Below are 72,089 nucleotides of genomic sequence, written 5' to 3'. Positions count from 1 at the left end.
CAACCAAATTTGGCACGCATAGCAACAATGCTAATTCTACTTGGAGTAAAAGATTGGCCACTGTGGTCATATGAGTGTCAATCGGGCGAACGATATATATGGGAGCTATATCTAAATGAACCGATTTCAACCAAATTTGGCACGCATAGCTACACACAAAAAAATTTTTCTCTGATTCAATCACCAAATTAATTGATCCAATTAATTATTTAATTGAAATGTCTTCAATCACGAAAATGATAGTATCAATCACAGTTTTAATTGGGCATAGAAAAAATTCTTGATTAAAAAATTATTTGATTTTTTTAGCAAAATTCAATTAATTTTTTAATTGATTCAATTAAAAATTGAATTGGTGTTGATTGCAAAACGCAATTAATTTATTAATTAAAAAAGTAACTATTTTTAATTACTTAGTTAGATTGGCTTAGAGTTTTTATTTAGATTAACAAATGATTGTTTGAAATACATTTTTAATTAAAAAAGTAAAAAAAAACATCAGCAATTTTTTAACTGAATTAGTCTTCCGAATTTGATTAAAAAGTTAATTGTATCAATTAATTTTTTAATTAAACATTTTAAAAATTTCAATCATTTACTTAATTGACTTAATGTTTCTATCATGATTAAAAAGTTAATTGTATCAATTAATTTATTATTTGAAAAAATTTTCAACTTCAATTAACTTTTTAATTGGAAATATTTTGGTGATATTTTGTTCTGTGTACAATGCTAAATTTACTCCCTGTGCAAAATTTCAACCAAATTGGGCCAAAACTCTGGCTTCTAGGACCATATTAGTCTATATCGGGCGAAAGATATATAAGAGAGCTATATCTAAATCTGAATCGATTTCAACCAAATTTGGAACGCATAACTACAATGCGAAATCTACTCCCTGTGCAAAATTTCAACCAAATTGGGCCAAAACTCTGGCTTCTGGGGCCATATAAGTCCATATCGGGCGAAAGATATATATGGGAGCTATATCTAAATCTGAACCGACTTCTTCCAAAATCAATATGGTTCTATTCTTACCCAAATTAGGAACATGTGCCAAATTTGAAGGCGATTGGACTTAAATTGCGACCTAGACTTTGATCACAAAAATGTGTTCAAAGACAGACGGACAGACGGATGGACGGACAGACGGACCGTCCGACTCAGGGACCCACCCTGAGCATTATTGCCAAAGACACCATGTGTCTATCTCGTCTCCTTCTGGGTGTTACAAACATATGCACTAACTTATAATACCCTGTTCCACAGTGTGGCGCAGGGTATAAAAATAAAAATACATTTTTGACACAATTTTCTATAGAATAAAATTTTTACAAAATTTTCTATCGAATAAAATTTTGACAAAATTTTCTATCGAATAAAATTTTGACAAAATTTTCTATAGAAATAAAATTTTGACAAAATTTTCTATAGAATAAAATTTTTACACAATTTCTATAAAATAAAATGTTGACAAAATTTTCTATAGAAATAAAATTTTGATAAAATTTTCTATAGAAATAAAATTTTGATAAAATTTTCTATAGAAATAAAATTTTGACAAAATTTTCTAAAGAAATAAAATTTTGACAAAATTTTCTATCGAATAAAGTTTTGACAAAATATTCTATCGGATAAAATTTTTACAAAATTTTCTATAGAAATAAAATGTTGACAAAATTTTCTATAGAAATAAAATTTTGACGAATTTTCTATAGAATAAAATTTTTATACAATTTTCTATCAAATAAAATGTTGAAAACATTTTCTAAAGAAATAAAAAGAAAAAAGAAATAAAAATTTTCTATAGAAATAAAACGTTGACAAAATTTTCTATAGAAATAAATTTTTGATAAAATTTTCTATAGAAATAAAAGTTTGACAAAATTTTCTATAGAATAAAATTTTGACAAAATTTTCTATAGAAATAAAAATTTTCTATCGAATACAATTTTTAAAAAATTTTCTATAGAAATAAAATGTTGACAAAATTTTCTATAGAAATAAAATTTTGACAAATTTTCTATAGAATAAAATTTTTATACAATTTTCTATCAAATAAAATGTTGAAAACATTTTCTAAAGAAATAAAAAGAAAAAAGAAATAAAAATTTTCTATAGAAATAAAATGTTGACAAAATTTTCTATAGAAATAAAATTTTGATAAAATTTTCTATAGAAATAAAATTTTGACAAAATTTTCTATAGGAATAAAATTTTGACAAAATTTTCTATAGAAATAAAATTTTGACAAAATTTTCTATTGAAATAAAATTTTGAAAAAATTTTCTATAGAAATGAAATTTTGACAAAATTTTTTCTAGAAATAAAATTGTGACAAAATTTTCTGTAGAAATAAAATTTTGATACAATTTTCTGTAGAATAAAATTTTGACAACATTTTTTTATAGAAATAAAATTTTGACAACATTTTCTATAGAAATAAAATTTTGTAAAGGACCATTAGTAAATAAGTTTGTTAAAGACTTTCTCAAAATATTTTGTCAAAACTATTGTACCATAAGTCTGATATCGGCTCAAAACTCTATACACAAAAAGTACTAAATCATTCTCGGGGGTACTACGGTACTGACCAAGGTGAAAAGGTATTGAAAAAAGTACTATAGTACTGCATTTTCCATCCCTGGTTTTTAACATTCACACTCACACACTCATACAAATGTGCCGCATACCCACCCGACCAAAGTGCCGAGAAATGGCGAAGGTTCGCTAAAGCGAACATTTTTTGAAATAATTTAAAGCGCACATTATTCGAGAAAAGTTCGATAATAGAAAATTTTCGAACGTTCGTTGTTTCGAAGTAATTAACGAATATTTTGCGGCTTATTTGTTGGTGTTCCGCCATGTTTGTTTTTGACAAAGACAGATATTAAAAGGTCATTTCAGTTTAAGAAATTGTTAAGTGCGGGTGAAGTGTCTTAGCGAATCTAAAAGAGGTAAGTAATTTATTTATATATCTTTAAAAAAAAACTATCAATTTTCTTTCTTGTTTAATTTGCAGATGTATCCAGGAAAATGTTACTCATTGATTATAGTCCTTTTCAATGGCATAGCCACGACCGGCTTAATAAGAAATTCCGCGCAAAGAAGTCAATGCAGTGCCTTAAATGACTTTAAATATATATTCCAAAATGCAAATATTTTAAGTATTTTGTTCGCAACACTAATATCTATATTATTTTGTATTATAATTATCTATATTGTGTTACAATAAAATAAAAACAAACTTGAAAATTTTCTTTTACTACACAACTTATAATGGGAACAAAATGGGAATAAAACACTATAGAAAACCTTCAAAAGCGGAATGATATCGAATACGAAAACGAATTCGAAATAGATTCGTTAACGATCAATTATAGATATCGCGAAACCTTCTTTAACGAATCACTAGCAAGCCTTCGAAAACGAAGAGTTTGCTGGCAGTAACAGCACGACAGATGAACGTTTTTCGAAATTTTTTCGAACCATTCTCGATATCGTTTTCGATAGTTTTATTCGAGAAAAACCCGAGAATATTTCTATATCGAATTCGATAACGAACGTTGTGGTCAGGTGGGTATATATGATGATGGTGTTGCACTCATACAAAAATCCTTCTAGGCTAGAATGATTCCATTAATTTAGTATTTACTCCAAAAAATAAGGACAGGTGGTATGGGTGAAAAGAAGTGGGTCAAAAGGAAAATGACAGCGATTTTACCGTATCCCAGCAAAAAAGCGTTTATTTTGGATCCGAAGATGCATCCTCAAAAAAAAAAATCGCTTCTGTAACATATACCCCAAACATATTTTGCTTCAAGCATATATATTTTCAGGATTGGTCCAAACAAACTATTGTTTGTATTGTTCAAACGTATTATGGTTTACCTTAGGGCATACACTGGTAGTAAAAATTTAATGAAATTTTCTTTGTGTGGATATATTTTTAAGGCGCCAATTGGTTGCTTCCATTATGGTACTTGCAGCTTACTCTCTAGGTCTCTCTTTATCTTTAATATATGTTTGCATCTAAGCACATTATATTTACAAACATATTATGTCCCAAACATAATATGTTCTAACATATTAACATATATGTCCCAAACATCCCAGCAAAAAAATTTGGAAGTTCTTGTTATAACTTGTTTTTTTCATACTTTTTATGGGTAATTTTAGCTTTTTTTGTTTGAAATTGGTTAAAAACAGTAAAAATTCATAAAATGGTACAAATCATTTAAATTGTGTCGAAAAAAATGTTGTATCCAATCTGAAAAATTGTGCATTTTTGAAAATATTTGAGGTCAAACGTTTCCGACAAGCGTTAGAATCCATTAAAAAATTATAAAAAATTATTTTGCATCTCTTCCTAAGGTGTGATCCGAATTCAGTGTTTTTGATGTAAAGTAAATACATCTATGATATTTTGCCAAATAAATAATTTTTATATATATTTTTTTTGAATAGATTTAGCAATTTTGTGACAAAAATTAAATAATTGGTACCATTTTGAAAATTCTTTCTCTGTTTTTCACGTATTTGAAACGAAAAGGTTAAAATTACTCATTAAAAATATGAAAAATGCTAGTTACAAAAATTTGAATTAAATTACACAGAAAAAAATTTCCGTAGTTAAACTAACGCTAAATTTAACTTATTTTTATTGTAAAAACAAGTACATACGGCCGCAAGTTCGGCCAGGCCGAATCTTATGTTCCCACCACCATGGATTGCGTAGAAACTTCTACGAAAGACTGTGATTTAGTCCATACATGGTATATATTAGACAAAAAAGTTATGTATAGTTAAATCTACAAATAATTACGAATCGATATGGACTTTTTGTACGTAGAGAGCCAGAATTGAAATATGGGGGTCGCTTATATGGGGGCTATATACAATTATGAACTTGATATGGACCAATTTTTGTGTGATTGGGGATCGATTTATCTGAGGGCCATATATAACTATAGACCGATATGGACCTAGCTAGGCATGGTTGTTAACGACCATATACTAGCACAATGTACCAAATTTCAACTCACTCGGATGAAATTTGCTCCTCCAAGAGGTTCCAAAACCAAATCTCGGGATCGTTTATATGGGGCTATGTACGATTATGGACTGATATGGACCACTTTTGGCATGGTTATTAAATATCATAAGCTACCACCACGTACCAAATTTAAAGCAGATCGGATGAATTTTGCTTCTCCAAAAGGCACCGGTGGTCAAATCTGGGGATTGGTTTATATGGGAGCTATATATAATTATGGACTGATAGGAACCAATTCCTGCATGGTTGTTGGATACCATATACTAACATCACGTACCAAATTTCAACCGAATGGCAAGAATTTTGCTCTTCCAAGGGGCTCTGGAGGTCAAATCTGGGGATCGCTTTATATGGGGCCTATATATAATTATGGACCGATATCGACCAATTTTTGCATAGGAGTTTGAGGCCATATATTAACACCACATACCAAATTTCAACTGAATCAGATGAATTTTGGTCTTCCAAGAGGTTCCGGAGATCAAATCTGGTGATAGGTTTATATGGGGGCTATATATAATTATGAACCGATGTAGACCAATTTTTGCATGGTTGTTAACGGCCATATACTAACATCAGGTACAAAATTTCAGCCGGATCGGATGAAATTTGCTTCTCGTAGCGACCTCGCAAGCCAAATCGGGGGATCGGTTTATACGGGGGCTATATATAATTATGGACCGATGTCGACCAATTTTTGCATGGTTGTTAGAGACCATATACTAACACCATGTACCAAATTTCATCCGATTCTTTTAGAGGCCTCGCAAGCCAAATCGGGAGATCGGTTTATATGGGGGCTATATATAATTATGGACCGATGTGGACCAATGGTTGCATGGTTGTTAGAGACCATATACTGACACCATGTACCAAATTTCAGCCGGATCGGATGAAATTTGCTTCTCTTAGAGGCTTTGCAAGCCAAATTTTGGGGTCCGTTTATATGGGGGCTATACGTAAAAGTGGACCGATATGGCCCATTTGCAATACCATCCGACCTACATCAATAACAACTACTTGTGCCAAGTTTCAAGTCGATAGCTTGTGTCGTTCGGAAGTTAGCGTGATTTCAACAGACGGACGGACGGACGGACATGCTCAGATCGACTCAGAATTTCACCACGACCCAGAATATACTTTATGGGTTCTTAGAGCAATATTTCGATGTGTTACAAACGGAATGACAAAGTTAATATACCCCCCATCCTATGGTGGTGGGTATAAAAATATATGTTAGTAGTTAAATTTTATTACTTTTTGCGAAATTTTCCACAGCCCAATTAAATTTTCGTTTTTTAAGTATGTCTCAAATATTTTATGAACTAATCGTTAGTATAAAGTTCAATGACCGTACACTTAAGTTCAATATGAACTAAAGCAAATGAAAATTTTCGTACGATTTCCAAAAATAGTAAGAATGAACTACCTTACTTTATGGTTAAGATGGTCATGATTTGGCGCCAATTATTTTCTTCTTAACTTTTAGTTAATTACACCCTTTAATTTCGTGAACTGTAGTTAAAAAGTACAACAGAGCATTTTCCAAGTTTTAACAACGCTTTGGGGAAATCCCAAAATGTGTGGCAAAATTTAGTTAAATTTTCGTACGAGTTAGTTTATTCTTCCTATAAAACAGTTTACTTTTTTTTCGGTGTAACTTCTTGTGTAGTTAAAATAAACGACATCTTTGGGAGGACATTTTTGGAAGTACTGTTAAAGTTGTGCTTTTCGAAGAAGAACATCCAAATTTGTTTACTGGGACGATATGTAAAAGTTGGCGATTTACTTTAGGTTAATAGGGATAGTTGCCTCTTATTTGACTACACACAAAAAAACTTCATTAAACTTGAGGCAACGGCATGTTTCATTAATGTAACGAAACGTTTTCATTTCGGCAATGAAAAATGTCGTTAATAGTACGAAATGTTGCATTTTGTATATAATGAACTTTGTTATATATAATGAAGTTTTTTCTACCAGTGTAATATCTCCACTTCGAAACCAGTGCTTATTGGGCTTAACTAATCTTAAGACGATTCCGTTTGGTTTTCCATACCATTAAGAGAACTGACACTAGCTGTATGTAATGTCGTCCTCATTAATGAGAGGATATTAATTTTAAACTGTTTCGCATTCGAGCATATCTTATTACCAACCGTCTCAGATAAGAATAAATTGACAAATTGGATTATTACTAAAAATCTATATCGTAAATAGTGCGATTAATGATATAAATGCTAAAGTAAACTTTAAATGTACTTCTACATTTCTTATCCCTTTCTTAAACTGTCCATAAATTGATGGACACTATCATTCTACAAGTTCTTAAAGAGTAAGGCCGTTATTACACTCAATAAAAATGGCTGGGTTAACAGTGCAGATTTTATAAACCCCCTAGAGGTATGCTTTAGATATTGGAATTTTTATTATATATGTTTAGCCAAAATAATGCTCAAAATAAGAAATGCAAAGATAGTGCTAAATTTTAAATGTATTTTTATACCCTGCGCCACACTGTGCAACAGGGTATTATATATTAGTGCATATGTTTGCAACACCCAGAAGGAGACGAGATAGACATATGGTGTCTTTGGCTAAAATGCTCAGGGTGGGCTGCTGAGTCGATATAGCCATGTCCGTCTGTCTGTGAACACATTTTTGTGATCAAAGTCTACGTCGCAGTTTAAGTCCAATCGCCTTCACATTCGGCACATGTTCCTAATTTGGGTCAGAATAGAACCCTATTGATTTTGGAAGAAATCGGTTCAGATTTAGATATAGCTCCCATATATATCTTTCGCCCGATATGGACTTATATGGCCCCAGAAGCCAGAGTTTTAGCCCAATTTGATTGAAATTTTGCACTAGGAGTACAATTAGTAGTGTAGTCAAGTATGCAAAATTTTATTGAAATCGGTTCAGATTTGGATATAGCTCCCAAATATATCATTCGCCCGATTTTCCGTCATATGAACACAGAGGTCAAAGTTGTGGTCCGATTTACGTGAAATTTTGCACAGGGAGTAGCATTAAAATATGTCAAATTTGGTTGAAATCGGTTTAGATTTCTATATAGCTTCCATATATATGCTTTTCCAATTTTTCCAAAAATGACCAAAATACCCACATTTTCCTTTTAAAATCACCACTGCTAAGCCGAAAACTTGTAAAATGACTCAAATTTTCTTTTATTTCTAAAACATATCTATCGACCGATAAATCATAAATACACTTTTGCGAAGTTGTCTCAAAATTGGTTCAGATTAAAGTGTTTCCCATATTTATACCCTGCGCCACTAACATAGTGTACCATCCCAGGTCATTAGCCGACTTAAATATTAAGTCTATAGATTATACATTTTGTTCACATGGAGTCAGATTTAACTTTATGTATTTGGGACAAAAACCTTTATATATAGCACCCAACACATTTAACGGATTTGATATAGTATCGAAAATGCGGATTTACAAAGTGGTGCAGGGTACAATATAGTCGGCCCGTCCGACTTTAGACTTTTCTTACTTGTTTTTATACCCTACACCATAGGATGGGGGTATATTAACTTTGTCATTCCGTTTGTAACACATCGAAATATTGCTTTAAGACTCCATAAAGTATATATTCTGGGTCTTGGTGAAATTCTGAGTCGATCTGAGCATGTCCGTCCGTCTGTTGAAATCACGCTAACTTCCGAACGAAACAAGCTATCGACTTGAAATTTGGCACAAGTAGTTGTTATTGATATAGGTCGGATGGTATTGCAAATGGGCCATATCGGTCCACTTTTACGTATAGCCCCCATATAAACGGACCCCCAAATTTGGCTTGCGAATCCTCTAAGAGAAGCAAATTTCATCCGATACGGCTGAATTTTGGTACATGGTGTTAGTATATGGTCTCTAACAACCATGCAAAAATTGGTCCATATCGGTGCATAATTATATACAGCCCCCATAAAAAACGTTCTCCAGATTTGACCTCTGGAGCCTCTTGGAGGAGCAATATTCATCCGATCCGGTTCAAATTAGGAACGTGATGTTAGTATATGGTCGCTAACAACCATACCAAAATTGGTCTAATCACACAAAAATTGGTCCATATCGGTTCATAATCATGGTTGCCACTAGAGCCAAAAATAATCTACCAAAATTTTATTTCTATAGAAAATTTTGTCAAAATTTTATTTCTATAGAAAATTTTGCCAAAATTTTATTTCTAGAGAAAATTTTGTTAAAATTTTATTCGGTTCATAATAAAATTTTCATCATTGTCAAAATTTAATTTCTATAGAAAATTTTGTCAAAATTTTATTTCTATAGAAAATTTTGTTAAAATTTTATTCGATTCATAATCATGGTTGCCACTCGAGCCAAAAATAATCTACCAAGATTTTATTTCTATAGAAAATTTTGTCAAAAGTTTATTTCTATAGAAAATTTTGTTAAAATTTTATTTCTGTAGAAATTTTTGTCAAAATTTTCTTTCTATAGAAAATTTTGTCAAAATTTTTATTTCTATAGAAAATTTTATGAAAATTTTATTTCTATAGAAAATTTTGTTAAAATTGTATTTCTGTAGAAAATGTTGTCAAAATTTTATGTCTACTTTGTCAAACTGAATTATATACGTAGTTGATGGATCTTTTTGATTTAATATATACCACGTATGGACTTACATACAATTTAGAAGACGGTGTTAGGAGGTTTTAAGATACCTTGCCATCGGCAAGCGTTACCGCAACTTAAGTAATTCGATTGTGGATGGCAGTGTTTAGAAGAAGTTTCTACGCAATCCATGGTGGAGGGTACATAAGATTCGGCCTGGCCGAACTTACGGCCGTATATACTTGTTTAAATTAATTATACCCTTCACCACTACTGTGGTACAGGGTATAATAAGTTTGTGCATTTGTATGTAACGCCAAGAAGGAAAAGTCTGAGACCCATCGTTTAGTATACCGATCGTCTTAGAATTAAATTCTGAGTCGATTTAGCGATGTCCGTCTGTCTGTCTGTCTGTCTGTCCGTCTGTCTGTCTGTCTGTTGATGTATTTTTGTGTGCAAAGTACAGCTCGCAGTTTTAGTCCGATTGTCCTAAAATTTGGTATAGGGTCCTCTTTCGGCTCAAAGACGATCCCTATTGATTTTGGAATAAATCGGTTCAGATTTAGATATAGCTGCCATATATATTTTTCACCGATCTGGTCATAATTGGCGTGTATATCAACCGATCTTCCTAAAATTCCGTACATCCGAATATTTTATGAGTCTCGAAAAACTTGCAAAATATCATCCAAATCGGTTCAGATTTAGATATAGCTCCCATATATAGCTTTCGCCCGATTTACACTCATTTGCCCACAGAGGCCAATTTTTTGCTCCGATTTAGTTGAAATTTTGCACAGGGAGTAGATTTAGCATTATAGTTATGCGTATCATATTTGGTGGAAATCGGTTCAGATTTAGATATAGCTCCCATATATAGCTTTCGCCAGATTTACACTCAAATGACCACAGAGGCCAATTTTTTGCTCCGATTTAGTTGACATTTTGCACAGGGAGTAGAATTAGCATTGTAGCTATGCGTGCCAAATTTGGTTGAAATCGGTTCAGATTTAGATATATCTCCTATATACAGCTTTCGCCCGATTTACACTCATATGCCCACAGAGGCCAATTCTTAACTCCAATTTAGTTGAAATTTTGCACAGGGAGTAGAATTAGCATTGTAGCTATGCGTGCCAAATTTGGTTGACATCGGTTCAGATTTAGATATAGCTCCCATATATATGTTTTTCTGATTTCGACAAAAATGGTCAAAATACCAACATTTTCCTTGTAAAATCGCCACTGCTTAGTCGAAAAGTTGTAAAAATGACTCTAATTTTCCTAAACTTCTAATACATATATATCGAGCGATAAATCATAAATAAACTTTTGCGAAGTTTCCTTAAAATTGCTTCAGATTTAAATGTTTCCCATATTTTTTACTAACATTGTGTTCCACCCTAGTGCATTAGCCAACTTAAATTTTGAGTCTATACATTTTGTAAAAGTCTATCAAATTCTGTCCAAATCAAGTGATATTTAAATGTATGTATTTGGGACAACATTTGTATATACCACCCAACACATTTGACGGATGTGATATGGTATCGAAAATTTAGATGTACAAAGTGGTGCAGGGTATAATATAGTCGGCCTCGCCCGACTTTAGACTTTCCTTACTTGTTTTTAATATTTATTTGTATTTAACTTATGGAACACACTATTGATAAAACATTTAACTAATAATTGATAATAAATATTCACATCACATAACAATCTTAGTTTTTTTTTTTCTATAATCTTAAGGCATATGATTTACAACAGACATGGGGAGCAGCAGGACTAAAAACTGGCTTGCCCTTGTCATCTAAGTACTCATTGTAGTTGACTATGTTGATACAATCCCAACCTAATTTATCTTTAATTTTAGCTGAATAATAACTGGTACAATCTGCTCTCAACAATTGATATCCTTTAGCTTTGCCCAAGTCCCGCACTGCATTATAGAGACGAGCACCAATATCTCGGCCACGCATTGATGAGTCCACACAGGTTCCTATTATGTATAGGATACGCTTTACATTGTATTTCTGCATTACTTGTGCATCACGTTCTATACACGCCAACAATCTTAAAATATTGCCCCATGTTGTATTACCCTCCTCAGCTGATTCGCGAAACAAATGCTCAGCTTCATTTTCTCTTTGAGGTCCTGCTAGGCACACACCAACAGCCTTATCAGTTTTCTTGTCGATGGCAATGATGCAAGTCCCATATTTAATGTATTTCAAAATAAATTCCTCCTCTTCGTTTGAGCCATTCCCTTCAGGTTCACTACTGCCTGTCAAGGGTTCATCGGGAAAAAAGAATTTCCGAAATAATTCGGTAACTTGTGGTCTATCGTGCTCGGTTACTAATCTCAGTTCAATATCGTCGTTTGTCATATTTGTACTGATTTTCGAAGGGTATAATCGATTTGAGAGAAATTCTGAATAACAACTAGCGATGATACGTTGACAAGCGTTGCCTTTTATTAGAAAAATGCTATTTGGAATTGCTGCGGTAATTGCAGTTTGCATTTTGTTTGAAATGCACTCTTATCAGTAGTGTATAGCTACACTATAAATGACCACGAACAGAAATATGTGTATATTAAAGTGGGTCCCAATGAAAGGCTAAATAATCAAGTGGGAAATAAAATTTAAAAATACTCTGGCCGAGAAGTCGTTTAGAAAGATGTCTCACAAAATACGGCTGTCGAATTTAATTTTATTTATTTTAAATGAATTTATTTAATTTATTTAGTTTAAATCAATCTAATTTATGGTGAAATGTATGCTGGTGGAATCGCATCACGATAAGGCTCCTTCCCTCTTAACAACAAAATTTATTCAAAACCTATCAAAAGCTTAAACTCCTATGAGGTTTTGGGCTAGAAAAGTACTGTCAATTTAGTACAATTTCATGTACGTTTTTTATCTTCCCTGGATTCCTCTGAATTCAAACGATTAAAATGAATGAACGAAAAAAAAGGAATTTCGTGTTTTGATAAAATACTGTTTTCTGAAGGGAAAAATACGGTGGAAGCAAAAACTTGATAATGAGTGAATTATATACAAACTGAATTATATACGTATTTAATAGGCCTTTTTTATTTTTGTTTAATATATACCCCGTATGGACTAACTTACAATTGAGAAGACGGTGTTAAGAAGTTTTAAGATATCTTGCCATCGGCAAGTGTTACCGCAACCCAAGTAATTCGATTGTGGATGACAGTCTTTAGTACAAGTTTCTATGCAATCCATGGTGGAGGGTACATAAGATTCGGCCTGGCCGAACTTACGGCCGAATATACTTGTTTTTTTGTTACATTTAAATTTTTTATTATATTTATTTTCTTTATTACAAATTTTTGATGTCTGCGTCCCACCGTTAAAGCCGTATGTCTTTGAACTAAGGCAAATTTTCCTTAAAGTAAAGAAACACATTTTTGATTTAAAGAAATCGTCCTTAAATTAACTGAAATATTGAATCTTTAGATTTAAGATAAAAGCATTTAACATATAAGCTAAAATTTATTTTGAGAATTTAGCATCTTTGGTTTAAAGTTAGTTTTTTTTTTTTTGTTTTTTTGGAATTAAGAAAACATATTTTACTTTGAAGTATGCTTTATAATTTGGATTTTAAAACTGACATTGTACGTGAATAGCTTTATTAATATACCGCGGAAAAAGAATGCAAATTTGATAAAATAAGTCTGTATCTTATTATTATAGTTGCTCAAACTGGGCTTTTTGGTCAGTTGGTTTTTGTATGAATTAAATAAAACTAATTTAACTTGATGAAACAATTCAACGAAAATTGCGAAATATTCGGACGGATGAATTGAAAATAATAAAAACAAATAGAACTCAATCTTGGCAAAATAAAGAATTTTATTTAAAACTAATTTTTTCATATTTTACTCAATGTTTCGTTGGTTCTTCCCAACTTCATCAGGAGTGTTTTATTGAAAATCCTAGAGACAAAATTGCACATTTTTTGTATCCTAATTTTAATTTTATTGATTCTAGATTTAAAGTCAGATAGGTCGCTAGAAAATTGCATTATTTTAAAAAAGCCGCATCTTTGGCTCGGAATCAATACCAAAATCCTTAAGGGAAGGCCACAATCTTTAGATCCAATTAAAATTTTTTTTGAGTTCGAAGACACATTTTTCCGATATAGAGTTGTTTTCCCCTATCCAAAAGTCGATAACTTTTTCAATGAAATCGTCTTGTCCTTATGATTCAACGATTTGACTGAAAACTGGGTATTTTAACATAAAAGAAAATGTTGTTTGGCTAAGGTCAACATGGCTTTAATATCTCTAACTTTTTATACCCTGCGACACACTGTGGAACAGGGTATTATAAGTTAGTGCATATGTTTGCAAAACCCAGAAGGAGATAGACACATAGTGTCTTTGGCAATAATGCTCAGGGTGGGTCCCTGAGTCGATCTAGCTATGTCCGTCTGACTGTCTGTGAACACATTTTTGTGATCAAAGTCTAAGTCGCGGTTTAAGTCCAATCACCTTAAAATTTGGCACAAGTTCCTTTTTTGGGTCAGAATAGAACCCTATTGATTTTGAGAAATCGGTTCAGATTTAGATATATCTCCCATATATATCTTTCGCCCGATATGCACTTATATGGACCCAGAAGCCAGAGTCTTACCCTGATTTGCTTGAAATTTTGCACAAACATAACACTTGGTCGTATAGTCAAGTGTGCAAAATTTGATTGAAATCGGTTCAGATTTAGATATAGCTCCCATATATATCTTTCTATGTATTAGAAACATATCTATCCGACCGATAAATACACTTTTGCGAAGTTGCTTCAAAATTGGTTCAGATTAAAATGTTTCCCAATTTTTATACCCTCCACCATAGGATGGGGGTATACTAACTTTGTCATTCCGTTTGTAACACATCGAAATATTGCTCTAAGACCCCATAAAGTATATATATTCTGGGTCGTGGTGAAATTCTGAGTCGATCTAAGCATGTCCGTCCGTCCGTCTGTTGAAATCACGCTAACTTCCGAACGAAACAAGTTATCGACTTGAAACTTACCACAAGTAGTTGTTATTGATGTGGTTGGATGGTATTGAAAATGGGCCATATCGGTCCACGTTTACGTAGAGCCCCCATATAAAGGGACCCTCAGATTTGGCTTGTGGAGCCTCTAACAGAAGCATATTTCATCCGATCCGGCTGAAATTTGGTACATGATGTTGGTATATGGTCTCTAACAACCATGCAAAAACTGGTCTACATCAGTCCATAATTATATATAGCCCCCATATAAACCGATTCCCAGATTTAGCTTGCGGGGCCTCAAAGAGAAGCAAATTTCATCCGATTCGGCTGAAATTTGGTACATGATGTTGGTATATGGTCTCTAACAACCATGCAAAAAATGGTCCACATCGGTCAGTAATTATATATAGCCCCCATATAAACCGATCCCCAGATTTGGCTTGCGGAGCCTCAAAGAGAAGAAAATTTCATTCGATCCGGCTGAAATGTGGTACATGATGTTGGTATATGGTCTCTAACAACCATGCAAAAACTGGTCTACATCAGTCCATAATTATATATAGCCCCCATATAAACCGATTCCCAGATTTGGCTTGCGGAGCCTCAAAGAGAAGCAAATTTCATCCGATTCGGCTGAAATTTGGTACATGATGTTGGTATATGGTCTCTAACAACCATGCAAAAAATGGTCCACATCGGTCAGTAATTATATATAGCCCCCATATAAACCGATCCCCAGATTTGGCTTGTGGAGCCTCAAAGAGAAACAAATTTCATCCGATCCAGCTGAAATTTGGTACATGGTGTTGGTATATGGTCTGTAACAACCATGCAAAAATTGGTCCACATCGGTCAGTAATTATATATAGCCCCCATATAAACCGATCCCCAGATTTGGCTTGTGGAGCCTCTAACAGAAGCATATTTCATCCGATCTGGCTGAAATTTTGTACATGGTGTTGGTATATGGTCTGTAATAACCATGCAAAAATTGGTCCACATCGGTCCTTAATTATATATAGCCCCCATATAAACCGATCCCCAGATTTGGGTTGCGGAGCCTAAAAAGAAGCAAATTTCATCCGATCCAGCTGAAATTTGGTACATGGTGTTGGTATATGGTCTCTAACAACCATGCAAAAATTGGTCCACATCGGTTCATAATTATACATAGCCCCCATATAAACCGATCCCCAGATTTGGCTTACGAAGTCTCCAAGAGAAGCAAATTTCATCCAATCCGATTGTAATTTGGAACATGGTGTTAGTATATGATCTTTAACAAGCGTGCCAGAATTGGTCCATATCGGTCCATAATTATATATAGCCCCCATATAAAACGTTCTCCAGATTTGACCTCCGGAGCCTCTTGGAGGAGCAAAATTCATCCGATCCGGTTCAAATTAGGAACGTGGTGTTAGTATATGGTCGCTAACAACCATACCAAAATTGGTCCAATCACACAAAAATTGGTCCATATCGGTTCATAATCATGGTTGCCACTAGAGCCAAAAATAGTCTATCAAAATTTTATTTCTATAGAAAATTTTGTCAAAATTTTATTTTTCGAGAAAATTTTGTTAAAATTTTATTCGGTTCATAATAAAATTTTCATCATTGTAAAAATTTTATTTCTATAGAAAATTTTGTTCAAATTTTATTCGGTTCATAATCATGGTTGCCACTCGAGCCAAAAATAATCTACCAAGATTTTATTTCTATAGAAAATTTTGTCAAAAGTTTATTTCTATAGAAAATTTTGTGAAAATTTTATTTCTATAGAACATTTTGTTAAAATTTTTTTTCTGTAGAAAATTTTGTCAAAATTTTATGTCTACTTTGTCAAACTGAATTATATACGTATTGGATCGATCTTTTTTGATTTAATATATACCACGTATGGACATACATACAATTTAGAAGATGGTGTTAGGAGGTTTTAAGATACCTTGCCATCGGCAAGCGTTACCGCAACTTAAGTAATTCGATTGTGGATGGCAGTGTTTAGAAGAAGTTTCTACGCAATCCATGATGGAGGGTACATAAGCTTCGGCCTGGCCGAACTTACGGCCGTATATACTTGTTTTTTACTAACATTGCGTTTCACCCTAGTGCATTAGCCGACTTAAATTTTGAATCTATAGAATTTGTAGAAGTCTATCAAATTCTGTCCAGATCGAGTGATATTTAAATGAAAGCAATGCAACCATTATATATAGCCCCCAACACGGATGTGATATCGAAAATTTAGATCTACAAAGTGGTGCAGGGTATAATATAGTCGGCCCCGCCCGACTTTAGACTTTCCTTACTTGTTTTTGTGTGAGAAAATTGTCAAACATTTTGCTAAAGCTAGCGGCAAGGTCGGGTAGTGTTGCAGTTGTGTCACTTTTCCCAAACGTTGATATTTTGATGCCAATGTCATCAACGTTTGAAACTTTGAAATCACATTTTTTCCCAAAGCGCACCACTTTCTCTTTACATTCATTTATATTGTAATTCTTTTTATATTTTTATGCCACCTTTTTGCCAGTCCTCGCCACTTTTTATTTGCATTCATTTAAGCTGTAATATTTTTCATACATTTGGATACTAAATCCCATTAAGATTACGAAAATGAGCGTTGACGAGTCTATTCGACTCGTAAAAATTCATTTATTTCAGAGATTTTTTATACCCACCACCATAGAATGGTGACGGGGGTATAATAAGTTTGTCATTCCGTTTGTAACGCATCGAAATATCGATTTCCGACTATATAAAGTATATATATTCTTGATCAGGGAGAAATTCTAAGACGATATAACGATGTCCGTCTGTCCGTCTGTCTGTCTGTCTGTCTGTCTGTCTGTCTGTCTGTTGTAATCACGCTGCAGACTTCAATAATGAAGCAATCGTGCTGAAATTTTGCACAAGCTCGTCTTTTGTCTGCAGGCAGGTCAAGTTCGAAGATGGGCTATATCGGTCCAGGTTTTGATATAGTCCCCATATAAACCGACCTCCCGATTTGGGGTCTTGGGCTTATAGAAATCGTAGTTTTTATCCAATTTGCCTGAAATTTGAAATCTGGAGGTATTTTATGACCATAAAGAGATGTGCCAAAAATGGTGAGTATCGGTCCACGTTTTAGTATAGCCCCCATATAGACCGATCTCCCGATTTTACTTCTTGGGCTTATAGAAAGCGCAGTTTTAATTCAATTTACCTGAAATTTGAAATCTAGAGGTATTGTAGGACCACAAATACGTGTGCCAAAAATTGTGAGTATCGGTCCATATTTTGGTATAGCCCCCATATAGACCGATCTCCCGATTTTACTTCTTGGGCTTATAGAAAACGCAGTTTTTATTCAATTTACCTGAAATTGGAAATCTAGAGGTATTGTAGGACCACAAATACGTGTGCCAAAAATTGTGAGTATCGGTCCATATTTTGGTATAGCCCCCATATATACCGATCTCCCGATTTTACTTCTTGGGCTTATAGAAACCGCAGTTTTTATTCAATTTACCTGAAATTGGAAATCTAGAGGTATTGTAGGACCACAAATATGTGTGCCAAAAATTGTGAGTATCGGTCCATATTTTGGTATAGCCCCCATATAGACCGATCTCCCGATTTTGGGTCTTGGGCTTATAGAAACCGCAGTTTTTATTCAATTTACCTGAAATTGGAAATCTAGAGGTATTGTAGGACCACAAATACGTGTGCCAAAAATTGTGAGTATCGGTCCATATTATGGTATAGCCCCCATATAGACCGATCTCCCGATTTGGGGTCTTGGGCTTATAGAAACCGCAGTTTTTATTCAATTTATCTGAAATTGGAAATCTAGAGGTATTGTAGGACCACAAATATGTGTGCCAAAAATTGTGAGTATCGGTCCATATTTTGGTATAGCCCCCATATAGACCGATCTCCCGATTTTACTTCTTGGGCTTATAGAAACCGCAGTTTTTATTCAATTTACCTGAAATTGGAAATCTAGAGGTATTGTAGGACCACAAATACGTGTGCCAAAAATTGTGAGTATCGGTCCATATTATGGTATAGCCCCCATATAGACCGATCTCCCGATTTGGGGTCTTGGGCTTATAGAAACCGTAGTTTTTATCCAATTTGTCTGAAATTGGAAATCTAGAGGTATTTTAGGACCATAAAGAGGTGTGCCGAAAATGGTGAGTATCGATCCATATTTTGGTATAGCCCCCATATAGACCGATTCCCCAATTTTACTTCTTGGGCTTCTAGAATCCGAAGTTTTTATCCTATTTGCCTGAAATTGGAAATCTAGAGGTATTTTCGGGTCACAAAGAGGTGTGCCGAAAATGGCGAGTATCGGTCCATATTTTAGTATAGCCCCCATAAGAACGATCTCCCGATTTAACTCCTTGGGTTTCTAGAAACCGTAGTTTTTATCTGATATGCCTGAAATTGTAAATATTCTGGTATTTTAGGCTCACAAAAACGTGTATCGGATTAAGTTTTTATCGGTCCACTTGGTAATGCCTCCATATAGACCGACTTCACTTCTTGAGGGTGTAGAAGGCGCACTGATCATGAAAATTGCTTGAAACTCAATGTAAAAGTTCCAGATTTTACTACTACAGATTTAAGATTTCAAATCAAGACGTTATTTTATAATTTTCTTGCACACTTACAAGAGATGTTAATGATTCCTCTAAACCTCGAACAAAAATGGTTCTTATAAATCCAGAATCTGATATAGTCCTCATAGGTGAAATCTTTAAATTTACTTCGGGTTGTGTCCTCAAGTCCTCAAGCCCTCCTGAAATTTCAAAGGAAACCCTAATATTTGGTTCATGGTGGTGGGTATTTAAGATTCGGCCCGGCCGAACTTACTGCTGTATATACTTGTTTCTTTTTTCTATAATATTTTCAGTAGACACATGTAGTGCTTAAAAGTATGCTAATAAAATTATCTTTACTAGATAAACCGACATAATTTCCTAAATATTAAAATACAAGGAATGGTTTTCAATTAAATGGAAATAAAATGATTATTAGGTTAGTAAAAAAGTCTTTTTTTGTCTGAATTCTATATAAACCACTGATTTTGTCGTTTTTTTGTGCCACGTTTTTAAAATGAATTTGCCACGTATTTTTTATATATGACACTTTTTGTGCCACTTTTTAGATATTCTCAATGCTGGGGACGTGTAATGTAATTGAATGTAATTTGGGCAAAGTGAGATCGATCCATGTTTATATGATAACATATTACACAAACAAAATTGTTTTTTTTTTTTCTAAGGGACGAAATTTTAGACAAACGAAGTTTTCTTTTGTTCCGTAGAAAATTCTTTAGAAGCTAATAAAAAAAGTAAAAAACAATTGCATCGTTTGTTATAAATACAGGTTTATTTTATTTTTTTTTAAGAAAATTCTTTATAACAAAGGCACACATCATTTGTCCCACATTTCATTCCGTAGGAAAGTAAATTTTTCTTTGTGTGTACTCCCAACGGCAAATTTCATTATCTTTTAGTGTATCTTGATGACATCATTATTGCAAGTAAAAGTGTTAAATTTATTAACGAGTCATTGTCTGCTTTGTGTAAAAAATTCCATTGAAAACTTTTGTTCACTTAAATATTATTTGTGTACGAAAGAAAAACGTGACTATGAGGGCAAATGCATGTTGATGTAGGAAATGTATATTAAACAAGTCCACTCAAAAATCAATAAATCCACCAGAAACATTTACTTTGTAAAAAAAAAAAACAAGTAAGTAAAGTAGAAAGTCGGGCGGGGCCGACTATATCATACCCTAAACCACCATTACAGAATTAGTAATCATAAGCATTTGTGGGGTAACATATAGGTCTGGGAGATAAACCTCAGTTGCATTTTTAAGAAAATTGAGGGGTATATGTCTATGGGTGCTTTGTGTCAATCTGACTATAGCTCATAGTCAATGTTGCCAGGGAAAATGTTCGGTTTACCCCACAAGGACAAAAAAAGTTCCCTACTTTCCCATACATTCCCAAACAATTTTCCCTACTATATTTTTCGTTAAATTTAACAAATTTTACAAAACAAAAATGGTTCTAAGTACTTTATTATCTTAAAACATGAATATGCAACGTATATAACTTAGAATATAAATTTGTATTACCACCACGGTTGCCACAGTTGGTAGAATTCCACCCAAATTAGTAATCTTTCTTATTAAATCTCTATAAAAATAAAATTTTGGAAAAAGTTTCTATAAACAAATTTTTGTGAGAAATTTTTCTATAGAAATAAAATTTTGAGAAAAAATTCCACAGAAATAAAATTTTGAGAAAAAATTCCACAGAAATAAAACTTTGAGAAAATTTTTTATGGAAATAATATTTTGAAAAAAATTTCTATAGAAATACAATTTTGACAAAATGTTCTATAGAAATAAAATGTTGACAAAATTTTCTACAGGAATAAAGTTTACCACACATTGTTAAAGATCAAGCCTAGCCGGCTTCTAATTCCCTCCTCTAGAGCCACCAAATGTAAAAATTATTACAAATTGTGTTGAGTGAAAATGTCCCTACATTGTGGTCCTAGGTCCCTACAAGACGCTAAATATTAGAAAAACCCTACATAGAGGGAATTTCCCCTACTGGCTGTGTTGATATTGCGCCTACGGAGTTAGTATGCCACTAATATTGAGCCCATTATTAAAAAAGAAAAAATCGTTAAATTTGTGTGGGTAATAAATACAAATTTGTAAAAATCGAGCAATATTCTTATGTAAGAGCTACAAGTACGTATAAGTACGATCGGCTAGTACATCAAAATTTGAAATTTGAGTAACATTCGTTAATAAATAAGAGTACTATGGCCAAATTTGGGAAAATCGAGCGATGCATATATATGGAAGCTATATCTAAATCTCAACCAATTTGCATAATATTTTGCTGGTTTGATTAATACCACAAAAGGTTACCTTGTGCAAGATTTGAGTAAGATCAGTTGAGAAATGAGGCCTGTATGGTCAAACATAAGGTTATTAGGGGCGAATTTTTCAAAATCGGGCGATACATATATGGGAGGTATATCTAAATTTGAACCGATTTCAATGAAATTTTGCACATATAGTTAGTACTATAGAGGACTGGATCTAGCCAACTTTTAGTAAGATCGGTTAATAAATAAGGGTTCTATGGCCAAATTTGGGAAAATCGGGCTATACATATATATGGGAGCTATATCTAAATCTGAACCGATTTCGATGATTTTTTGCACATATAGTTAGTGCTATAGAAGACTACATTTAGCCAAATTTGGGTAAGATCGGTTGATAAATAAAGATTTTATGGCCAAATTTAGAAAAATCGGGCGATACATATATATGAGAGCTATATCTAAATCTGAACCGATTTGCATGAAATTTTGCAGACTTGAAGGGCGATGGAAAATATTACCTTTTGCCAAATTTGTTGACGATCCGTTTGAAAAAACGCGCAACGTGACCCCATTTGTCGAAATCGGGCGATACATATATATGGGAGCTATATCTAAATTTTATCCGATTTCTTCCAAATTCAATAGCGTTCGTCCTTGTGCCCAAAAAACTCCCTGTACCAAATTTCATCAAAATCGGTTAATAATTGCGACCGGAATCCTGTGAACAACAAATACATGGACAGACGGACGGACGGACGGACGGACGGACACCAAGCGCTAGATCGACTCAGGAGGTGATTCTGAGTCGATCGGTATATATTTTATGGGGTCTAAAATCAATATTTCTGGTAGGCACATTTTTTGGCCGATCAAACTTATTATACCCTGACCACTATGTGGTTTAGGGTATAAAAAAGATATTTTACAAAGTAAACGTTCTTTTTTTTTGACAAATTGAAGAAAATTTAATATTTATCAAGAAAATTTCGTACTTTGTGGGAAGAAAATTGAGTTCAAATTGTAAACAGTTCTTTAGTGGGATATATGAATGTAAAACCCCCTAATTTACCATAGTGTGACCCACATTAATGTGATGCAACGATTGAGATAAGCCCCAACTATCCTAATCATAATGACTGGCACTAACAAGCGTTATCGGTTATTCATTTGAGGAAATGAATGACATCCCAAGCAAGGAACCCACAGTATATCTATGTGGATTCGTAAATAATAAAAGTGAGATCGTTTTTCTTTATGAATGGGAATTGATAATTGCCATACAAGAAACAACAAAGATTAGAAGAAAAATCGTTCGAAATAAGTTTACTCATATCTTCAATCCATTTTTATAGCAGCCATCATTATTATATTATATGCTAGTCACAGAGGTTTTCCAGCAAGAGTATATTGAAATGTGATCCGAGTTGGACAAAAATTGTTAGACTTCTAAAAAATCTCTCGACCATTGGCCTTGGGTGATTTTGATCAAAATTTGACATGAATTGGTAGATTTTAACCCAGATATGCCGACCGTACTACATGTAGTACACCTGTTATGTTCAGGTTTCTGCGTTTACTGTGCTTTACATTTTCTAATCTACTTGTTGTTGTGCTATAGGTTATAACAGCCCGTCGGCATATATGGGTTAATCGAAGTAACATTTTGACCTAACACCGTAGGTCAAAGTGTAGCGTAATTCTGGCGATAAATATATTTGGGATCTATATCTGACTCTGAAACGCTTGCAACAACATTGAGCTTGTATAGTTAGTCCATGTGCAAAGTTTCACGACAAGCGGGGTAATACTGTGGCATCTGTGGTCATATGAGTGTAAATCGGGCGAAAAATATATATGGAAGCTATATCTAAATCTGAACCGATTCCAATCATGGATGAATCGAACCCGTATTAAAAGGGGTTGGTTCCCACTTCGATCACGTTGGTCCATTATGTTTCATCTTTGTTTTTTCTTCTCTTCATCAATCGCATTCGAGTATCCAGACGAGTTCCAAAATGAGCTTTCTACGTCATCCATCCTGAAGCCTTGACGAAGGCAAGTATATGCTTCAGATTGCAGTTCCGTACATCGATAATATCCTAAAAGAAAAAGGAGCCCAGTATCTTGTTTCTTCTAAACGATAATGCTGGACACTGACACAGAAATTGGTAGCAGTCTTCTGTTGCCTCCGGGTGCAGACACCATCTACAAATATCATCAGTCATTAAGCCAATTCTTATCATATGTTTTCCAAGTGTGTCATGCCCTGTTATAATGTCTTTTAGTGGTCTCAAATCATCTTTAACAGGTTGGCTGATAAGTCCCCGGTTTGACACATAGATGGCGTCGCTAGTATTAAATGCATATTATTTTTATATAATACCAACCTTCAAATGATTCGTGTCAAAATTTGACGTCTTTAAGTCAATTAGTTTGTGAGATAGAGCGTTTTTTGTGAAGCAACTTTTGTCATTGTAAAAAAAAGGACAAAAAGGAATTTCGTGTTTTGATAAAATACTGTTTTCTGAAGCGAAAAAATTCGGTGGAAGCAAAAACTTGGCTTGATTATGAGTTTCCGGACTCTGCCCCAGGGAAATCAACAATAATTGATTGGTATGCAAAACTCAAGTGTGGTGAAATGAGCACGGAGGACGGTGACTGCGTTCACGCCCAAAAGAGGTGGTTACCGACGAAAACATCAAAAAAAAAACCACAAAATGATTTTGAATGACCGTAAAATGCAGTTGATCAAGATAGCAGAGGCCTTAAAGATATCAAAGGAACGTGTTGATGATGTCATTCATCATTATTTCGATATGCGGAGGCTCTGTGCAAAATGGGTGCCGCGCGAGCTCACATTTGACCAAAAACAATAACGTGTTGATGATTCTGAGCGGTGTTTGCAGCTGTCAACTCGTAATACACCCGAGTTTTTCCGTCGATATGTGACAATGGATGAAGCATGGTTCCATCACTACACTCCTGAGTCCAATCGACAGTCGGCTGAGTGGACAGCGACCGGTGAACCGTCTCCGAAGGGTGGAAAGACTCAAAAGTCCGCTGGCAAAGCAATGGCCTCTGTTTTTTGGGATGCGCTTGAAATAATTTTTATCGATTATCTTGAGAAGGGAAAAACCATCAACAGTGACTATTATATGGCGTTATTGGAGCGTTTGAAGGTCGAAATCGCGGCAAATCGGCACCATATTAAGAAGAAAAAAAGTGTTGTTCCATCAAGACAACGCACCGTGCCACAAGTCATTGAGAACGATGGCAAAAATTCATGAATTGGGCTTCGAATTGCTTCCCCACCCACCGTATTCCCCAGATCTGGCCCCCAGCGACTTTTTCTTGTTCTCAGACCTCAAAAGGATGCTCGCAGGGAAAAAATTTGGCTGCAATGAAGAGGTGATCACCGAAACTGAGGCCTATTTTGAGACAAAACCGAAGGAGTACTACCAAAATGGTATCAACAAGTAAGGAAAGTCTAAAGTCGGGCGGGGCCGACTATATTATACCCTGCACCACTTTGTAGATCTAAATTTTTCGATACCATATCACATCCGTCAAATGTGTCGGGGGGCTATATATAAAGGTTTGTCCCAAATACATACATTTAAATATCACTCGATTTGGACAGAATTTGATAGACTTCTACAAAATCTATAGACTGAAAATTTAAGTTGGCTAATGCACTAGGGTGGAACACAATTTTAGTAAAAAAAAATATGGGAAACATTTAAATCTGAAGCAATTTTAAGGAAACTTCGCAAAAGTTTGTTTATGATTTATCGTTCGATATATATGTATTAGAAGTTTAGGAAAATTAGAGTCATTTTTACAACTTTTCGACTAAGCAGTGGCGATTTTACAAGAAAAATGATGGTCGAAATCAGAAAAACATAAATATGGGAGCTAAATCTAAATCTGAACCGATGTCAACCAAATTTGGTACGCATAGCTACAATGCTAATTCCACTCCCTGTGCAAAATTTCAACTAAATCGGAGTCAAAAATTGGCCTCTGTGGTCATATGAGTGTAAATCGGGCGAAAGCTATATATGGGAGCTATATCTAAATCTGAACCGATTTGGCTGATATTTTGCAAGTTTTTCGAGACACATAAAATATTCGGATGTACGGAATTTGAGGAAGATCGGTTGATAGACACGCCAATCGGTGAAAAACCAGATCGGTGAAAAATATATATGGCAACTATATCTAAATCTGAACCAAAATCAATAGGGATCGTCTTTGAGCCGAAACAGGACCCTATACCAATTTTTAGGACAATCGGACTAAAACTGCGAGCTGTACTTTGCACACAAAAATACATCAACAGACAGACAGACAGACGGACATCGCTAAATCGACTCGGAATTTAATTCTAAGACGATCGGTATACTAAACGATGGGTCTCAGACTTTTCCTTCTTGGCATTACATACAAATGCACAAACTTATTATACCCTGTACCACAGTAGTGGTGAAGGGTATAAAAATTGGAAGGTCGTTATAATCGTTGCATCGCTCTTGAAGGGAACTATGTTGAATAATAACAAGTATATACGGTCGTAAGTTCGGCCAGGCCGAATCTTATGTACCCTCCACCATGGATTGCGTAGGAACTTCTACTAAAGGCTGTCATCCACAATCGAATTACTTGGGTTGCGATAACACTTGCCGATGGCAAGGTATCGTAAAACTTTTTAACACTGTCTTCTAAATTGTAAGTTAGTCCATAAGGGGTATATATTAAACAAAAAAAAAGGCCGATTAAGTACGTATATAATTCAGTTTGACAAAATTTTCTATAGAAATAAAATTTTGACAAAATTTTCTATAGAAATAAAAACTTGACAAAATTTTCTATGGAAGTAAAATGTTGACAAAATTTTCTATAGCAATAAAATTTTGACAAAATTTTCTATAGAAATAAAATGTTGACAAAATTTTCTATAGAAATAAAATGTTGACAAAATGTTCTATAGAAATAAAATGTTGACAAAATTGTCTATAGAAATAAAATGTTGACAAAATTTTCTACAGAAATAAATTTTTTACAAAATTTTCTATAGAAATAAAATTTTGACAAAATTTTCTATGGTAATAAAATTTGAAAATTTTTACATGGCTGTTAGAGGCCATATACTAACGAAATGTACCAAATTTCAACCGCATCGGATGACTTTTGCTCCTCCAAGAGGCTCCGGAGGTCAAATCTGGGGATCGGTTTATATGGGAGCTATATATAATTATGGACCGATATGGACCAATTTTTGCATGCTTATTAGAGACCGTATACTAACATCAGGTACCCAATTTCAAACGGATCGGATGAATTTTGCCCCTCCAAGAGGCTCCGGAGGTCAAATCTGGGGATCGGTTTATATGGGAGCTATATATAATTATGGACCGATATGAACCAGTTTTTGCATGGTTGTTAGAGACCATATACTAACACCACGTACCAAATTTCAATCGGGTAGGATGAAGTTTGCTCCTCCAAGAGGCTCCGGAGGTCAAATCTGGGGATCGGTTTATATGGGAGCTATATATATTTATGGACCGATATGGACCAATTTTTGCATGGTTGTTAGAGACCGTATACTAACATCAGGTAATAAATTTCAACCGGATCGGATGAATTTTGCCCCTCCAAGAGGCTCCGGAGGTCAAATCTGGGAATCGGTTTATATGGGGGCTATATATAATTATGGACCGATATGGACCAATTTTTGCATGGTTGTTAGAGACCGTATACTTAGACCACGTACCAAATTTCAACCGGATCGGATGAATTTTGCTGCTCCGGAAGGCTCCGCAAGCCAAATTTGGGGATCGGTTTATATGGGGGCTATACGTAAACGTGGGCCGATATGGCCCATTTTCAATACCATCCGACCTACATCAATAACAACTACTTGTGCCAAGTTTCAAGTCGATAGCTAGTTTCGTTCGGAAGTTAGCGTGATTTCCACAGACGGACGGACAGCCGGACAGACGGACAGACGGACGGACGGACGGACATGCTTAGATCGACTCAGAATTTCACCACGACCCAGAATATATACTTTATGGGGTCTTAGAGCAATATTTCGATGTGTTACAAACGGAATGACAAAGTTAATATATCCCCATCCTATGGTGGAGGGTATAAAAACGAATTTTGGCAAAAAAAGTGTTTTTCTTGTTATACCGGGGACTTATTAGCCAACCTGTTATGTGTAGCCATCAGAAAATCAGAGTTCTTATTCCTCTTGTCGTCCCATATCAGTTTGGTTTGTTCGCAGTCCGCAGAGGAAACCCAACATCCTCTCCCTAAACACACAAAAAAAATCTGATTCAATCACGAAATTAATTGATCCAATTAATTTTTTAATTGAAATGTCTTCAATCACAGAAATGATAGTATCAATTAAAAAATTATTTGTTTTTTTTGTGATTGATTTTTGTTTCAATTAAAAATTTTATTGATTCAATTAAATTTTTAATTGAATATTTTTTAACACTCAATTAAAATTTTAATTGGAAAATTTTTCGTGGAATTTTTTTCTGTGAATCATTGCATTACATATTTTCCTGTGAATATATAAAGATATCAGGGGAAAATATCTATAACGATGTTATTCTTTAGCAAGCACATCCGCCTCCTCATTACCCATTATACTATAATGTCCAGGTACCAAGCACACACACAAAAAAATTTTTTTCTGATTCAATCACGAAATTAATTGATCCAATTAATTTTTTAATTGAAATGGCTTCAATCACAGAAATGATAGTATCAATTAAAAAATTAATTGACAGTCAATTAAAAAATTAATTGATCCAATTAAAAAATTAATTGATACTATTATTTTTGTGATTGATTTTTGTTTCAATCAAAAAAACTTGTTGAATCAATTAAATTTTTAATTGAATATTTTTTAAAACTCAATTAAAATTTTAATTGGAAAATTTTTCGTGAAATTTTTTTGTGTGCAGAGTAATATTATGTTGTTCAGTGAGAGCTCTAAGCTCTCTACTGACCTTAGACGTTATGTTCGGATTACCTAAGGCATTTATTGCTTCCTGACTTTCGATGAAGGAGTTGATATCGCTTCTGAATATCGGTTTCATCCACAGTAGTTCTGCAGCTTTTGCAATGGCAAATACCTCCGCCTGAGAAATGCTGCATACGACATCCATTTTATATATGTCTAATCTCCAACTCTTCGCAGTTAATACCACTGTCAGGGCTAGTTCAACAATTTTCGGTACATCCGTATAAATACTCAGGTCTCCTAAATGTATGCGTCTTTCTTCCCAATCCTCTAAACTTGGTATAATCGATTTCAACTTGCCCGCATATATATGCTGAGATGTCATAAAGTCTGCCCAAATATCTTGCCCAACTACAACAGCGAATTCCACGTGTCTGCATTCCGTGTTTCCGGGCTAGTCCAGGCTCTTCAGTCTCATGAGTATCACTTCCACCGTTTTCCTGATATGCAGACAAGTGGGCAGACTCTCACCAGTACCTCTAAAGTTGCGGTGGCCGTTGTTCTCATTGCACCAGTTATATAAATAAGGACCGTGCTGTTTATCCTATTAAACTTCTGTATATGATTCCGATAGTTTGTAATCGTCCACCAGACGTGACATCCATAGGTAGCTACAGTTCTTATAATTGCTGTAAACAGCCAGTGGAAGAGGGAGGGGTTCACTTCCCAACATCCCTCAGCTTTTGGCATGCATACAGTTTGGCGTAAGTAGGTCTTTAGTCTACCAGCTGTATTGTCCAGCCCGTTTGGTCTAGAGTCCAAGACAATTTCTAAATACTTAGACGATTTTCAGAGACTTAATCTCGTTCCTTGTAATTGTGGGTCCCTAAATCCCCTGGTTTTTCTCCCCCTAGTGAAGAGCATTAGCTCCATTTTCCTTGGGTTAATACCTATGTTATATGTCTAATCTCCAACTCTTCGCAGTTAATACCACTGTTAGTGCCAGTTTAACCATTTTCGGTCCATCCGTATAAATACTCTGGTCTCCTAAATGTATCCGTATTATATATGTTGAGACGTCATAAAGTCTGCCCCAATATCTTGCCCAACTAAAGCAGCGAATTCCACGTGTCTGCATTCCGTATTTCCAGACGAGTCCAGGCTCTTCAGTCTCATGAGTATCACTTCCACCGTTTTTCTGATATGCAGACAAGTGGACTCCCATCTGTACCTCTAGAGCTGCGGTGGCCGTTGTTCTCATTGCACCAGTTATATAAATAAGGACCGTGCTGTTTATCCTATTAAACTTCTGTATATGATTCCGATAGTTTGTAATCGTCCACCAGACGTGACATCCAGGTAGCTACAGTTCTTATAATTGCGTTCCTTGAAATTGTAGATCCCTAAACCCCCTGGTTTTTCTCCCTCTAGTGAAGAGCATTACCTCCATTTTCCTTGGGTTAATACCTAATCCACAGCCCCTTGCCCAGTCGGATAAAATTTGTAAGGCCTCACTCATTATATCCGAGATTGTGTCCAGAAATTTGCCTGATGCAATTATGACAATATCATCTGCATACGCCAATAATTTTATTCCTCTGCTGTGCATATTTGGCAAGCAACGTTAGAATGTCAATTCTACCTTTTGTGCATAATATCGCGTATATTTGTGGCCTCTGTGGTCATATGAGTGTAAATCGGGCGATAGATATAAAAGGGAGCTATATCTAAATCTAAACCTATATCATTCTAAACCTAGAATGGTAGTTCTACTATCTGTGCAAAATTTCAAGTAGATCGTAGTGAAACTTTGTTCTCAGAGTGAATTTGGTCTCCGATGGTCATAAATCGGGCGAAAGTTGCAGAATTATTTCCAAAAGAATTGGATCTGTTGTGAGACAGACAGACATGACTAGATCGACTCAGGGCCCTGAGTATTAGTGCCAAAGACACCATGCGTCTATCTTGTCTTCTTATGCGTGTTGCAAACACCTACCAAAATTGACGCAGAAGCGATGAATTTAACATGGGCTTGCACTGAATTTGCATCAATTCTTAAGGTGTGATGCGAATTCAGTATCTCACAACATGTTTTTATAAAAACAATAATAAATAACCACGTGTGCAACTCTACGTATTACACAAATAAAAGCATCATAAAATTTAACTGAGAAGAAGCCGTTGTAAGCTTTAAATATTTGTCATAAAAACTATTTTCCATACATCGTTTTAAACGCTAGATAATTTTCAAATAGGAATTGCATACACGTGGTTGGATGATGCAGGGAGCCACATTGCTTATTATGTTACAAGCACATGCGTAAAACTTTTGCCATTAGGCAAATATGAGGATGATTTGATGAAAATTTTGCTTTACCGTCGACTTTAGAGAAATGAAAAAAAAAACCGACATAGGTTCATGATTCGTCTGCAGCTTATGGAGTTACACTGCAACGAAAGCGGATCAAAAAGCCGTTGTTTAAAACTAATTGATCGCCTTGGTAGTTTATTTTTTCCACAAAAAAATAAATAGACGTGTCAAAGCATATTTAGGAAGGTTATTAAATTTTTTTTTTCATCGCAGACAGAATTTTTATAGTCAGTATTTGTTTATATTTATACAAATTTAATATGCGTAGATAAAGGGGTTTAATGGGTCTGATATCTCCCCCTACCATATACCATGCAGTATTTCTTCAATATATAAAGGGTGATACGGTCAAAATTTGGTCAAGGAAAAACGCGTGTAAATCGGTGAAATCGGTGAAATCCTGTCCCGGAAGCTGCTTGTAGTCGGCTTTGACGTAGGTTTCGTCGTCCATTACCACGCAGTAAAACTTCGTTAGCATCGTCGTGTACAGCCTCCGGGATCGCGCTTTGGCCGTCGTATTTTGTTTATCATCGCGATTTGGAGTCACTACCTTCTTGTAAGTCGATAGTCCGGCTCGTTTTTTGGCTCGATGCACGGTTGTAGACGATACACCCAGCTTATTTGCGGCATCTCGGAGAGAGAGGTTAGGGTTTCGCTTGAAATTACCGGACACTCTCTTTATCGTCTCAGCGGCTTCCGGTTTTCGATTTTCCCCCGATCCAGACTTCCTGGCTGTCGACAAACGTTTCCCAAAAACTTTAATTACATTTGTAACGGTTGATTTGGCAACTTTTAGCGATTTTGCCAGCTTTGCGTGTGAGTAGCTCGGATTTTCGCGATGCGCGAGCAAAATTTTGATACGCTGCTCTTTTTGCTTGGACGGCATTTTGACAACTGAAGAGTGAATTCCAAAATCAAAATAGGAGCAACATTCTACACACACACACCTTCATAATGAGGGGTGTTCAGGTTTTTTTTAAATGCAACATTGAAAGAAATACGTCAAGTTTATATTGACCAAATTTTGACCGTATCACCCTTTATTTCTTTCAATTTTGCATTTAAAAAAACCTGAACACCCCTCATTATGAAGGTGTGTGTGTGTAGAATGTTGCTCCAATTTTGATTTTGGAATTCACTCTTCAGTTGTCAAAATGCCGTCCAAGCAAGAAGAGCAGCGTATCAAAATTTTGCTCGCGCATCGCGAAAATCCGAGCTACTCGCACGCAAAGCTGGCAAAATCGCTAAAAGTTGCCAAATCAACCGTTACAAATGTAATTAAAGTGTTTGGGGAACGTTTGTCGACAGCCAGGAAGTCTGGATCGGGGGGAAATCGAAAACCGGAAGCCGCTGAGACGACAAAGAGAGTTGCCGGTAGTTTCAAGCGAAACCCTAGCCTCTCTCTCCAAGATGCCGCAAATAAGCTGGGTGTATCGTCTACAATCGTGCATCGAGCCGAAAAACGAGCCGGACTATCGACTTACAAGAAGGTAGTGACTCCAAATCGCGATGATAAACAAAATACGACGGACAAAGCGCGAACCCGGAGGCTGTACACGACGATGCTGACGAAGTTTGACTGCGTGGTAATGGACGACGAAACCTACGTCAAAGCCGACTACAAGCAGCTTCCGGGACAGGAGTTTTATACGGCAAAAGGAAGGGGAAAGGTAGCAGATACCTGTACCTGTGGCTTGAAAGCAGCATTTTCATAGCTTCCGGGACTGTCAACCAAGAAATTTACGTGAAAGAGTGTTTGAATAAACGTCTGCTGCCTTTCCTGAAGAAACACGGTTGTTCCGTACCGGTTTGGCCGGATTTGGCATCTTGCCATTACGGTAAAAAGGCCATGGAGTGGTACGTCGCCAACAACGTGCAGGTGGTTCCCAAGGACAAGAACCCTCCCAACACTCCAGAGCTCCGCCCAATTGAGAAATACTGGGCTATTGTCAAGCGGAACCTAAAGAAGACCAAAAAAACTGCTAAGTACGAGCAGAAGTTCAAGGCAAACTGGCTTTCAGCAGCGAAGAAGGTGGACAAGGTGGCTGTACAAAATCTGATGGCAGGTGTCAAGCGTGAGGCCCGGCAATTCGGATTTGGAAAAGCGAAAGCCTAACTGAATATTTTTCCTGAATTTTATACTAATTGAACTTGAAAAAGAAATTTATTTTGATTTTTTAAATAAACGATTTCACCGATTTACACGCGTTTTCCCTTGACCAAATTTCGACCGTATCACCCTTTATCACGATTTTTAAAACATTGCGGAAAAAACTGACGAATTCTTCATTTGAGATAAGAACTTGCATTGACATTGCAAGTTCAATGTCTAATCGATAAGTAAGCGAATAAAGCAACATCCATGGAAAGTGGGTGTTGCAGTTGCGAACGATTCATCATTTGATGATATTTTTATCCCACGAATAAATCTGGCAATGCCATAGTTTCTATTTGTCAAATGTTGCAGCAACACCTGGTGATTTATAATAATAACCCAGCAAAAAAAGCATCGCCAAAAAAGTAATGAAAATGTTCTTTTTGGATCCGGAACTACAATTTGTAGAAACCCTAGGAGTTAAATCGGGAGTTCGGTGTAATGGGGGCTATACCAAAACATGGAAGGATACACACAGTATTCAGCACATTTCATTGTAGTTCTTGAATCTAGACCCCAAATCGGAGGGCCGGTTTATAAGGGACCTATATCAAAAACTATACCGATGGTTAGGTTAGGTTAGGGTATGTGGCAGCCCGATGTATCAGGCTCACTTAGACTATTCAGTCCATTGTGATACCACAGTGGTGAACTGCTCTCTTTCACTGAGTGCTGCCCGATTCCATGTTAAGCTCAATGACAAGCAGCGTTGCCAGTATATTTCTGGCTCAAATTATGATGTTTTCGTCCCCAAAAATCCCCAATTTAAATTTAAATTCCTCACAAAAATCCCCAATACATTTGAGACAAGTTTTTTTTTTAAAGTAAAAGACTCTGCTGTCGCATATCACACCCTCACAAAAAATCGCTTCTGTAACATATACCCCAAACACATTTTGCTTCAAGCATATATATTTTCAGGATTGGTCCAAACAAAATATTGTTTGTATTGTTCAAACATATTATGTTTCACCTTAGGGCATACACTGGTAGTAAAAAATTTGTGTGGATATATTTTTAAGGCGCCAATTGGTTACTTCCATTATTTTACTTGAAGCATACTCTCTAAGTCTCTTCTAAACACTTATATGTTTATAGACTATTTCCAAATTAATAGATGTTTGAATCTAAGCATATTATATTTACAAACATTTTATGTCCCAAACATAATATTTTCTAACATATTAACATATATGTCCCAAACATGTTATGCTAGTTTATGAACATTATATGCTTGCACATAAAAATATTGTGTTAAACAATTTGAGTTCCAAACATATAATTTTTACACCCAAACATATGAAAAACAGTCTTTTTCGTCCGTGCATTAATAGTTTAAATATTAAAATTTTGTCAAATCCAGCAAACTGCAATAAGATTTCGAACCACAACACCAAGAGACTGGTGATCGTCTTCCAAATGCTGGAGATATGAAAATTGGAGTCGGTCACCTTGTCTTTATGAACGAAAAATTACTTCTAAATATTGAAGTAGTAAAATTGGGTTCCCAAAGTTGGTAGAATTCTACCAGAAATAGTAGATTTTTTATTATTTGGTAGAATGGTAGAATTTTTAATATTTTGTAGATTTTGCAAAGACGTACTTCATAAATTTTCTATAGAAATAAACTTCCAACAAAATTTTCTCTATAGAAATACAATTTAGAGAAATTTGTCTATATACAAAAAAAAAAAAAATAATAGAGAATTTTTTCTACATAGAAATACAATTTCGACAAAATATTTTACAGAAATAAAATGTTGACAAAATTTTTCATAGAAATAAAATTTTAACAAAATGTTCAATATAAAAAAATTTGACAAAATTTTCTATATAAAACAAGTAAGGAAAGTCTAAAGTCGGGCGGGGCCGATTATATTATACCCTGCACCACTATGTACATCTAAATTTTCGATACCGTATCACATCCGTAAAATGTGTTGGGGGCTATTTATAAAGGTTTGTCCCAAATACATACATTTAAATATCACTCGATCTGGACGGAATTTGATAGACTTCTACAAAATCTATAGGCTCAAAATTTTAGTCGGCTAATGCACTAGAGTGGAACACAATGTTAGTCAAAAAATATGGGAAACATTTAAATCTGAAGCAATTTTGAGGAAACTTCGCAAAAGTTTATTTACGATTTATCGCTCGATATATATGTATTAGAAGTTTAGGAAAATTAGAGTGATTTTTACAACTTTTCGACTAAGCAGTGGCGATTTAACAAGGAAAATGTTGGTATTTTTACCATTTTTGTCGAAATCAGAAAAACATATATATGGGAGCTATATCTAAATTTGAACCGATTTCAATCAAATTTGGCACACATGACTATACTACCAATTGTACTCCTTGTGCAAAATTTCAAGCTAATCGGGATACAACTTTGGCTTCTGGGTCCATATAAGTGCATATCGGGCGAAAGATATATATGGGAGCTATATCTAAATCTGAATCGATTTCAACCAAATTTAGCACGCATAGCTACAATGCTAAATCTACTCCCTGTGCAAAATTTCAACAAAGTTGGCACAAACCTTTGGCTTTTAGGAACATATTAGTCCATATCGGGCGAAAGATGTATATGGGAGCTATATCTAAATCTGAACCGATTTCAATCAAGTTTTGTGCACTTGACTATACCACTAATTGTACTCCTAGTGCAAAATTTCAAACAAATTCGGCCAAAAATCTGGCTTCTGGGGCCATATAAGTCCATATCGGGCGAAAGATATATATGGGAGCTATATCTAAATCTGAACCGATTTCAATCAAATTTTGCACACTTGACTATACTACTAATTGTACTCCTAGTGCAAAATTTCAACCAAATTCGGCCAAAAATCTGGCTGCTGGGTCCATATTAGTGCATATCGGGCGAAAGATATATATGGGAGCTATATCTAATTCTGAACCGATTTCTTCCAAAATCAATAGGGTTCTATTCTGACCCAAATTAGGAACATGTGCCAAATTTGAAATATTAGTACATATCGGGCGAAAGATATATATGGGAGCTATATCTAATTCTGAACCGATTTCTTCCAAAATCAATAGGGTTCTATTCTGACCCAAATTAGGAACATGTGCCAAACATGAAGGCGATTGGGCTTAAATTGCGACCTAGACTTTGATCACAAAAAAGTGTTCACAGACAGACAGACGGACGGACGGACAGACGGACATGGTTATATCGATTCAGGGACATACCCTGAGCATTATTGCCAAAGACACCATGTGTCTATCTCGTCTCCTTCTGGGTGTTACAAACATATGCACTAACTTATAATACCCTGTTCCACAGTGTGGCGCAGGGTATAATAAAATTTTCACAAAATTTTCTATATAAAATAAAATTTTGACAAAATTTTCTATATAAAATAAAATTTTGACAAAATTTTCTATACAAATAAAATATTGAAAAAAATTTCTATAGAAATAAAATATTGAAAAAATTTTCAATAGAAATAAAATTGTGGCAAAATTTTTCAATAGAAATAAAATTTTGGCAAAATTTTCTACAGAAAAAAAATTTTGACAAAATTTTCTAAAGAAATAAAATTTTTGCAAAATTTTCTATAGAAATAAAATTTGGCGAAATTTTCTATAGAAATAAAATTTTGACAAAATTTTCTAGAGAAATAAAATTTTTGCAAAATTTTCTATAGAAATAAAATTTTGACAAAATTTTCCATCGAAATAAAATTTTGACAAAATTTTCTATATAAAATAAAATTTTGACAAAATTTTCTATATAAAATAAAATTTTGACAAAATTTTCTATATAAAATAAAATTTTGAAAAAAATTTCTATAGAAATAAAATTTTTCGAAATTTTCTATAGAAATAAAATATTGAAAAAATTTTCTATAGAAATAAAATTTAGACAAAATATTCTAGAGAAATAAACTTCTGACAAAATTTTCTTTATAGAAATAAAAGTTCGGCAAAATTTTCTATAGAAAAAAACTTTTGACAAAATTTTCGATAGAAATAAAATTTTATTTATAGAAAAGATTAAACCGATTTCTCTGAAAATTCCCCACAAAAATCCCCAAATTTATGGAAATTCCCCACTAAATCCCCTAGTCTCCAACTCAGAACATTCGTCCCCATTCATGAAAAAATATCCCCAATTTGGGGAAAAATCCCCAATACTGGCAACACTGATGACAAGGGACCTCCTTTTTATAGCCGAGTCCGAACGGCGTTCCACATTCCAGTGAAATCACTTAGAGAAGCTTTGAAACCCTCAGAAATGTCACCAGCATTACTGAGGTGGGATAATCCACCGCTGAAAAACTTTTTGGTGTTCGGCCGTATCAGGAATCGAACCCACAACCTTGTGTATGCAAGGTGGGCATGCTAACCGTTGCACCACGGTGGCTCCCAACTATACCGATACTCAATATATTCGGCACACCTCTTTATGGTCCTAGAATAACTCTAGTATTCCAATTTTAGGCAAATTGGATATGAAACGGATTCTAGTAGACCAAGAAGTAAATCTGGTGATCGGTTTATATGGGGGCTATATCGAAACATGGTCCCATAATCGCCATTTTCGGCACACGTATTTATGGTCCTAGAATACCTCTAGATTTCAAATTTCAGGCAAATTTGTTAAAAACTACGGATTCTAGAAGCCCAAGAAGTAACATCGGGAGATCGGTCTATATGGGGGCTATTCCAAAACATGGACCGATAGGCACCATTTTCTGCACACCTTTTTATTGTCCCAAAGTACCTCTAGATTTCCAATTTCAGGCAAATTGGATAAAAACTACAGTTTTTATAAGCCCAAATCGGGAGGTCGGTTTATATGGGGACTATATGAAAACTTGGACCGATATAGCCCATCTTCGAACTTGGCCTGCCTGCAAACAAAAGACGAATCTGTGCCAAATTTCAGGACGAGAGCGCCATTATTGAAGGCTGTAGCGTGATTACAACAGACAGACAGACGGACATGCTTATATCGTCTTGGAATTTCTCCCTGATCAAAAATATATATACTTTATATAGTTGGGAATCGATGTTTCGATGTGTTACAAATGTAATGACAAACTTGTTATACCGCCGTCACTATTCTATGGTGGTGGGTATAAAAATCGAAAAAGTTAGGAAAAATGGCATCACCATTTAAAATTCATCGCTTGTAATCCAATTTTGCACCACTTCCGTATCCAAAAAGAACATTTTCATTGCCTTCTTGGCAACGATCATTTTGATGGTTTGTCAATATATCAAGAGATTAAGAATGTCTTCAGAGATGATAACAACTTGCATTGGCAGTGTGAGTTCAGTAGTAAGGTGATAACAAGAAGCCAATGTCCAGGGCAGCTGGGAATGACAACATGAACTTTTCTTTTTATTGTCTTATATTAGCATTGCACAAAACAGATAAAATTGTAGAAAATGCTACAATGTGAAAATCCCCTGTTGTTTATTATCTCTTGCTGACAGAATTCATATTTAAACTCTAGTTGCCTCTGAGCAGAGTATCTGAAATGTCTTTAGATCAAAGAAAAAATATTGCTGTTCGCCTGATTCCCCTGGAAGATAGCCAAAGGATATGTGATTTCATGCAATTGAATTTCTCTTATCAAGAGCCCTTATCAACTTGCCATGGACCTGGTGAAAATCATGGATTCCCTGAAGATAATATACGTTTACTAATTAAATCCGGTTACTGTTTGAAAGCTATTGATCCACTGACAAATGAATTACTTGGAGTATGTATCAATGAATCCTTGCAACCAGACGAAGAGATGAACGCACCTAATGCTGTTGTGAAAACTGATTCCATTCAAGTGAAAATTCATAAATTTTTAACAAAAGTCAAAAAAGATGCAGATCTCTTCAAACGATTCAATGTGCCAAAAATATTTCATATTAGTGCCATGTGTGTGAAAAAAGGAGAATATGGCAATGGCATCGGAAAACGGTTCTTTGAGGCATCTCAAGAATTGGCTAAAAATCTTGAATTTGAATTGATAGCAGCTGACTGCACTAGCTTTTATTCGGCAAAAATTCTCGATTGTCTCGGTTGGAATTGTGTCAACACTATCAACTACATGGACTATTTATATGAGAACAACGAACAGGTGTTTAAACTGTCGGAACCCCATAAGAGTTGCAAAACATTTGCAATTCGTTTGTGAATGCATATCAATTTGTATTATCATGTTTAATATATGCACCTACCTATTTAATTTTTTTTTTGTGAACCATAATAATATCGGAGAAAAGGCATGTCTTCAAACCTTGAGGGGTAACCAAAAGCAGAGTACTCGTTTATCCACAACATTTAAAAAATTGTACCAAACTGGCATTAGCTTTTCAAAACTGATGATAAACATGTAAGGAAAGACTAAAATCGGTCGGGGGCGACTATATTCTACCCTGCACCATCTCAAATAATTAAAGTTTGTTGGGGGCGATATATACTCGTACACAAAAATCGCTTCTTTAACATATGTTCCAAACATATTTTGCAGGAAGCACATATATTATCGGATACTGCCGAAACATTAATATGTTTGTTTTATTGAACATATTATATGTTTGGAAGCATTTTGAGCCCAAAAATATTATATGCTTGGAAGATTTTTTTCCCAAAGACGATTGTTTTCATTGCCTAACATACTCGTAATTTTCACTTCCACGAAATATTTTAGTTCTTGGCACGTTTTTCTGTAATACAAATAATGTTGAAGAAATTATTCACTTTTATAAATTTTTTAAATTTTACCTTTCGCCTGCACGGAGAATCGAACCGAGGACCATACAGTTTGTAAGCCAACACACTATCCACTGGACTACGTAGCTGTTATAGTCACCACTAGATAATTATCGTTATAAGTTACATTTATATAGCATAGTTTGCAGCGCCCACGAGCCCATGCAAACATAACATTATTTAACAGAAACATACATTTGTTTGCCACGTGGTTAGCATGTCTGCCTTGCATGCAAAGGGTCGTGGGTTCAATCCCTGCTCCGACCGAACACTATTTTTATACCCACCACCATAGAATGGTGAAGGGGGTATAATAAGTTTGTCATTCCGTTTGTAACATATCGAAATATCGATTTCCGACTATATAAAGTATATATTCTTGATCAGGGAGAAATTCTAAGACGATATAACGATGTCCGTCTGTCCGTCTGTCTCTCTGTCTGTCTGTCTGTCTGTTGTAATCACGCTACAGTCTTCAATAATGAAGCAATCGTGCTGAAATTTTGCACAAACTCGTCTTTTGTCTGCAGGCAGGTCAAGTTCGAAGATGGGCTATATCGGTCCAGGTTTTGATATAGTCCCCATATAGACCGATCTCCCGATTTTACTTCTTGGGCTTATAGAAACAGTTTTTATTCAATTTACCTGAAATTGGAAATCTAGAGGTATTGTAGGACCAAAAATACGTGTGCCACAAATTGTGAGTATCGGTCCATATTTTGGTATAGCCCCCATATAGACCGATCTCCCGATTTTACTTCTTGGGTTATAGAAAACGCAGTTTTTATTCAATTTACCTGAAATTGGAAATCTAGAGGTATTGTAGGACCACAAATACGTGTGCCAAAAATTGTGAGTATCGGTACATATTTTGGTATATCCCCCATATAGACCGATCTCCCGATTTTACTTCTTGGGCTTATAGAAACCGCAGTTTTTATTCAATTTACCTGAAATTGGTAATCTAGAGGTATTGTAGGACCACAAATACGTGTGCCAAAAATTGTGAGTATCGGTCCATGTTTTGGTATGGTCCCCATATAGAGCGATTTGCCGATTTTACTTCTTGGGCTTATAGAAACCGTAGTTTTTATCCAATTTGTCTGAAATTGGAAATCTAGAGGTATTTTAGGATCATAAAGTGGTGTGGCGAAAATGGTGAGTATCGGTCCATATTTTGGTATAGCTCCCATATAGAACGATTTCCCGATTTTAGTTCTTGGGCTTCTAGAATCCGAAGTTTTTATCCTATTTGCCTGAAATTGGAAATCTAGAGGTATTTTCGGGTCATAAAGGGGTGTGCCAAAAACGGTGAGTATCGGGCCATATTTTAGTATAGCTCCCATAAGAACGATCTCCCGATTTAACTCCTTGGGTTTCTAGAAACCGTAGTTTTTATCTGATTTGCCTGAAATTGTAAATATTCTGGTATTTTAGGCTCACAAAAACGTGTATCGGATTAAGTTTTTATCGGTACATTTTGTACGTTAATGCCTCCATGTAGACCGATTTCACTTCTTGAGGGTATAGAAGGCGCACTGATCATGAAAATTGCTTAAAACTCAATGTAAAATTTCCAGATTTTACTTCTCGGGTGAAAATCTACAGATTTAAAATTTCAAATCATGACGTTATTTTATAATTTTCTTGCACACTTGCAAGAGATGTTAATGATTCCTCTAAAACTCAAACAAAAATGGTTCTTATAAATCCAGAATCTGATATAGTCCTCATAGGTGAAATCTTTAAATTTATCTTCGGGAAGTCTCCTCAAGTCCTCAAGCCCTCCTGAAATTTCAAAGGAAACCCTAATATTTGGTTCATGGTGGCGGGTATTTAAAATTCGGCCCGGCCGAATTTACTGCTTTATATACTTGTTTTTACAAACATTGTGTTTCACCCTAGTGCATTAGCCGACTTAAATTTTGAGTCTATAGATTTTGTAGAAGTCTATCAAATTCTGTCCAGATCGAGTGGTATTTAAATGTATGTATTTGGGACAAACCTTTATATATAGCCCCCAACACATTTGACGGATGTGATATGGTATCGAAAATTTAGATCTACAAAGTGGTGCAGAGTATAATATAGTCGACCCCGCCCGACTTAAGACTTTCCTTACTTGTTTGTTTTTTTAATTTTATAATTTGTCGTATGGAGAATGGAAACGCGCACCATACAGTTTGTAAGCCAACACACTATCCACTGCGCTACGTAGTTGTTATTGTCATCAACAGGCAATTATCAATGAAAAAGAAACGCATATTGAAGCAGCTTTATTTATAGAGCATACTTTTGTGCGCCCACAAGCCGATGTAAAGTAACATTTTTAAAAGAAATATACACCGTTGTCGGTCCCTTTCACACAAACGATGTACAAAATCGAACTTTTTCACATTTTCACATTACACTACACTATTAAATTTTTAAGACGAAATTTTAAAATATGTTTTATTTGAGACATAAAGGCTGAAAAGACCATTGTATGATACAAGCAAAATGGCAAATGACAAAAATAAAAATACAAACATTTTGTAACACATATTTTATTGAGCGATAAAAATTTCAAAGAAATCTAAATTCATTTGATCAAATTTTGACAAATGCATTGCAATTCTAATTTATTTGACATTCTATCACGGTTTCCACTCGAGCCCAGAATATCTAAATTTTAGTAAATTTTACCAAACAAAAAATCTTATTATGTCAAAAGTTTAATTTCTATAGAAAATTTTGTCAAAATTTTGCTTCTATAAAAAATTTTGTTAAGATTTTATTTCTATAGAAAATTTTGTCAAATTTTTATATCTATAGAAAATTTTATCAAAATTTTATTTCTATAAAAAATGTTGTCAAAATTTTATTTTTATAGAAAATTTTGTCAAAATTTTATTTCTATAGAAAAAAATGTTGTCAAAATTTTATTTCTTTAGAAAATTTTGTAAAAATTATATTTGTATAGAAAATTTTGTCAAAATTTTATTTCTATATAAAATGTTGTCAAAGTTTTATTTCTATAGAAAATTTTGTAAAAATTTTATTTCTGTAGAAAATTTTGTCAAAATTTTTTTTTTTATTACTTTCTACACTGTTAGAAAAATATGTTTTTCATATGTTCCGATATAAACAAAATGTGTTTCGGGCACGATTTTAAACCACAATATATTTAAGTGCGAACATGTAATTTTCCTAAACTAACACTAAATGTTTGGGACATCTATGTTAATATGTTAGAATATATTATGTTTGTGGCATGAATGTTTCATAAAAATCATATGTGTGAATACAAACATATATAAAGTTACAAATTTCAACTAAACATACATATATTGTGATATTTTATTCAAAGCGACAGAGAGAATATAGAGAGAAATAGAGATGGAAACCGGGAGAGTTGACGATAAATATCAATATAACACAGCAAAAGAGTCAAAAGAGAACAATTTCTGTGAAACCGCTTGTATGTTGTTTCGGAAAACTGTTTTATGATGAGGCCAAAAATTTGATATGTTTAAGTCTAAATATTATTTAATTTGAATAAAAGAATATACATTCTGAACCAAGAGAATAGACATTTGAAAAACAAACAGCTTATGTTTTCGCCTTGAGAGCAGCATTTTATGTATGTGTGGACATGTGTTTTGTTTATCATTTTGGCATTATTTTTTTCTTGGTCCGTTAAAAGAAATCAGGGGTCTTCATAAAAATAACGAAAGGGCACTATACTCTTTTAAGAGTTGGGACGGTAAAATAAAATAAGGAGGAAATAGTGAAAAATTACACAGAAAAATTTAAAAAAACAAAGTTTAGTTTCTCTTTATTAAAAAGTAGTCCACAAGGAGTTGACGGACACCATCAAATATAAAAGCAGGTATTAAGTTCGAATTTTACAGCTAAAACAATTTAAAAAGTTTATTTTCTTTAAAATGAATTATTAAAGAAAAATAAAAGGAATTTTAGAGCGATGGTGTTAAATGCTAGTAAAAAACTGTTCACTCCTAAATAAATTTATGTTTATATTATAAAATTATGTATGTATGTTTATACTCGACTCCACGTTCTTCTTTTGTTAGTTTTTGAATTCCTTCCAAATTTTAAAGTTTTGTACAAAAACAGTTTTTTATTACAAGATTGTTATTTTTGCAATAAAAAATAATATTTTATCCAAAAATCATTCAATTTCGTTTATATCAAGCACTGTTACTGACTATAAATCTTTAATAACGCACATTTCGATGTTTCATTTAAAAAAATTAATATAGTATAAATATAAATGTGTAAATTAAAAAAAAAAAAAATGTTCGGTCGGAGCAGGGATTGAACCCACGACCCTTTGCATGCAAGGCAGACATGCTAACCACTGCTCCACGTGGCAAACAAATGTATGTTTCTGTTAAATAATGTTATGTTTGCATGGGCTCGTGGGCGCTGCAAACTATGCTATATAAATGTAACTTATAACGATAATTATCTACTGGTGGCTATAACAGCTACGTAGCCCAGTGGATAGTGTGTTGGCTTACAAACTGTATGGTCCTCGGTTCGATTCTCCGTGCAGGCGAAAGGTAAAATTTAAAAAATTTATAAAAGTGAATAATTTCTTCAACATTATTTGTATTACAGAGAAAGGTGCCAATAACTAAAAAATTTCGTGGAAGTGAAAATTACGAGTATGTTAGGGAATGAGCACAATCGTGTTTGGGAAAAATTCTTCCAAGCATATAATATTTTTGGCTCAAAATGCTTCCAAACATATAATATGTTCACATAAAACAAACATATTAATGTTTCGGCAGTATGCAATAATATATGTGCTTCCTGCAAAATATGTTTGGAACATATGTTAAAGAAGCGATTTTTTTTGAGGGTGTATATATGATTTTCCTCAGTCTGAAATCAAAACAATAATAATGATTGAAGAAGAAACCAACAATAACAAAAACAAAAAAAAACTTAGCTCTTTGAAAATGTTGTCAAAATTTTATTTTTATACCCTCCACCATAGGATGGGGGTATATTAACTTTGTCATTCCGTTTGTAACACATCGAAATATACCCCATAAAGTATATATATTCTGGGTCGTAGTGAAATTCTGAGTCGATCTGAGCATGTCCGTCCGTCCGTCCGTCTGTCCGTCCGTCTGTCCGTCCGTCCGTCTGTCCGGCTGTCCGTCCGTCTGTGGAAATCACGCTAACTTCCGAACGAAACAAGCTATCGACTTGAAACTTGGCAAAAGTAGTTGTTATTGATGTAGGTCAGATGGTATTGCAAATGGGCCATATTGGTCCACTTTTACGTATAGCCCCCATATAAACGGACCCCCAAATTTGGCTTGCGATTGCTCTAAGAGAAACAAATTTCATCCGATCCGGCTGAAATTGGTTGTTACATGGTGTTAGTATATGGTCTCTAACAACCATGCTGAAATTGGTCCATATCGGTCCATAATTACATATAGCCCCCATATAAACCAATCCCCCGATTGGCTTGCGGAGCCTCTAAGAGAACCAAATTTCATCCAATCCGGCTGAAATTTGCTTCATAGTGTTAGTATATCGTCTCTAACAACCATGCCAAACTTGGTCCACATAGGCCCATAATTATATATAGCCCCCATATAAGCCTATCCCCAGATTTGACCTCCGGAGCCTGTTAGAGGAGCAAAATTCATCCGATCCGGTTGAAATTTGGTACGTGGTGTTAGTATATGGTCTCTAAGACCATGCCAAAATTGGTTCATATCGGTCCATAATTATATATAGCCCCCATATAAGCCGATCCCCAGATTTGTCCTCCGGAGCCTCTTGAAGGAGCAAAATTCATCCGATCCGGTTGAAAATTGGAACATGGTGTTAGTATAAGGCCGCTAATAACCGTGCCAAAATTGGTCCTTATCGGTCTATAGTTATATATAGCCGATCCCCAATCACACAAAAATTGGTCCATATCGGTTCATAATCATGGTTGCCACTCGAGCCAAAAATAATCTACCAAAATTTTATTTTTATAGAAAACATTGTCAAAATATTATTTCTATAGAAAATTTTGTCAAAATTTTATTTCTATAGAAAATGTTTTCCAAATTTTATTTCTATAGAAGATTTTGTCAAAATTTTATTTCTATATAAATTTTTTTCCAAATTTTATTTCTATAGAAGATTTTGTGAAAATTTTATTTCTACAGAAACTTTAAACTTAATTATAATAGTATTTAATCGGTCTTTTTAGTTTTATATATACCACGTATGGACTATGTGGTATATATTACCGTGTTAGGAAGTTTTAAGGTACCTTGCCATCGGCAAGTGTTACCGCAATCCAAGTAATTCGATTGTGAATGACAGTCTTCAGTAGAAGTTTCTACGCAATCCATGGTGGAGGGTGCATAAGCTTCGGTCTGGCCGAACTTACGGCCGTATAAACTTGTTATAGAATGTTTTGTCAAAATTGTATAAAATTTTGTTAATTTGCATAAAAAATGTTGTAAAAAAAATGTAAAAAATTTCTATAGAATATTATGTTTATATACAAATTTTTGAAGTACCTGTTTGTTGGAAGGGAATAGTTTGCAAAATATCACGAATTCTACCAATCTTCCAAGCAGTAAAAAATCTACCATAACATATTTGGCAGAATTCCACCAAGTGTGGCAACCATGCATTCACTCACAGAGAAGAAAACCCCAAGATTACGAAAATGTGTCTTCTACAAAAACAACAAATGTCAACCGTATATATGTCGCACAATGCCTGCAGCTTTGGTATTACCGACATTGCGGTCGAAGCGCTGTTTTGATAAATTGTTTATAAAGGCCTGGCCAGTTATAATTTCAAATTTTCTGCTAAAAAATTTAATGGAATGAAAACATTTATAAAAAAGAACATTTGTTACTATAAAGTAGGTTCTAAATCCTATTTTGCTTACGTTTCGTAAAGCCGGAAGAGAACTGAACTGGGTGACGTCGACGCAAACTGTATGATATTTGAGAGAAGCGCCGACAAAAACTGCATGATATTGAGAAATTTTCTTCATGACTGCCACCTACTGATGCAGTTTCGTCCTCTTGTGTTTTTATTCTCTCTGATACACTACCATATAGAGAAATGAATTTGGACTTTTTTGTTGTGCCTAAAAATATGTTTCCAGATATTAATTAAGTTTTGCTTTGTGTAACTATCATGTGAATTGTAATCGTCTCTGTCTACTTCTAATAATTTATATATTTGCATACTTTTAGGCGCAGCTATGTGTTTAACAATGACATGGAAAGTGTTTATATAGGTATTACATCAAACGAAATAGTAATTATTATTTACGCCACATATATAGATTTAAATGGTATGGCATATAAAAAAATATCCTAAGTGTTATATCTAGCTATTAAAATTGATACTTGTTCGAAAGAAAATTTTAAATTATATGTTACAATACTTTTAGTAATATCTCATAATAAGTTAATATACAATCTTGTAAATATTTTTAAGTGCCAAAAAGATATATGAAATTTTAAATTAAAAAAAAAAAACAATTTATTCAACTATTAGATAGTAGACTAATTCAGTTTTAAACCATCACAAACCGTGTAACTGGTAAATATTCAAATATACACTGTTAGAAAAATATGTTTTTCATATGTTCCGATATAAACAAAATGTGTTTCGGGCACAATTTTTAAACACAATATATTTAAGTGCAAACATGTAATGTTCCTAAACTAACACAAAATGTTTGCGACACATATGTTAATATGTTAGAATATATTATGTTTGGGGCATGAATGTTTCATAAAAATAATATGCGTGAATGTAAACATATATAAATTTACAAATTTCGAGTAAACATATATATGTTGTGATACTTTATTCAGAGAGCGACAGAGAGAGAGAGAGAGTTAGTATAGAGAAAGAAATAGAGATGGAAACCGGGAGGGTTAAATAAAAAGACATCAACATAACACAGCGAGAGAATGAAATGAGAGCAATTTCTGTGAAACCGCTTGTATGTTGTTTCGGAAAACTGTTTTATAATATGGCCAAAAATTTGGTATGCTTAAGTCTAAATATTATTTAATTTGAATAGTAGATTGAGTATTCGGAATAAAGAGAATAGACATTCGGAACCAAGAAAATAGACATTTGAAAAAAAACAGCATATTTGTATTACAGAAAAAGATGCGAAGAACTCAAAAATTTCGTGGAAGTTAAAAATATATGAGGGAATGAACACAATCTTCTTTGGGGAATTCTTCCAAGCATATACTATTTTTGGACTCAAAATGCTTCCAAACATATAATATGCTCACATAAAACAAACATATTAATGTTTCGGCGGTATCCAATAATATATGTGCTTCCTGCAAAATATGTTTGGAACATATGTTAGAGAAGCGATTTTTTTCGAGGGTGTAGGTGAATGACATAGACTGATCTTCTTTAAATCATCGGTAGCTACTAACTTTCTTAGACCTTAAGTGCCCGCCGCCACTATGGATTCTGTAGTGTTACTCATGAGACCGGTTCTATATTCGGCTTTCGCAGTAAATTAAAAATTCAAAATTAACAAGTATATGAAATAAATGGCCGTAAGTTCGGCCAGGCCGAAGCTTAACATATGTACCCTCCACCATGGATTGCGTAGAAACTTCTACTGAAGACTGTCATCCATAATCGATTAAATACGTATATAATTAAGTTTGATAAAATTTTCCATAGAAATAAAATTTTTATAAAAGTTTCTATAGAAATAAAATTTTGACAAAATAAAATTTGGACAAAATTTTCTATAGAAGTAAAATTTGGACAAAATTTTCTATAGAAATAAAATTTTAACAAAACTATCTATAGAAATAAAATTTTGTAAAAATTTTCTATAGAAATAAAATTTTGTCAAAATTTTCTATAGAAACAAAATTTTGACAAAATTTTCTATAGAAATAAAATTATGACAAAATTTTCTATAGAAATAACATTTTGACACCATTCTCTATAGAATTAAAATTTTGACAACATTTTCTGTAGAAATAAAATTTTGTCAAAATTTTCTATAGAAATAAAATTTTGTCAAAATTTTCTATAGAAGTAAAATTTGGACAAAATTTTCTATAGAAATAAAATTTTAACAAAACTTTCTATAGAAATAACATTTTGTCAAAATTTTCTATAGAAATAAAATTTTGTCAAAATTTTCTATAGATATAAAATTTTGTCAAAATTTTCTATAAAAACAAAATTTTCTATAGAAATAAAATTTTGAAAAAATTTTCTATAGAAATAACATTTTAACACCATTCTCTATAGAATTAAAATTTTGACAACATTTTCTGTAGAAATAAAATTTTGCCAAAATGTTCTATAGAAATAAAATTTGAAAAAATTTTCTATAGGAATAAAATTTTGACAAAATTTTCTATAGAAATACAATTTTGGTAGATAATTTTTGGTTCGAGTGGCAACCATGATTATGAACCGATATGGACCAATTTTTGTGTGATTGGGGATAAGCTATATATAACTATAGACCGATATGGACCAATTTTGGCATGGTTGTTAGCGACCATATTCTATCACCACGTACCAAATTTCAACCGAATCGGATGAATTTTGCTCCTCTAAGAAGTTCCGGAAGTCAAATCTGGGGATCGGTTTATATGGGGGCTATATATAATTATGGACTGATATTGACCAATTCTTGCATGGTTATTAGAGATCATATACGTATGCCATGTACCAAATTACAGCCGGATCGGATAAAATTTGCTTCTCTTAAAGGATCCGTAAACCAAATCTGGGGATCGTTTATATGGACCAATTTTTGCATGGTTATTAGAGACCATATACTCACACCACGTACTAAATTTCAACCGGATCGAATACATTTTGCTCCTCTAAGAGGCTCCGGAGGTCAAAGCTGGAGATCCGTTTATATGGGGGCTATATATAATTATGGACTGATATGGACCAATTTTTGCATGTTTGTTAGAGACCATATACTTACACCATGTACCAAATTTCAGCCAGATCGGATGAAATATGGTACTCTTATAGGCTCCGCAATCCAAATCTGGGGATCGGTTTATATGGGGGCTATACGTAAAAGTGGACCGATATGGGCCATTTGCAATACCATCCGACCTACAGCAATAACAACTACTTGTGCCGAGTTTGAAGTCGTTAGCTTGCTTCGTTCGGAAGTTAGCGTGATTTGAACAGACGGGCGGACGGACATGCTTAGATCGACTCAGAATTTCACCACGACCCAGAATATATAGACTTTATGGGGTCTTAGAGCAATATTTCGATGTGTTACAAACGGAATGACAAAGTTAAGGGTATAAAAATATTTATTTTAAAAGAGTTTAGGAAATATTAACCGTACAACAAAATTGATTTAATTCCAGTCATTACAGGATATTACACCGTCTATTAATCAAGAAAAATTATCGTGACACTTGATCAAAGACCTTTGATGGCTCTTATCACCTATCATAGTAAGATGCGACTCTATTCTATTCAAGTTATTCTTCAGTACTCTCCTCTATAAAAAGCCATTTGTTTTCAGAGTGTCAAATTAATTAATGAGAATGAATTCTTTATTTTGCACTAATTAGGCAAATTAATTTTTAAAATTTTTACTAAAGATTCAAATATCTGACAGTAGGTAACCATAGCGTAAAGTGGATTAAAATCTTCGATTGATACCATTTATATCATTCAAAAATGTTGCTTGCTTATTAATAATTTATTCTTTGTGACTTCTGAGGTGGTGCGAAAATTTTATTGAGCCCATATATCAAATCTATTGATGGGCAAAAGTGTTTCGTTCTGAAGACACCGTAGCTAAATATCAAATTTTAATGTATCTTAATGTAAAATGGCAAGTGGCTTAAATGCTTCATTCAGTCACATCTCAATTATTTAATTGGCACAATTCAACTTGGTATGCTGGTATCTTGAAAAGTGATATATAAACAAAAATATGGGTGGTGGTATGGCCAAAACATGAACTGGAGGTGATCTCTCTTCTGTCTGTAACTGATTAGGTGTTCCATAGTTCCCATCTGATCGGTAGTGGCTCCAATCTGATAGTAGATAATGGGTAATTGATGAGATTTCAATGTGAATAAGATCGGAAACTGAAAAAATCAATATGTCTCGAATTGTAAAAGTTCTCATGGGCTTTATTTTTTGAATTGTATCGAGGATTAAAAAAATCATGATTTTGTCCTTATATCAAGATTCCATTTTAACTCACTTTCACTTCATCAATATGTAAGTCTTGTGACATATTACTTTTAAACGTTTGCTATGACTATATAGGTTAGGTTAGGTTAAAGTGGCAGCCGGATTAAGTTTCAGGCTCGCTTAGACTATTCAGTTCATTGTGATACCGACTATATATAGATGAACGTTATTTCTAAACTGACGATGATTGGAGATGACCGTGAATTTTGTGATGTTTGGTAGACGCCGGTTGCACAGTTTGATGTGGTTTAGGTAGTTGCTATCGATGATAGAATCGGTGAGTAACTCGGTAATGTTTCGAGCCTACAGCTTTACGTGTAATAGGGTTCGTGTATACAGCTTCATCGGTAATACCTGCACTGGGTTATGGGGTTTAAAAGATTTCCATTATGGAAGAATGTACGGAGCTAAAATATCTATAGATTGCCAATATCAAGCAAATCGGATAAAAATTGTGGTGTCTAGAGCTCAAGAAATGAAATCGGGAGCTCGGCCTATATGGGGGCTATAAAAAAACTTGGTCGAGAACATACCATCTTTGTCACACTTATTTATTGACCTAAACTATTTCTAGATTTCAAACTTTAGACAAATCGAATAAAAAATGCGGTGTCTAGAAGCCCAAGAAATCAAATCGCATCCCATCTCCCGAACTTGGCCTGCTCGTAGTCAAAAAAAAAAAAAAAAAAACAAAGAGAAAAAAAAAACAAAAATACAAAATTGCATCATTATTGAAGGCAGACAGACATAATTATATCGTCCTAGATTTTCTCCCTGATCAAGAATATATATAGTCGGAAGTCGATATTTCGATGTGATATAAATGGAATGACAAACTTATTATACCCCCATCATCATTCTATGGGGGTGGGTATAAAAATAAAACCGAATCTTATGTACCCTCCGCCAAGGATTGCGTAGAAACTTTTACGAAAGACTGTCATCCATAATCGAATTTCTTGGGTTGCGGTAACACTTGCCGATGGCAAGGTATCTTAAAACTTCTTAACACCGTCTTCTCAATTGTAAGTTAGTCCATACGGTGTATATATTAAACAAAAATAAAAAAGGCCGATTAAATACGTATATAATTCAGTTTGACAAAATTTTCTATGGAAAAAAAAATTTTACAAAATTTCTCTATAGAAATAACATTTTAACAAAATTTTCTATAGAAATAAAATTTTGACAAAATTTTCTATAGAAGTAAAATATAGACAAAATTTTGTATAGTACTAAATTCTGACAACATTTCCTCTAGAAATAAAATTTTGACAAAATTTTCTATAGAAATAAAATTTTGACAAAATTTTCTATAGAAATAAAATATAGACAAAATTTTGTATAGTACTAAATTTTGACAACATTTCCTATAGAAATAAAATTTTGACAAAATTTTCTATAGAAATAAAATCTTGACAAAATTTTGTATAGTAATAAAATTTTGACAAAATTTTCTATAGAAATAAAATTTTGACAAAATTTTCTATAGAAATAAAAATTTGACAAAATTTTTTATAGAAATAACATTTTGACAAAATTTTCTATAGAAATAACATTTTGACAAATTTTCTATAGAGATAACACTTTTACAAAATTTTCTATAGTAATAAAATTTTGGTAATTTTTTTTTTGGGATCAGCTATAGGCTAACTATAGACCGATATGGCCAATTTTGGCATGGTTGTTAGAGGCCATATACTAGATTAGGTTAGGTTAGGTTAGGTGGCAGCCTGATGTATCAGGCTCACTTAGACTATTCAGTCCATTGTGATACCACATTGGTGAACTTCTCTCTTATCACTGAGTGCTGCCCGATTCCATGTTAAGCTCAATGACAAGGGACCTCCTTTTTATAGCCGAGTCCGAACGGCGTTCCACATTGCAGTGAAACCACTTAGAGAAGCTTTGAAACCCTCAGAAATGTCACCAGCATTACTGAGGTGGGATAATCCACCGCTGAAAAACTTTTTGCTGTTCGGTCGAAGCAGGAATCGAACCCACGACCTTGTGTATGCAAGGCGGGCATGCTAACCATTGCACCACGCCATATACTAGTGCATTGTACCAAATTTCACCACGTACCAAATTTAAACCGGATCGGATGAATTTTGCTCCTCCAATTTTTGCACGGTTGTTAGAGTCCATATACTAACACCACGTACCAAATTTCAAGCGGATCGGGTGAATTTTGCTCTTCCAAGGGGCTCCGGAAGTCAAATCTTGGGATCGGTTTATATGGGGGCTACATATAATTATGTACCGATATGGACCAATTCCTGCATGGTTGTTAGAGACCATATACTAATACCACGTACCAAATTTCAACTTAATCGGATGAATTTTGTCCATCCATGGGACTCCGGAGTTCAAATCTGGGGATCGGTTTATATGGGGGCTATATATAATTATGGACCGATATGGACCAATTCATGCATGATTGTTAGAGACCATATATTGACACCACATACCAAATTTCAGCGGGATCGGATGAATTTTGCTCCTGCAAGAGGCTCCGGAGATCAAATCTGGGGATCGGTTTATATGGGAGCTATATAAAGGGTGATTTGTTAAGAGCTTGATAACTTTTTTTAAAAAAAAAACGCATAAAATTTGCAAAATCTCATCGGTTCTTTATTTGAAACGTTAGATTGGTCCATGACATTTACTTTTTGAAGATAATTTCATTTAAATGTTGACCGCGGCTGCGTCTTAGGTGGTCCATTCGGAAAGTCCAATTTTGGGCAACTTTTTCGAGCATTTCGGCCGGAATAGCCCGAATTTCTTCGGAAATGTTGTCTTCCAAAGCTGGAATAGTTGCTGGCTTATTTCTGTAGACTTTAGACTTGGCGTAGCCCCACAAAAAATAGTCTAAAGGCGTCTTGGTGGCCAACTTACCGGTCCATTTTTTGAGATGAATTGTTCTCCGAAGTTTTCCCTCAAAATGGCCATAGAATCGCGAGCTGTGTGGCATGTAGCGCCATCTTGTTGAAACCACATGTCAACCAAGTTCAGTTCTTCCATTTTTGGCAACAAAAAGTTTGTTAGCATCGAACGATAGCGATCGCCATTCACCGTAACGTTGCGTCCAACAGCATCTTTGAAAAAATACGGTCCAATGATTCCACCAGCGTACAAACCACACCAAACAGTGCATTTTTCGGGATGCATGGGCAGTTCTTGAACGGCTTCTGGTTGCTCTTCACTCCAAATGCGGCAATTTTGCTTATTTACGTAGCCATTCAACCAGAAATGAGCCTCATCGCTGAACAAAATTTGTCGATAAAAAAGCGGATTTTCTGCCAACTTTTCTAGGGCCCATTCACTGAAAATTCGACGTTGTGGCAGATCGTAAGTCTATTCATAATGAAATGTCAAAGCATACTGAGCGTCTTTCTCTTTGACACCATGTCTGAAATCCCACGTGATCTGTCAAATACTAATGCATGAAAATCCTAACCTCAAAAGAATCACCCTTTATAATTAAGGACCGATATTTACCAATTTTTGCATGGTTGTTAGATACCATATACTAATACTATGTACCAAATTTCAGCCGGATGAAATTTGCTTCTCTTAAAGGCTCCGAAAGCCAAATCTGGGGATCGGTTTATATGGGGGCTATACGTTAAAGTGGACCGATATGACCCATTTGTAATACCATCCGACCTATATCAATAACATCTACTTGTGCCAAGTTTCAAATCGATAGCTTGCTTCGTTCGGAAGTTAGCGTGATTTCAACAGACGGACGGACGGACATACTTAAATCGACTCAGAATTTCACCACGACGCAGAATATATATACTTTATAGGGTCTTAGAGCAATATTAGAAAGACAAAGTTAATATACCCCCCACCCTATGGTGGAGGGTATAAAAACATTGTAGCCGAAAAATGCATATTTAATGCTAAGCAAAATTTGCATTCGTATTTTAAGGACATAAAATATTTGGCCTCACGATAATATTTTCTTGAGTGTGGTTTCATATATGGCAATCATAAAAAATTGAACGTTCTATAATTGAGAAAGTCCCATTTTTGTTCTTTATGCTTCTTTGCATTTCACACAAAGAAAAAACACTATCAATTTAAATGCAAAATCAGTATAAACATTTTGAAAATTATTTCGTCTTGAGTTAGAGTGTCAATGGTCATGCTTCTTATCAACTTAACTGTAGTAGGTTCACCAAGTGTGTCGCATTTGTTACTCTCGCGCTCACTCTCTCATTTCATGGTTATCAGAGATTATTGTATTTGAAAATTTCTAACTAGCCATGTTCTTTCTAATTCAATTCAGTATAAAATAACACGGCGACCATTCAATATAGAATTTCCAATATTTTAAGTGCTGATAAGTTATTGACTCGACACATCATGGTACCCAATCCCAGTAATTCCCTAGAAGATGACAACATTGAAATTCGTGTAATCACTCAAGAGGATCGCAAGAGAGTGTGGGATTTTTTGGCCGTTTATTTCTTCCCCGATGAACCTTTGACCAACAGTAGTGAACCTAGAGATCTTCTCTTGGTGGGTGAAGACTTTCTATTGTCTAACATAGATTATGGCACCTGTTTGATGGCTGTTGCGAAGAACACCAATGAATTGGTGGGTCTTACAATGACCGGACCCAAAGGTCCTGAAGAAGCTGATCATATGCAAGTGGCGGCAGATGCTGAGGGTAATACCAAATGGGGAAACATTCTTAGATTTTTTGTAAGAATCGAACGAGAATCGAAAATCTTTGAGCGATACAATGTACCAAAGGTTTTGCATGTCATCGCCACTTGTGTGGATGTCAAAATGAGAGGACGGAATCTGGGCACTCGTCTCTACAATGCAGCCATTGATATTGCCAAGGGCAAAGGTTTTGAAGTAGTTACAGCCGATTGTACGAGTTTCTATTCGGCTCGCATTAAGGATCGTCTGGGATGGGATCTCATTAATGTCATCTATTACAAAGATTTCCTAGATGCGAATAATAAACAAATCTTTTGTCCTGATCCCCCTCATGAATGCTGTAAAACTTATGCTGTTCGTATATGAATTCGTGATTTGTTTTGCATATTGTTTGGAATTTTGTGTGATTTTAATGTTAAATATAGTTTTAAATTTTAATATAATAAGGAATTTGTTTTCATAATGAGTATTAAATAAAAATTAAAAAAAAAGAATTTAATTATTTCTTGTATTGTCCCGAGATAATATGGATCCATCAGAATTGTGATTGTGTTGCAGAGCTAAATTAAAATTTAACAAATGCATATTTAAGGTAGCCAAGGTTTATTATTGCAAATTATATGAATAATTAATATGCAACACTACTAGAAAAAGTGTCGATCGTTTGTATATAATTCAAATTGTTACAATGAAACAAATTCGTAATGTTCATTATTATATCGAATTTTCTCTTATATAATGAAACGTTTCATACTATTAATGAACTTGTCGATTGTAATAATGAAAATGTTTCTGTGTATTATGAACAAGAGCCCTTAGCTAAATTTTAATGAATTTTTCTTTGTGTGTATGGTAGGATGGTGCAATAAGTCCACAGTGTGGCACAGGGTATACAAAAATTCAATAATTATCAATCATTGTTGGTTTGTAAGATTCATGGTTAAAATATAGACCAAACTGAAGATCTAGTGATAGTGAAACAAAACACGAAACGTGCGTCAGCTGTTTAAACCAAAAATTACCCTACAGAAACTTCTACAATAAGAATTGATGAAAAATTTGTTTAAAACAATTATATACGGCCGTAAATTCGGCCAGGCCGAATCTTAGGTACTCTCCATCATGGATTGCATAGAAACTTGTACTAAAGACTGTCATTCACAAAAGAATTACTTGGGTTGCATTAACACTTGCCGATGGCAAGGTATCTTAAAACTTCTTAACATTGTCTTCTAAATTGTACTTTGGTCCACTACGGGTTAAAACTAAACAAAAACAAGTAAGGAAAGTCTAAAGTCGGGCGGGGCCGACTATATTATACCCTGCACCACTTTGTAGATCTAAATTTTCGATACCATATCACATCCGTCAAATGTGTTGGGTGCTATATATAAAGGTTTGTCCCAAATACATACATTTAAATACCACTCGATCTGGACAGAATTTGATAGACTTCTACAAAATCTATAGACTCAAAATTTAAGTCTGCTAATGCACTAGGATGGAACACAATGTTAGTAAAAAAAAAAATATGGGAAACATTTAAATCTGAAGCAATTTTAAGGAAACTTCGCAAAAATTTATTTATGATTTATCACTCAATATATATGTATTAGAAGTTTAGGAAAATTAGAGTCATTTTTACACCTTTTCGAGTAAGAAGTGGCGATTTTACAAGGAAAATACTGGTATTTTGACCATTTTTGTCGAAATCAGAAAAACATATATATGGGAGCTATATCTAAATCTGAACCGATTTCAATCAAATTTGGCACACATGACTATGTTACTAATTGTACTCCTAGTGCAAAATTTCAACCAAATTGGGCCAAAACTCTGGCTTCTGGGGCCATATAAATCCATATCGGGCGAAAAATATATATGCAAGCTATATCTAAATCGGAACCGATTTCAATCAAATTTGGCACACATGACTATACTACCAATTGTACTCCTTGTGCAAAATTTCAAGCTAATCGGGATAAAACTCTGGCTTCTGGGTCCATGTAAGTGCATATCGGGCGAAAGCTATATATGGGAGCTATATCTAAATCTGAATCGATTTCAACCAAATTTGGCACCCATATCTACAATGCTAAATCTACTCCCTGTGCAAAATTTCAACCAAATTGGGCCAAAACTCTGGCTTTTGGGACCGTATTAGTCCATATCGGGCGAAAGATATATATTGGAGCTATATCTAAAACTGAACCGATTTTAATCAAATTTTGCATACTTGACTATACTACTAATTGTACTCCTAGTGCAAAATTTCAACCAAATTCGGCCAAAAATCTGGCTTCTGGGGCCATATCGTGCGAAAGATATATATGGGAGCTATATCTAAATCTGAACCGATTTCTTCCAAAATCAATAGGGTTCTATTCTGACCCAAATTAGGAACATGTGCCAAATTTGAAGGCGATTGGACTTAAATTGCGACCTAGACTTTGATCACAAAAATGTGTTCACAGACAGACGGACGGACGGATAGACGGACATGGTTATATCGACTCAGGGGCCCACCCTGAGCATTATTGCCAAAGACACCATGTGTCTATCTCGTCTCCTTCTGGGAGTTACAAACATATGCACTAACTTATAATACCCTGTTCCACAGTGTGGCGCAGGGTATAAAAAAATCGAATAAAAAATTTTCTATAGAAATAAAATTTTGACAAAATTTTCTATGGAAATAAAATTTTGACAAAATTTTCTATAGAAATAAAATTTTGACAAAATTTTCTATGCAAATAAAATTTTAACAAAATTTTCTATAGAAATAAAATTTTGACAAAATTTTCTATAGAAATAAAATTTTCGTAGATTATTCGTGGATCAGCTATATATAACTATAGACCGATATGGACCAATTTTGGCGTGGTTGTTAGCGGCCATATACTAGTGCAATATACCAACTTTCACCACGTACCAAATTTCAATCGGATCGGATGAATTTTGCTCCTCCATGAGCTCCGGAGGCCAAATCGGGGGATCGGTTTATATGGGGGCTATATATAATAGGACCAATATGGACCAATTTTCGCATAGTTGTTAGAGATCATATACTTACACCATGTACCAAATTTCAACCGGATCGGATGAAATTTTCTTCTCTTAGGGGCTACGCAAGCCAAATCAGGGGATCGGTTGTATGGAGGCTATATATAATTGTGGACTGATGTGGACCAAATTTTGCGTGGTTGTTAGAGACCATATATTAACACCATGTACCAAATTTCAACCAGATCGGATGAATTTTGCTCATCCATGAGGCTCCGGAGGCAAAATTGGGCGACCGGTTTATATGGGGGCTATATATAATTATGGACCAATGTGGACCAGTTTTTGCATAGTTGTTAGAGATCATATACTTACACCATGTACCAAATTTCAACCGGATCGGTTGAAATTTGCTTCTCATAGAGGCTCTGCAAATCAAATCTGGGGATCGGTTTATATGGGGGCTACATATAATTATGGACCAATGTGGACCAATTTGTGCATAGTTGTTAGAGATCATATACGTAAACCATGTACCAAATTTCAACCGGATCGGTTCTAGAAACCGTAGTTTTTATCCGATTTGCACAAAAATGTAAATATACTGGAATTTTAGACCCTCAAAAATCTGTATCGCGTTTATTTTTACCGGTCCGATTGGTAAGGCATCGATATAGACCGATTTAACTTCTTGAGAGTACACCCAAAGAAAAACTATTTTCCTCCGGAATGAAATTTTAGACAAACGAAATTCCCCTTTCATATAAAGTATTTTCGTTTAGAGCAAACTAATCCGAATTTTTGATAAGCGATTGTCTCTAAAATTATTGTCAAAAGAAAACTTTGCTTGTCTAAACTTTCGTTCCTCAGAAAAGAAAACACTTCTTTCAGGGTATAACCGGCGCACTGATCATGAAAATTGCTTGAAACTGAAAGTAAAATTTCCAGATTTTACTCATTGTATTCATTTAAATAAGGGCGGAAAGAATCTACAGATTTAAGATTTCAAATCAAGGCGTTATTTCATCATATACACGATATGTTTATGATTTCTCTAAAATTCAAACAAAATTGGTTCTCATAAAACCAGAATCTGATCTAGTCTTCATAGGTATAATCTGGTTGAACTGATTTGCTTGGGAGAAAATTTGCCATCAAACCCCCTAAAATTCTATATATTGCCAAGAAACCCGCTACGACGAAGAGTTTTCAAAGTAAACTATTATATTTTATTCATGGTGGTGGGTATTTAAGATTTGGCCCGGCCGAACTTACTGCTGTATATACTTGTTGTTTTTCAATTAGGAGAATATGAATGGAATAGAATGGAAATTAATTTACTATATAATATTCTATAAAACAATAGCTCGAGCAATATAAACATTAATACACTGAAAAAAATATTGTCGTGAGGTCAAAGATTTCATGTCTTTAAAATACGAATACAAATTTTGCTTAGCATAGAAGACGCATTTCTCTAAAATAAAGTTATTTTCCTTGTCCAAAAGTCGATAAACTTTTCAATGAAGTCATATTGTCCTTATAATTAAGTGATTTGACTTAAAAATGGGTATCTTAACATGAAAGAAAAAATTTATAGGCTAAGGTCAACTTGACTTTAATAATTCAGAAAAATTCTTTAAATTTAATGAAATTGTCTTTAAATTTGTTGTCTTTTTGCATCTTGACTACAAAGCAAAAAATCGTTCAAATATAGGACATGTTTTTCAAAACTTTATTTTAAAGCGAAAAATTAAAATTTGCTTCCTAGAAGCAAGTACACAAAACCTAAATTTAAAAGAAAATTGTGTCTTAAAAGTATCCTTACTTGTATTCTCCGCTTCTTTGGCTCGGAATCAATACCAAATTTTTTAAAGTAAAGACAAAATCTTTGGAACCGAGTATGTTTTTTTTTTCAGTATAGGGGAGGGGTACGGTAGAACAACTACAGATAACGATTATTAGTTTTTGCAGTTTATATATGTAATAAATTCTTACTGATAAATAAAATCTATTAAAATATAATCTTAACTATTACAAACACTTTAAATGAATTACTTATAAATACTCAAGATTTATTGCGAAGGTGTGATTCATATTTTTGATAATAATTCAACTGTACGAATAGTCGGGAAGGGCCAATGTTATTACCGCTTAATTACTTCATTGAAAATCTCAAAACTTTGGATCAATGTCTACACAAGGCATTTATTCATGTTCACTTAATTACCATATGTTAGGTAAATAAACGTACTATACAGTTTGTCAAGAAAGTGTTTTGACAATGGGATAAAAATTATGTTTTGTTCCAAAATTAAATATAATGAAATTTTAAAAAAATATTTTATTATGTATTTTGCAAAGTATACATACGTACACAGAATTAAAAATTTAATAAAATATTTAATATTTCAATTATTTCTAGAATTTGAAATAGTTGGCAATGTCAAAAGACTTTCTTGACATACTGTATGTTTAATTAACGTAAATGTGAATTAATAAACCTATACCTTTATACGTATTCATTGTCCGTGTGGCCAAAATAAATGCCGAATATTATCGGGAAACTACCCTACCCTAACAGTACTAAAGCCCTCGCCAGGCAAAAATTTCGGCTGCAGACCACACAAGACGCATTTCTAGGGTATACAGTTATTTTTCCCTATCCAAACGTCGATAAAGTTTTCACTTAAGGCGTTTGGTCCTTGTAGTTAGGTGAATCAACATCAAAATGGGTATCTTTACATGAAAGACAATTTCGTTCCACTAAGGTAAACTTGACCTTAATAATTCTGAAAAATTCTTCGAAATTTATAAAATCGTTTTTACACTCTACACCATAGGATGGTGTACCAAATTTGGTACATTGTGTTAGTATATAATCTCTAGCAACCATGCTAAAATTGGTCCTCATCGGTCTATAATCATATATAGCCCCCATATAAACCAATCCCCCGATTTGGCTTGCGGAGCCTCTAAGAGAACAAATTTTATCCAATCGGGTTGAAATTTGGTGAATGGTGTAAGTACATGGTCTCTGGCAACTATGCAAAAATTGGTACACATCGGTCAATAATTATATATAGACCCCATATAAACCGATACTCAGATTTGGTTTGCGGAGCCTCTAGGAGAAGCAAATTTCATCCGATCCGGCTGAAATTTGGTACATGGTGTTAGTATATGGTCTCTAATGACCATGCAAATTGGTCCCCATCGGTCAATAATTATATATAGCCCCATATAAACCGATCACCAGATTTGACCTCCGGAGCCTCTTGGAAGACCAACATTCATCTGATTCAATTTATATTTGGTACGTGGTGTTTATATATGGCCGCTAATAACCATACCAAAATTGGTCCATATCGGTCTATAGTTATATATAGCCGATCTCCAATCACACAAAAATTGGTCCATATCGGTTAATAGTCATGGTTGCCACTCGAGCCAAAAATAATCTACCAAATCTATAGAATATTTTTTCAAAATTTTATTTCTATAGCAAATTTTGTCAAAATTTTATTTCTATAGAAAATTTTGTCAATATTTTATTTCTATAGAAAGTTTTGTCAAAATTTTATTTCTATAGAAAGTTTTGTCAAAATTTTATTTCTATAGAAAATTTTGTTAAAATTTTATTCGGTTCATAATCGTGGTTGTCACTCGAGCCAAAAATAATCTACCAAAATTTTATTCTATAGAATATTTTTTTAAAATTTTATTTCTATAGAAAGTTTTGTCAAAATTTTATTTCTATAGAAAATTTTGTTAAAATTTTATTTCTATAGAAAATTTTTGTTAAAATTTTATTTCTGTAGAAAATTTTGTCAAAATTTTATTTCCAAAGAAAATTTTGTCAACATTTTATTTCTATAAAAATTTTTTTGAAAATTTTATTTCTATAAAAATTTTTTTGAAAATTTTATTTCTATAGAAAATTTTGTTAAAATTTTATTCGGTTCATAATCGTGGTTGCCACTCGAGCCAAAAATAATCTACCAAAATTTTATTTCTATAGAATATTTTTTCAAAATTTTATTTCTATAGAAAATTTTGTCAACATTTTATTTCTATAAAAAATTTTGTCAAAATTTTATTTCTATAGAAAGTTTTGTCAAAATTTTATTTCTATAGAAAATTTTGTTAAAATTTTATTTCTATAGAAAATTTTTGTTAAAATTTTATTTCTATAGAAAATTTTTGTTAAAATTTTATTTCTGTAGAAAATTTTGTCAAAATTTTATTTCCAAAGAAACTTTATTTCTATAGAAAATTTTGTTAAAATGTTATTTCTATAGAAAATTTTGTCAAAATTTTATGTCTATAGAAAATTTTGTCAATTTGAATTATATACGTATTTGATCGATCTTTTTTGATTTAATATATATGGACTTACATACAATTTAGAAGAGGAGGTTTTAAGATACCTTGCCATCGTCAAGCGTTACCGCAACTTAAGTAATTCGATTGTGGATGGCAGTGTTTAGAAGAAGTTTCTGCGCAATCCATGGTGGAGGCTACATAAGCTTCGGCCTGGCCGAACTTACGGCCGTATATACTTATTTTATAGAGATTTAATTTATTTCTATAGAGATTTAATTTACCAAAACATCAAGAATTCTACTAATCTACCAAACAGAAAAAATGTACTATTTTTGGTAGAATTCTACCAACTGTGGCAACCGTTTTTCATGTGTTTTAAGATAATAAAGCACATAGAACCATTTTTGTTTTGTACATTTTATTTAAGTTTAACGAAAAACATTATAGGGAACATTTTTTGGGAATGTAGCGGTAAGTAGGGGACTTTTTTTGTCCGAAAATTTTCAATGGCACCAGTGACTATAGCTCCTTATATGAAATATTTCCGTTCGGATTGAGATAAAGCACCCATAAACATGTACCCCTTAATTATACCCACCACCATAGAATGTTGACGGGGGTATAATAAGTTTGTCATTCCGTTTGTAACACATCGAAATATCGATTTCCGACTATATAAAGTATATATATTCTTGATCAGGGAGAAATTCTAAAACGATATAACGATGTCCGTCTGTCCGTCTGTCTGTCTGTTGTAATCACGCTACAGTCTTCAATAATGAAGCAATCGTGCTGAAATTTTGCACAAACTCGTCTTTTGTCTGCAGGCAGCACAAGTTCGAAGATGGGCTATATCGGTCCAGGTTTTGATATAGTCCCCATGTAAATCGACCTCCCGATTTGGGATCTTGGGCTTATAGAAATCGTAGTTTTTATCCAGTTTGCCTGAAATTTGAAATCTAGATGTATTTTATGACCATAAAGAGGTGTTCAAAAATGGTGAGTATCGGTCCATGTTTTGGTATAGCCCCCATATAGACCGATCTCCCGATTTTACTTCTTGGGTTATAGAAAACGCAGTTTTTTTTTCAATTTACCTGAAACTGCAAATCTAGAGGTATTGTAGGACCACAAATACGTGTGCCAAAAATTGTGAGTATCGGTCCATGTTTTGGTATAGCCCCCATATAGACCGATCTCCCGATTTTAATTCTTGGGCTTATAGAAACCGCAGTTTTTATTCAATTTACCTGAAATTGGAAATCTAGAGGTATTGTAGGACCACAAATACGTGTGCCAAAAATTGTGAGTATCGGCCCATATTTTGGTATAGCCCCCGTATAGACCGATCTCCCGATTTTACTTCTTGGGCTTATAGAAACCGCAATTTTTATTCAATTTACCTGAAATTGCAAATCTAGAGGTATTGTAGGACCACAAATACGTGTGCCAAAAATTGTGAGTATCGGTCCATGTTTTGGTATAGCCCCCATATAGACGATTTCCGATTCTACTTCTTGGGCTTCTAGAATCCGAAGTTTTTATCCTATATGCCTGAAATTGGAAATCTAGAGGTATTTTCGGGTCATAAAGTAGTGTGCCGAAAACGGTGAGTATCGGTCCATATTTTAGTAAAGCCCCCATAAGAACGATCTCCCGATTTAACTCCTTGGGTTTCTAGAAACCATAGTTTTTATCTGATTTGCCTGAAATTGTAAATATTCTGGTATTTTAGGCTCACAAACAAAAATGGTTCTTACAAATCCAGAATCTGATATAGTCCTCATAGGTGAAATCTTTAAATTTATCTTCGGGAAGTGTCCTCAAGTCCTGAAGCCCTCCTGAAATTTCAAAGGAAACCCTAATATTTGGTTCATGGTGGTGGGTATTTAAGATTCGGCCCGGCTGAACTTACTGCTGTATATACTTGTTTTTTTTTATAAATATGGAACTGCCTATATCAAAATGATTATGTTTACTAATTTAGTAGGGGTGGTTTAGGGTATGATATAGTCGGCCCCGCCCGACTTTCTACTTTACTCACTTGTTCCTTATCCAAACGTCGATAAAGTTTTCAATGAAGTCGTTTTGTCCTTGTAGTTGGGTGACTCAACATAAAAATGGATATCTTTACATGAAAGACAATTTCGTTCTACTAAGGTGAACTTGACCTCAGGGCTGTGGAGCCGGAGTCGGAGTCGGAGTCTGGAGATTTTGCTGGAGTCGGAGTCGTAAAAATTTTGTTCGACTCCGACTCCGGCTAAACCAAATTTATCACTTCACATTTTTTGTAGCTAAGCTAGTTTTTACGCAAATTAGTTTCCATTGCGTTATTCATTAGATCAATGTACACCATGATTGTAAATGAAAATCAACTTCCAATTACGACTATCTTTTTATGTTTCCTAGAATGTTTGACTAGCAGATGGGCTGGATCGATCCATTTTAATGCCCATATCAATTTATTTGAAATATTTCGAACAATCGAAATTATTTTTTTTTTTTTTTAATTTTATTTTAAGGCCATATACATATGTGGTATATTGACAGAAAATTTTTCCAAAGTTGTTTTTTATAGAAAATTTTGTCAAAATGTTATTTCTATAAAAAGTTTTGTCAACATTTTATTTCTATAGCAAATTTTGTCAAAATTTTATTTCTATAAAAAATTTATTCGAAATTTTATTACTATAGAAATATTTTTCTATAGAAAATTTAGTCAAAATTTTATTTCTATAGAAAATTGAGTCAAAATTTTGTTTCTATGGAATATTTTGCAAAATTTTATTTCTATAGAAAATTTTGCAAAATTTGGTTTGTTACACAAAAGTTTTTCAAAATTTTATTCTTATTGATAACCTTATTTCTATAAATTTAAGTTAAAATTTTATTTCTATAGAAAATTTTGCCAAAATTTTATAGTAATAGACTTTTTTATTAGAAAATTTGGTCAAAATGTTGTTTCTATAGAATATTTTGCCAAATTTTATTTCTATAGAAAATTTTGCAAAATTTTGTTTGTAAAACAAAAATTTTTTAAAAATTTTATTTCTATTGATAATTTTATTTCTATAAAAATTTAAGTCTAAATTTTATTTCTATAGAAAATATTGCCAAAATTTTATAGTAATAGATTTTTTTTTATTAGAAAATTTGGTCAAAATTTTATTTCTATAGAAAATTCTGTCAAAATGTTATTTCTATAGAAAATTTAGTCAAAATTTTATTTCTATAGAAAATTTGGTCGAAATTTTGTTTCTGTAGAATATTTTGCAGAATTTTATTTACTACATAAAAAATTTTCTAAAATTGTATTTTTATTGATAATTTTTTCAAAATTTTATTTCTATAAGAAAAAATTGTCAAATTTTATTTCTATAGCAAATTTTCTCAAATTTTTTTTTCCTACTGATGCTCACTGATACTCACTGCTATAAAAAATGTATTCAAAATTTTATTAATATACAAATATTTTTTTCTATATAAAATTCAGTCAAAATTTTGTTTCTATAGAATATTTTTGTTTGCTACACAATTTTTTGTTTGCTATACAATTTTTTTTTAAATTGTGTTTCTATTGATAATTTTTTCAAACTTTTATTTCTATAAAAAATTTTGCCAAATTTTATTTCTATAATAATTTAATTCAAAATTTTATTTCTATATATTTGGTCAAAATTTGATTTCTATAAACAATTTTGCCAAAATTTTATTTCTATAGAAAATTTTGCAAAATTTTATTTACTAGACAAACATTTTTCCAAAATTGTAGGCTCACTGATACTCACTGCTAAGTCGAAAACTTGTAGAAATGACTCAAATTTTCAAATTTTTCGATGAATGAATCATAAATGCATTTTTGCGAAATTCTCTAAATAATTATAAATATTTCCCAAATATTGCCCGAGATTTTGTAGAAGTCTGATTTGAGATTTTATCAAAATGTAGATCTAAATACAAAGTTGTGCAGAGTATATTACAATCGGCCCGCCCGACTTTCCTTGCATTTTTATTTTTTGTTAAAATTGTGTTACGTCCCATAACGTTAGATTTAAATTTTAAGTACATAGATCTTGTAGAAGTATACACAATTTTGTCTAAATCGATTCAGATTCAAATTCATTCATATGGGAATATAAACCTTTATATAGATCGCAACAAATTTAAAGGATTTGAGATAGTATCAATAATTTTGGTCCACAAATACATTACTGTTGGTATCTTCTCATATTATGATGGGTATTTATATCATTATTTTATTTATTAGACATTGCCCTAAATTTGAAATATAGAGTTCAATTGGCATCTAATGTGAAATTAAGACCTTTTTTTTGCACACATAAATAAATACGATACTTTATATCGATCCACTTACGGTACCCCCACAATAGAACTACAAATTATTGGTATTAAAATAAGATTTAGTTATATTTCCCGGAGTCGACTCCGGAGTCGGAGTCGAGCTGATGAAAAATGCTGGAGTCGGAGTCGGAGTCGAGCAAAATTGGCTCGACTCCACAGTCCTGCTTGACCTTAATAATTCTGAAAAATTCTTCGAAATATATGAAATCGTTTTTGAATTAGTTTTTATTTATTATTTTTTTTATTATCTTGATTACGAGCCATTTTCAATACTTTATTTTAAAGATGTTTAATAATTTCCACTTTAAGTCGAAAATTGGAAATTTATTTTGTAATTAACACATTCTAAAGCACTTTTATAAGAAAAAAGCTGAAAAAATGAAAAAATTAAACGTTGTTTCCTAGAATCAAGTACGCAAAAGTAAAAATTCAAAAGAGTATTTTAGGCTTAAATACGACTTTACATCAATTCTCCGCTTCTTTGGCTCGGAATCAATAGCAAAATCATTAATGTAAAGACAAAATCTTTGTAACCGAAGTTATCTGCTATTTATGTTCTTTTGAATTTGACACAGAGAAAAATACCTCTACTATTCCATACAAATACTTTTGATAAATTTCTAATCAAATTATTGTTTATAAAGGGTGATTTGTTAAGAGCTTGATAACTTTAAAAAAAAAAAAAAACGCATAAAATTTGCAAAATCTCATCGGTTCTTTATTTGAAACGGTCCACGGTTATTGGTCCATGACATTTACTTTTTGAAGATAATTTCATTTAAATGTTGACCGCGGCTGCGTCTTAGGTGGTCCATTCGGAAAGTCCAATTTTGGGCAACTTTTTCGAGCATTTCGGCCGGAATAGCCCGAATTTCTTCGGAAATGTTGTCTTCCAAAGCTGGAATAGTTGCTGGCTTATTTCTGTAGACTTTAGACTTGACGTAGCCCCACAAAAAATAGTCTAAAGGCGTCAAATCGCATGATCTTGGTGGCCAACTTACCGGTCCATTTCTTGAGATGAATTGTTCTCCGAAGTTTTCCCTCAAAATGGCCATAGAATCGCGAGCTGTGTGGCATGTAGCGCCATCTTGTTGAAACCACATGTCAACCAAGTTCAGTTCTTCCATTTTTGGCAACAAAAAGTTTGTTAGCATCGAACGATAGCGATCGCCATTCACCGTAACGTTGCGTCCAACAGCATCTTTGAAAAAATACGGTCCAATGATTCCACCAGCGTACAAACCACACCAAACAGTGCATTTTTCGGGATGCATGGGCAGTTCTTGAACGGCTTCTGGTTGCTCTTCACTCCAAATGCGGCAATTTTGCTTATTTACGTAGCCATTCAACCAGAAATGAGCCTCATCGCTGAACAAAATTTGTCGATAAAAAAGCGGATTTTCTGCCACTGATTTTGGTAATAAAATTCAATGATTTGCAAGCGTTGCTCGTTAGTAAGTCTATTCATGATGAAATGTCAAAGCATACTGAGCATCTTTCTCTTTGACACCATGTCTGAAATCCCACGTGATCTGTCAAATACTAATGCATGAAAATCCTAACCTCAAAAGAATCACCCTTTATAATATGGGCCTATCAATCAATGTAAATCAAATATCATTATAGACATTTAGAATGATATGGCCGCTATGAGATAAATGCTCAGCGGTCATACTTCTTATCATGTCAACTTCGTTACGTACTGTACTCACACTCACTCACTCACTCACTCACTCTTTCATTACATGGTTATCAGAGGTGATGATAGTATTTTGTAAATTCCAAATAACCAAATGAATACCCCAAAGATTTAGTATGAAATAACTCGTTGATCTATCAATACAGAATTTCCAATATTTTAGTGCGCATCATGGTCGACAATCGCAGTAATTTCTTAGAAGATGCCACCATTGAAATTCGTGTAATCACCCAAGCTGATCGCAAGAGAGTATATGATTTTTTGGCTATGTATTTTTTTCCTGAAGAACCTTTGACCTACGGCAGTGAACCTAGAGATCTTATTGTGGTAGGTGAAGACTTTCTATTATCCAACATAGATTATGGTATGTGTTTAATGGCTGTTCTGAAGGATACCAATGAATTGGTGGGTCTTACAATGACTGGTCCCAAAGGTCCTGAAGATGCTGATCATATGCAAGTGGAAGCCGATGCTGAGGGTAATACCAAATGGGGCAACATTCTTAGATTTTTGGTGCAAATCGAACGGGAATCGAACGTCTTTGAAAGATACACTGTACCAAAAGTTTTGAATGTCATGGCCACTTGTGTAGATGTCAAAATGAGAGGACGAAATCTGGGCTCTCGTCTCTACAGTGCAGCCATTGATATGGCCAAGGCCAAAGGTTTTGAGGTAGTGACAGCCGATTGTACGAGTTTCTATTCGGCTCGCATTAAGGATCGTCTCGGATGGGATCTCATTAATGTCATCTATTACAAAGATTTCCTAGATGCGAATAATAAACAAATCTTTTGTCCTGATCCCCCTCATGAATGCTGTAAAACCTATGCTGTTCGTATATGAATTCAAGATTCGTTTACAAATTGTAAGGAATTTTGTGCATTTTTTTAATTTTAAATATAGTTTTAAATTTTACTATAATAATAAATATACTCTGATAATGGCAATTAAATAAAAATTCAGCAAATACACAAATATTGCGTCTGTAACACGTCAAAATATTGGTCTCAGACCTAATTAGGTATATATTATAGGCCGTTCCTTCGTCCGTCCGTCTGCAGAAGTCACGCTAAATTTCGAACGGAGAGAAGCTATATACTTGTATATTGTTCTTGATGTAGGTCGGATGGTGTTGAAAATGCGCCATATCGGATCACTTTTAGGTATAGCCCCATATAAACCGATCCCCAGATTTACCTTGCAGAGCATTTTGAAGGGACAAATTTCATACGATTCGCTTGAAATTTGATACTTGATGGTAAAATGTGACATCTAATCACAATGCACAAATTGGTCGCTATCCAAGGCCGTATTCAGGGGGGGGGGGATGAGGGGGATCAAACCCCCCCCGAAATGAATGAATATTTTTATATAAATAAATATATATTTTTAGCTGCATAGAAAAATCTTATCGAAGATGTTGAAGAAAAGCTGGAGGTTTTATTTTGAAAAACGCGTACACACAAAAAATTATCACCAAATTTTTTTCAATTAAACACTTAATTGAATTTGGAAACAGATTCAATTAATATGTTAATTGATTCAATTAATTATATAATCAAATCCGAATAAAAACCAATTAAGAAAATGATTGATATTTGTTACGTTTCCAATTAAAATATTAATTGATTCAATCAATTTGTTAATCAATTCGGAAATAATTTCAATTACAAACGTGATTGAAAATTTTTCCGTTTCCAATTACACATGTGATTGATCTAATCACCTTTGTGATTGAAATTGAATAATTTTGAGCAATGGAAAGAGCGAAAAGAGAACAAGAGAATGGGTATTTATTCAACAATGTATAATGGAGAGATCAGTCTGTGGAAGTAACTCATAACGAACGGTTGGGTTTTTGTTTTTCGTGTAAATTGAAAAACATGATTGGCGACATTTTGTCTGCTGCATTCAAAATGTGTGCATAAATATTTTGAACGCAACAACAAATCATAGCAAAGGGTTGAAATAAATAAAGTGTGCAACAACATATGGCCACGTGGTAAAGGTTTGAAAAAAAAAAATATATGAGAGAACGCATTTGAAATTACCTGTGTTTTGTGGCATTGTGAAAATGGAAAACAATCTACGTTTATTAAAGGTAAGAAATTGTGAAATGTGAATACCATTTTCCATTGAATCCTGTTTACATTAAACGGACTAAAATAATATATTTTTTATTCATTTCTTTTAGTGACCAATTTTATTTCGTGAAATTTACCAATTAATCCCATCAACTCCATCCTTTTATCAAATATATAAGAATATGTTTGCAATCAAAAATTGGGTACACTCACAGTTTTCTTAAAACCGGTATGAGTTTGTTGGAAGATTAACCTTGAAGTTGCGAAGTAGCGTTGGCATTAAATTGCATTTTGCATTTTTACCTGCCTTTTCCAGTTTGAACCCAAGTAGAGAGCAGTATGTCTGATATATAAACTAATGAGCTGAATTATGTAATGGTAAAAAAGTTCTTTCTTTTGGATTTTAAAATATGAAAAATATCCGAAAATAATAAAAATATTTATTTTCCATTTATATTTTTTCTATTTCCAGAATTTGCAAAGTATCATCAATATAATACCAAATATTACATTGCTTTGCCATTATTTTTGTCTTTGATTGGTTCAAATTTTAATAGACGATTTCAATGTGTGGAACTTTTGGAAAGAAATTGGTACTAAAATGAAATTACCGAGCTCCTTAATACACCTTTTTATGCTAAAAGACTACAACTGCAAAAGAAGATTATAAACCTGCAATCTGGAACTAAGAATTGAACTTGATATTCTATGCAGGTAATGTTTAACAAAATCAAGTTTTAATTGAACAAAATTAAATTCGAATTATTCTGTTTACTTTCAGAAAAACTAATTTAGCTTACAGGCTGCTGATTTATTGGAAATTG

At 33.8% G+C, this 72,089-nt stretch overlaps 4 protein-coding genes across 4 annotated transcripts; 3 read left to right on the top strand and 1 right to left on the bottom strand.

Moving 5' to 3' along the window:
* Positions 1 to 11,290: 11,290 nt before the first annotated feature.
* Positions 11,291 to 12,144, bottom strand: LOC142235054 (arylalkylamine N-acetyltransferase-like 2). The gene has a single exon (XM_075306285.1). The coding sequence runs from the start codon at positions 12,049 to 12,051 to the stop codon at positions 11,401 to 11,403; it is 651 nt and encodes a 216-aa protein (XP_075162400.1). The 5' UTR covers positions 12,052 to 12,144; the 3' UTR covers positions 11,291 to 11,400.
* A 26,436-nt stretch (positions 12,145 to 38,580) lies between these two features.
* On the top strand, positions 38,581 to 39,340 carry LOC142235072 (arylalkylamine N-acetyltransferase-like 2). Its single transcript, XM_075306300.1, has one exon. The coding sequence runs from the start codon at positions 38,636 to 38,638 to the stop codon at positions 39,287 to 39,289; it is 654 nt and encodes a 217-aa protein (XP_075162415.1). The 5' UTR covers positions 38,581 to 38,635; the 3' UTR covers positions 39,290 to 39,340.
* A 16,058-nt stretch (positions 39,341 to 55,398) lies between these two features.
* On the top strand, positions 55,399 to 56,285 carry LOC142234630 (arylalkylamine N-acetyltransferase-like 2). Its single transcript, XM_075305788.1, has one exon. It carries the CDS (start codon positions 55,486 to 55,488, stop codon positions 56,155 to 56,157), a length of 672 nt encoding a protein of 223 aa, XP_075161903.1. The 5' UTR covers positions 55,399 to 55,485; the 3' UTR covers positions 56,158 to 56,285.
* Positions 56,286 to 69,253: 12,968 nt separating this feature from the next.
* On the top strand, positions 69,254 to 70,156 carry LOC142236088 (arylalkylamine N-acetyltransferase-like 2). Its single transcript, XM_075307339.1, has one exon. The coding sequence runs from the start codon at positions 69,353 to 69,355 to the stop codon at positions 70,022 to 70,024; it is 672 nt and encodes a 223-aa protein (XP_075163454.1). The 5' UTR covers positions 69,254 to 69,352; the 3' UTR covers positions 70,025 to 70,156.
* The last annotated feature ends 1,933 nt before the right edge of the window (positions 70,157 to 72,089 follow it).

This window comes from Haematobia irritans, chromosome 4 (assembly GCF_050003625.1).
Source record: "Haematobia irritans isolate KBUSLIRL chromosome 4, ASM5000362v1, whole genome shotgun sequence".
NCBI classification, from domain to species: Eukaryota; Metazoa; Arthropoda; class Insecta; order Diptera; family Muscidae; genus Haematobia; species Haematobia irritans.
This window is presented reverse-complemented; position numbering and strand designations above follow the sequence as displayed.

Excerpts from the sequence above, each read along its gene's own strand:
- LOC142235054 (XM_075306285.1), bottom strand. The coding sequence starts at position 12,051 with ATGACAAACGACGATATTGAACTGAGATTAGTAACCGAGCACGATAGA.
- LOC142235072 (XM_075306300.1), top strand. The coding sequence starts at position 38,636 with ATGTCTTTAGATCAAAGAAAAAATATTGCTGTTCGCCTGATTCCCCTG.
- LOC142234630 (XM_075305788.1), top strand. The coding sequence starts at position 55,486 with ATGGTACCCAATCCCAGTAATTCCCTAGAAGATGACAACATTGAAATT.
- LOC142236088 (XM_075307339.1), top strand. The coding sequence starts at position 69,353 with ATGGTCGACAATCGCAGTAATTTCTTAGAAGATGCCACCATTGAAATT.